Source organism: Miscanthus floridulus, chromosome 9 (genome assembly GCF_019320115.1).
Source record: "Miscanthus floridulus cultivar M001 chromosome 9, ASM1932011v1, whole genome shotgun sequence".
Lineage (NCBI taxonomy): Eukaryota > Viridiplantae > Streptophyta > Magnoliopsida > Poales > Poaceae > Miscanthus > Miscanthus floridulus.
The window spans coordinates 122,290,674-122,362,762 of record NC_089588.1 but is presented as its reverse complement, the minus strand read 5'-3'; the positions used below and the strand labels follow the sequence as shown (position 1 = coordinate 122,362,762).

At 48.3% G+C, this 72,089-nt stretch overlaps 1 protein-coding gene and 2 pseudogenes across 1 annotated transcript; all 3 read right to left on the bottom strand.

Annotated features, from left to right (window-relative positions):
* Positions 1 to 45,969: 45,969 nt before the first annotated feature.
* On the bottom strand, positions 45,970 to 48,607 carry LOC136482828 (scarecrow-like protein 9). The gene has a single exon (XM_066480015.1). The coding sequence runs from the start codon at positions 48,516 to 48,518 to the stop codon at positions 46,455 to 46,457; it is 2,064 nt and encodes a 687-aa protein (XP_066336112.1). The 5' UTR covers positions 48,519 to 48,607; the 3' UTR covers positions 45,970 to 46,454.
* A 1,647-nt stretch (positions 48,608 to 50,254) lies between these two features.
* Positions 50,255 to 58,297, bottom strand: LOC136482827 (scarecrow-like protein 14; annotated as a pseudogene).
* A 1,031-nt stretch (positions 58,298 to 59,328) lies between these two features.
* Positions 59,329 to 67,841, bottom strand: LOC136480780 (scarecrow-like protein 34; annotated as a pseudogene).
* Between the last annotated feature and the right edge of the window lie 4,248 nt (positions 67,842 to 72,089).

Here is a 72,089-nt window from a genome sequence, read left to right as displayed (position 1 = left end):
TCACCGATATTGAATCATCAAGTGAATCATCCTCCGATGATAGTGATGATGAAGGAAAGAAGGTGGCCACTCTTGTTATTGGCACTTCTCTACCTCCACCGCCACCACCACCATCATCCTCTACACATCTATGCCTTATGGCCAAGGGTGATCGAAAGGTACAAAGTGATGATGATAGTAGTGGTATTGATAGTGATAGTCATGATGAATCACCGCACCCACTTATGATGAACTTGTTGCTTTGCTCAATGAATACACTCAAGTCATAAGAAAGACAAGAGCCAAAAATGATAAGCTAAAAACTTGAGAACAAGTCTCTTCTTGCTAAATATGACATAGCCAAAAAAGCTAGTGATGAGCTTAGAGATGAAAATAAAATTGTGTCATCTACTCTCAAGGAGCTCAAAACTTCCCTAAAAGAGCTTAAAGAAAAACATGATAAACTTGAGAGGATACACAAAGAGCTCAACACTAGATATGACTTGCTAAAAGAAGAGTATACAAATCTCAAAATTGATCGTGATAATCTTGTGCTTTCATATGAGCTTTTATCCAATGAACCACATGATGCTACTAACAATGTTGTTAAGATTGATATAGCCACATCATATGATGACTTGGTCGTGGAGAGCACTGAACAAGGTTCTAGAAGCAAAGGCAAGCAAGTGGTTGTGACCAAGGCTATGATGACTATATCAAGATCAAGAATGAAAATGAAAAGCTCAAAAAGGATCTTGAGAAGCTATCAAGCAAAGGTGGCATTGTCATTGAAACACAAGATGGTGACTATGACATGACTCTTGACAATGAAAAGCTTAGAGAAGAAAACAAGAGACTTAAGATGGAAAAGAATCATCTTGCCACCGGTTTGAAGAAGTTCACAAGAGGTCAATATCTTCAAAGTGAGCTACTCATGAACACCATCATGAAGATGGATAGAAGTGGTATTGGGTACTTGTCACACATAGAGAAGAAAGCTCAACATCAACAACAACACAAGCCAAATCCTAAGCCAAAGAGATGCTTTGAGTGTGGACAAGAAGGTCACTTTGCTCATGAGTGTCAAACTCCATCACCCACACCCTTGCCCAAGCATGATAGACCCTTTGACTTCAATGCTAACTACATGCTTAGAAAGGACACTAGTGGAAAGATTAAAGTCATGTTCCTAGGTCCACCAAACAAGAATAGGCCTAAGCAAATTTGAGTTGCTAATTCACTTGTTGAGAAATTCAAGGGCCCCCATAAAGTTTGGGTCCCTAAACCTCAAGCTTGATCTCTTATGTGTGTAGGTGAACTACAAGACTGGAGGAAGCCATTGGATAATTGATAGTGATTGCAGACAACATATGACTGGCGATCCTCGTATGTTCACCTCACTAGATGAAGATGTGGATGATCAAGAAAGGATTACATTTGATGACAACTCAAAAGGCAAAGTCAAAGGGTTGGGCAAAGTTGCAATTTCAAATGATCACTCAATATCAAATGTGCTTCTTGTTGCTTCATTGAGTTTCAACTTGCTATCCATTGGGCAATTGTGTGATCTTGGCTTTCAATGTTTATTCACCGAGAAATAAGTTGTTGTATCAAAGAAGGATGATGATCAAGTCATATTCAAAGGCTTTAGATACAACAACTTATATCTAGTGGATTTTACTTCCGATGATGCTAACTTGAAGACATGCCTATTCACCAAGTCATCACTTGGGTGGTTATGGCATAGAAGACTTGCTCATGTAGGAATGAATACACTCAAGAGACTATTGAAGAAAGAGATGGTTAGAGGGTTGAAAGATGTTGTGTTTGAGAAGGACAAGCTTTGTAGTGCATGTCAAGCCGGCAAGCAAGTTGCCAACACTCGTCCAACCAAAGCTTTCATGTCAACATCAAGACCACTATAGCTTCTCTACATGGATTTATTTGGACCAACAACTTATGCAAGTGTGGGAGGCAACCTCTATTGTCTCGTGGTAGTTGATGACTATTCAAGATACACTTGTGTGTTCTTCCTTCAAGATAAGACCAAAGTTGCATCAACATTCAAGAAGTTTGCCAAGAAAGTACAAAATGAGTTTGATGTGAAGATAAAAAAAATAAGAAGTCACAATGGGAAAGAATTTGGCAACACAAACATTGAAGAATATTGTGATGAAGTTGGGATCAAGCATGAAGTCTCCACAACTTACACTCCCCAACAAAATGGTGTAGTAGAGAGAAGGAACTGGACACTAATCACTCTTATAAGAACTATGCTTGATGAGTACAACACACTGGAGAAGTTTTGGGCCAAAGCTATCAACACCATTTGCTATGCATCCAACCACCTATTTCCTCACCGGTTACTTGAGAAGACCTCCTATGAGTTGCTCAATGGGAAGAAGCCAGATATCTCCTTCTTTTGGGTGTTTGGTTGCAAATACTACATCTATAAGAAGCATCAACACCTAGGGAAGTTCCAAAGACGTTGTGATATTAGCTTTTTACTTGGTTATTCATTAAAGTCTAAAGCATATCGAGTATTTGACCATGCCACCGGCTTGGTAGAAGAAACATATGATGGGGAGTTTGATGAAACTAATGGCTCCCAAGGAGCACATGAGAATCTTGATGATATAGGTGATAAACCATTGAGAGAGGCTATAAAAAACATGCTAGTTGGAGCCATCAAGCCAAAAGAAGACGAAGATGAAGTGCAAGTGATTGATATATCTTCTTCATCAAATGTGCCACAAGATGATGACAAAGATGGGAGACAACCAAATGAAGATACATATGTCCCCCAAGATCAAATGATGGCACAAGCTCAAGATGTTGATGCTCCACAACCTCCTCCTCAAGTGTTTGAAAGAAGAAACTCGCCTCTACTTCAAGCACATCCACAAGATCTCATCATAGGGAGTCCTTCAAGGGGTGTAATGACTCACTCTCAAAAATTTGCTTTATTTATTGAACATCACTCCTTTGTTTATTGCATTGAGCCTACTAGTGTAGAAGAAGCTCTCAAGGATCCAAATTGGGTGAATGCCACGCATGAAGTATTAAACAACTTCACCCGCAATCAAGTATGGACACTTGAGGAACGACCACAAGATGCAAGAGTTATTAGAACAAAATGGGTATTCTGCAACAAGCAAGATGATCAAGGTGTTGTTGTGAGAAACAAGGCAAGGTTAGATGCAAAGAGGTTCTCTCAAGTTGTAGGTTTGGATTTTGAAGAGACCTTTGCACCAGTTGCAAGACTTGAAGCCATTTGTATCCTCCTTGCCTATGCATCTAATCATGAAATGAAATTATATCAAATGGATGTCAAAAGTGCATTTTTAAATGACTTCATAAATGAACTAGTCTATGTTGATAAACCTCCTGGGTTTGAAGACCCTAGATATCCTAATCATGTTTATAGGTTAGCCAAGGTGCTATATGGGCTAAAGCAAGCTCCAAGGGCTTGGTATGAGCGCCTTTGGAATTTCCTCATTGAGAAGGGCTTTATCGTTGGGAAGGTCAACACTACACTATTTACCAAGAAGCTTGATAGAGAAATCTTCATTTGTCAAGTATATGTTGATGATATCATATTTGGCTCAACAAATGAAGAATATTGCAAAGAGTTTGGTGAATTGATGTCGAAGGAGCTTGAAATGTCAATGATTGGTGAGCTTACATTCTTTCTTGGTTTTTAAGTCAAGCAAATGAAAGAAGGGACTTTCATCTCTCAAGAAAAATATATCAAGGATCTTCTCAAGAGGTTCAACATGGATGAATATAATCCTATCAAGACACCAATGCCATCAAATGGACATCTCGACCTAGATGAGGGAGGTAAACCGGTTGATCAAACTCTCTACCACTCTATGATTAGTAGTTTGTTATATTTGACCACATCTAGGCCTGACATCATGTTTAGTGTGTGTATGTGTGCTAGATTCCAAGCCAATCCTAAGGAGGCTCACTTAGTTGCTGTTAAAAGAATCCTTAGGTATCTTAAGCACACACCAAGCATTGGCCTTTGGTATCCCAAAGGAGCTAGTTTCCAACTCGTTGGCTATTCCGATTCGGATTATGCTGGTTATAAAATTGATAGGAAAAGCACATCTAGAGGGTGCCATATGCTTGGTAGATCACTAGTGTCTTGGACCTCCAAAAAGCAAAATAATGTTGCCTTGTCCACCGCCGAGGCGAAATACATCGCCGCGGGTGCTTGTTGTGCTCAAATCCTTTATATGAAGCAAACCCTTCTAGACTATGGTGGAGTTCTAGAAAAGGTACCTCTTTTGTGTGATAACAAGAGTGCCGTAAAACTTGCTAATAACCCCGTTCAATACTCTCTCACCAAGCACATAGATATCCGTCATCACTTCCATAGAGATCATGTAGCAAAAGGTGACATCTTATTAGAAGGTGTGAGGACAGAAGATCAAATGGTGGATATTTTCTCAAAACCTTTAGATGAAGCGTGTTTTTGTAAGTTGAGGAACGAGCTTAATGTTCTTGATCTAAGCAACTTCATCGAGAGATGAACTTGTGTTGTCACTTGCATTGCATTATAATATAATTCATGTTTAATTAACTTGCTTTTAGAGCTTGCCTAACTTGGTTAAGATAACCGCTCAAAAGCATGTGAAGAAGCTTAACTAAGGATCAAACTTGACAAGCAATAGATTTAATTTCCAAGTATTGCATTGCTTTTTGCTTGTGTGGTGCTTTATTGTTTCTTTTTTGTTAAGTTTGAGCATCCTCTGTGTTCGTCCACCGATAGGGGGAGCATTTGAAGCTCCTAATGGTTGAGACCCCTATTTAGTGGCCACATTGTGTCTCCTCGCCTTTTTATTGCCTATATTCATAAAAAAATTATGCCTAAGGCAAATTATTTTGGAAACTTTAGGGTTTGAGAGAGGTATCTCATACCAGTCCTAATTGGTGTTTATTTGGCTCTTCTTGAAGTTGGGACGGGAGAAAGCGCCATGAAGAAACTTGAAGAAAAAGCTGTTAAATGTGCATCGGATAAGGGCATCGGACAAACTCGTTGTAGCGTCCGATGTGTCCTTAGGAAATCAGCCGCACCAAATAGTAATTCTGTTTTGTCTGACGTAATCTTTCCTCTCTATCCGATGATTGGATGAAATCACCCAGGATGCATCGGACAACTTGCTTTTGTCCCATGAAAAGCCTTGGATTTGTCCGATGGCCGCAAGAGCAGTTCTGGAGCTCTCTGTATTGCATCGGACAGTCAGCCATTTATCCGATGGTTTCGGCCGTTTTGTTCGATGCTTGGAAGGAAGAAGTGGATCTGGTTTTCATCTATAATCTGACATGTGGGCCCTCATAATGTTTAGTCTGCCTCTCATATAAACAAAAGCAGAGTTCGCCGCCGCCGCCGTCGCTCTCTCTCCCCATACCCTAATCCAGCCACCGCCGTCGTGCCCAAACACTCCTTCAGCCGCGCCGACAATCTCGACTTTGGCGAGCTTCTCTGCGCCACCATTGCCACGCCGAGCGCCACCATCGCCACCCCGAGCGTCGCTCTCCACCGCGCCATGCGCCACCACCACCGCGTCGGCCGTTCTCGCCACCACCGGCCTCGCTCGAGCGTCCTCGTCCAAGGCTCATCGCTGGCAACCTCCTCCATGGGCACCTGCATGGCTAATTCGGCCAACAGTACCTCACCTCTCCCTGTGAGCACTTCCTGCACGCCACGTGTTCGACAAAATGTCTGAACAATGTTTTCCATCTTTTTAGCCCTAATTTTCGACCGATCTTCATTGCAGTGACTTCCTCGAGACGTGTGGTGTCCCCTAGCATGGATTTCTTACCTTTTTCATAGATCGTCTCTCTCAGGTAGCAAGCCCTGTTCATCACTTTCGTACCTACTGCTTGCTTCCAATAGGTTTTCTCACTTCCCTAAATTATGTATGCGCTTATGTATATCCATCTATCTATTTGTTTACACCAAAATTTGGAAGAAAAGTCGCAGGGACTCGAAAGCTCCTTGGATTATGTCAGCAGGGAATCAATTGCGTGCAGATCGGAATTAGCTGATTCGAATGCGGCATCAGAATCGGTTTTCTTCAGATAGCGCTAGCAGTTAACGACAAAGGCTATAACCGGTGCCAGGATGAGACATGTTGGACTCTACAAAAAGGGAAAGATTAGAGTCCAAGTTATCATAAATTAGAAATGTTTTATTTTATGCCGAAAAAATTGTAACGAATCATGTTCGGGTAGGATTCATATTTAGACTTCGGGTATAAATATCAGACCCTGACTATTATAAAAGGATATCAATCAATTCAAATATAAGTCAATTACTTTTTTGGCTTCGGCCACCCCTTAGGAGTAGGAGTAGAGTAGATTTCGGCGAGTTCTTCAGCGAGTACGGCTGCATCGATCCGGTCGACCTCCACTGCTTGTCTGTAAGTACCATCATAGTTTATACCTCTATTCGTATGGCTGCATTGATCCGGTCGACCCCCACTGCGGCTCTGATATAAGCTAGTTATCGACTCTTGTTTAATTCAAGTATGGCCTGTGTGATTCTGCCTCACACCCCACTACTTGAATTAAATCAAGGTCAAGTTATCGGCTCTACCTTATAATGACAGTCTTTGGTAGATTCATTAAGTTACCGATGTTGCTTATTGCTTTCATTATTTATCTAATTACAACAATATCACTCTGCCCGATTGAGATTGATTTAGATCGGCCTTATATCTTATTTAACCCATCGTTTGCTAATCTAAAACTGATCCAATCTATACCTTAAACGATGAGTTATGTTTTATCAGCTGTTTTATATCAATCTTAATCGTGCATAACGTGCGGTTAAGGCATGTTGCATCTCGAGTAGATCTTTTGGCTAGCGAAAACCATTCCATGGCCCGTTATCATGGCCTGTGTGATTCTGCCTCATACCCCACTGTTTGCACCGTGGAGTGGAGATCGTTATTTAGTAGATCTATTCCTGGCAAGGCATGACTTTAACTATGTGCTATGCCTGAATCGGCTGTTTTAGCCGATATCGAGTGCTTTCACGAATAGTTCATGTCACGAGACCGTTGAAGTAAAGATGGGTTGAAAGACATGTTAGCCCCATGATCTTATTATTGTATTATGGCCTGCAAGATTCTACCTCATGCCCCACTGATATTAGTAATGAGTTAGGGTTGCCGAGTCTATTGTTATTTCTACAGCCTGCATGATTCTGCCTCATGCCCCACCGGTCATGGTGATAGATGATATCTAACGTGTTCATTAGATTTATCTTTATTAAACGGTTAAGTGGCGTTGAATTGTTTCTTTATATAAAAAGGGGGTTCGGTTACTTGTAATCATTGGCTTTGCATAAACCAATCATCGTTGATATCTTATTGCCATTGATTCATATTTACTCAAATAATGATATTTATCCTAAATGATAACCGATTCTTACACAACCCCATGAGTTTTAACTGATTTATTCTCATGAATATGCTGGAATCGACTATTTAGTCGATCTCCTTTCATACCGGCTCTCATAACCGCACATTCGGGACTGTCTAGCAACACCAGCAAGTTTTGCCCTTAATTACTGATGAACTTTCTCTCCTTGTCAATTGTAGGGTCAAATTGACTGGCACGTCTCGGGAGGATTGCGCAGGATCGACCATCCCTACGCTGAAGCTAGGCGAATCTTCTCCATCGAGCGAACCCTTCCGGCTTGCAGCGTGTGTCCTCGGCACGGGATGAAAATTCTGTGTCGACACATATTTCTGGCACATCCAGTGGGACTCCACAATCATCATGGCGGTTCACAGCAACGACGACATCCTTATGGTAGATTATGAAGATCTACTTGATGGAGATAAAAATGTCATCGGAAAAGCTACAGAAGAATTTCAGAAGAAGTGTTTGTTGTCATACACCAAAACACGTGACAACACAATTGTTCAGAAATTTACACTACCAAGAGTTCTAATACATGGATAGACAGATACAGTCGAAGCTGAAGACAGACGTTTCTTTAAGAAAGTCATAGACAGATCTATTCATGATGCCATATCAAACCATAATGAAGCTTTTGTGGACGCATTCCACAATGCCATGAAAGAGGCGATTCATGGGATTCCAATTAGTCAGGTTGGATCGACTTATTACAACCTTCTAGATCCGTCGACCCAAGGGACCAATTAAGTCAGTACTAGCCATCAAGAAGCAGCACCAGCTAGTAGTGGTGATGTCAAGACAGTTCAGGATTCATCTGAACAAACTCAAGGAACTACTACAAATCAAACACAGTACAATTTTGGACCGTCAGTACAGCATGTGTAACAGCCGCGGGGCAGAGTCAGAACTAGGTGATCAATTTTGGCACATCAGGCCGCATACCGTCGTCGGCTCAAAAAATAGCACCATCAGTTCAAAGGATCTGTAGGGATATAGATCCTTATATCTATAATTAGAGGCTTCAAGCAGCAGGCCAACAAAGGACCCAGCAGATTGAGATTCCACAAGGGTATCACTATGGCACAGATTATAATACCCTCCACATGATGCCAAATCTAGGATATCAAGGCATGCAAGATTTCAATCCACAGATGGGTCAATAGGTGCATAGGAATCCAAATTCGCAAGCTGATAAATTATTGTTGAGGGTGACCAAGATGATGAAAAATTAGTTCGGTCTAAAGCCTAAAGGGCTGACCTTTTCATACAAACACCCATATCTAAAATGGTATGATTTGGTCGCTCTTCTAACAAATTATAGGCTCTCAGAATTCGCTAAGCTCACTGGCCAAGGCAGTACAAGCACAATAGAACATGTCAGTCGGTATCTTACACAATTGGGCGAAGCGTCAGTTGAAGATGCACATTGAGTTCATTTCTTCTCTCTGTACTTATCAGGGCCAACCTTCACATGGTTTTCATCATTGTCAGTCAATTCCATTACCAATTGGGCTGACCTGGAGAAGAAGTTTCATACATATTTTTACACTGGGACTAGAGAAAAGAAGATTACTGATCTGACAGCTATAAGACAGAAGACTAATGAATCAGGCACTGAATTTCTTCAGAGGTTCTGAAAAACCAGGAACTTGTGCTTCTCCTTAAACTTGGCCAATGATCAACTAGCTGCTTTAGCTGTTCAAGGATTGCTGCCAATGTGGAAAGAAAAGCTGTTGGGACAAGAATTTGACAACTTGGGTTAATTGGCTCAACGGGTGGCAGCGCTCAATAGCCAATTCCAGAGTATGCGCAGAGATACCCGGTTCTAGAAGAGCACCACAGTAGCCAAAGCTTATGATCCATACTCAGTCGATGACGGCTATGAAGATGAAGAAGAAGAGGTCGCTGTAGCTGAATGGAATTGGGGTAAGAAGACAGTAATGGTGCCCAATCCTTGGGGAAAAAGAGTCGAGGAAAGCTATGACTTTGATGTCACCAAATAGATAAGCTCTTCGATTTCTTGCTAGAGAATGGGCAGATCAAATTGCCCGATGGTCATGTCATGTTGCCCCCTGATCAGTTGAAGAATAAGAAGTTCTGCAAGTTCCATAATGCTACTTCTCATTCTACTAATGAATGCAGAATCTTTAGGCAGCATATACAGAGAGATATTTAGTAGGGGAGGCTCAAATTTGATACGCCTCGAAAAATGAAAGTTGACGATAATCCTTTCACAGGAGATCAAAACATGGTTGATGCTGGGCTATTTAAAGGAAAAACTAAGGTCCTAACATCAACCAAATAAAAAAAAGCTAGAACAGTCGATCCCATGATGCAACTATAGGCTGACGAGTACAGAGAGATTAGAAGACGTCATACCGAACAAAAGAGCCAATACGAGTAGGGGAAAATGTCAAAAGCAGAGACGACAAAGCCGCGGGTCACATCTCGGATTCTGTTGAATAAATGGCAGTGGCAGAAGGAGAAGGATTATCAGTGTTGGTTAGAAGACCAAGCATACCAGCATCAACTGAAACGAGAGAGGTATGAAAGGGAACAGGCCAAATTACATTGGAATTGCCCTCTCTTCAGACATTGCTAGAATGAAGGTTTGAAGTTGCCTACTAGACATAACTGTCTAGAATGCAGCAATTAATATCAGGAGTATAAGCAGTCTTGAACTAACCGCCGGTCTATCCATGTGCAAGATGCATATCATCATGATAACATGGATCGGCGCTTAAAAAAATAAAAGTGTTCATGATCGGCTTGGGAAAAGAGTCGTTGATCAGGACTGGACTGATCATGAAGAGAAAGGCACTAAAAGGAGATATGTGTGGCAAGAAAGCTAGTGGTGCCCAGGAGGTTTAACAAGAAGCCAGAAGAGAAGGGTGCAATACCTAAGGAATAAAGAGATGGAACAGGCACAGGCATCCAGTAAAACTCAAGTGTGGCATACCAAGCAAATAACCGACCGGAAGCAACCATCGGCTAATATCCAAATAGCTTTTCTGTTGCCATCAGAATTCAGAGCTCCGGCAGATCAAGAAGTTTATTTGGATTTTGATGAATCAGAGTATGAGGAGATAGTTGCCAAGTTAACGGTTGTACAGCAAGTAATATTTGACAAACCAGTCAAACATTGACACTTAAAGGCATTATATATGAAAGGTCTTGTCGATGGGAAGCCGATGAACAAGATGTTGGTGGACGGAGGTGCTTCTGTCAATCTTATGCCTTACACTACTTTCCGTAAACTTGGCAAAGGAAAGGAAGATCTGATGGAGACTGACATGATGCTTAAGGATTTCAGAGGTAATACGTCTAAGACCCGGGGGGCAATAAACGTCGAACTAACAATTGGAAGCAAGACTCTGCTCACTACATTCTTCGTCATCGATGGGAAAGGGTCTTACAGTTTGCTCCTCGATCGTGATTGGATTCATGCGAATTGCTGCATACCATCAACCATGCATCAGTGTTTGATCCAATGGCATGGAGATGACGTCGAATTGGTTCACGCTGATGAGTCCGTAAGCATCGCAACAGCCGATTCGATCTTTTGGGAACTAGGAGACTTCGAATGTTTTTCTGGCAAGTTATGGGAAGGAGGCTTCATTAAGATCAGCAATTAAAGCCAACAGCCGATGCAAGCGATCAGCTCTGAAAGCTTGTTTTAGTAGAAAAATCATGACTTCACGTCGGCCGTTGGATTAAAGGAAAAACAAGTGTTGAGTCTTGGAGATATACCTAGGCCGACGTATGTGAATGCTAAGTCGAAGTGTAAGTGTGATTCAGAGTTAGTTGATTAATCATTCGACTTTTGATATGAAAAGTTCTGTGGTACGTTATCCTGACACCCCAGTCAACATTTGATAGCTGATTCATTCTTGGCTCTAATAGCCGGTACCAGAAAGGTATCGCCTCTAGTTCAAAAAACAAAAATCTTCAAAGACAATAAAAGCCAATATGACATGTATCGCCTATAGAGTAAAAACAAAAGATAAAAACAGTAGGGCATTGCACTGAGGCGCATTCATGAAAGAGAAGTCTTTGTTCATTGGTTCCCCTAAGTATGATCTAGTCAAAGACTTTGTTCACCACATCCTGAGTGGATGTGATGTCCACAATGGCCTCTGCCGCTGCAGTGAAATCTTCTATCAAATCTTCATGTCCCTCAGGGCCATTGCCAATCGGGAAGCTAATCTCCATGGCATGGAGATCATGCCCAGTTTGGACCTGTGCTGTAGTTAGCACCACCGATGCGCCGTGACGAACACCGTGAAGAGCAATCTCCTAGACGCAGGCTGGGATGTCTTGGAGATGAGCATCAATGGGGGAACCCCTCGCATTGATGGCGTCCACAGCCGCGTTTGCAGCCAATTGGAGATATTCCAGTTACACCGTTTGAGCTGGCGATTGCAGAAGAATATCAAGACAAAGGCAACGAAAATCAGAATGGAAACATTCATGGAGCTCATCTTACCTGCTACCGCGACATCAGACTCAGCCAGCCATGCTCAAATGGCACTGGCCTCCTCCTCAACCGCATTAAGGGCCACCTAGAGGACTCCTAGTCGAATCTCCAGTTGGCTGTTGTTCCGAATCGCCTTAGAGTAGCGGTGCTCGGCCGCCCTCCATTCTCAGAAGAAACACCAGGCATCATCACCGTCATATGAGTTGGAAGAACCCAACGATGAAGCCGGCGCAGAAGATGCAGCATCAATGGGTTTGTCGGTCCTGGGGAAATGATGAAGGCTGTCATTCACAACAAACCTATAGGCGAGTTAGAATAGATCATCATCATGAACAGAGATTGCCAATCTCACCTCATGTGTCAGAGACGCTGGTTCATCGACAAGTCTTCTGCCAAGATCTCCTCTGCCGCGCGCTTACCTCGATTACCTTCACCGGCCATGAAAAATGATTAGATCTATAGGAGAGAGGAAGAGAACCGCTGCAGGGTTTTGGTAGGCGAAAAAGAGCAAAAGAACAGTTGTGAATAGAGATGTGTTTGATGCCGAAACCCTCGGCTAGTATTTGAAGACATGGAGCGAAGAGGCGGATGCCTCGGGACGCACAAAGGGCAACCGTAATTAATAGAAGGCGAAACACCACTTCACCAATGTCAAAGAGATTATGGCACTAGATGACTAAGGATGGAAGATCGAAGGGCTCCCTTAATAAAAGCCATGTTTTTAGACCTAGATAGAATTAAAGGCAAGGGTGTGGAATCGGCTATTTTTAAAATCGGTTCTTCAGTCGGAACAAAGGACAACTTTTGAGAAGGCTGGGGATGAATTACCCTTGATGAACAAGGGCAAAAGGGCTGATAGAGTCACCTTATAAACCTGCACATAGCCATAATATAGTCCCTCCTTGGGAAGTTCAAACCAGATTAAGGTGCGTTATGCCGAGGTTTACAAGAATCTTGTGATAAATAGCTTAGAAGATTTGTGTTGCCTTCGGCTGCGCGCTCTTGAAAAGCATTGAAGCCCATAAACCGAGGATTGCAATGTTATAATTAAGAGGTTAGGAATGAGCAATCCTCTGTGAGAAGTTTGGTCTGGAAAGTAAAATTGCCGATCAGGTCAAAGGGTAGCAAATCTAGCAAAAATAGTCGACTAATTGAGAAGGACCTTAACGGATCAAGCGTTGTGCGCTGGGTAATATTTATATTTTAGAAACACTGAAGAAGGATTCAGCAGAGCGATCGAATGGGGAATATTTGAAGGAATATTACCCTAACGTTTGGATTAATACTAGGCAACCAATTTGCTCGATTAGTCGATACCAGGAGGGTATCGCTTCTGGTACGAAAATAAACCCAGAAGGGTAAAAGCTGGTGCAGTGTGTGTCGCCCACAGGAGAAAAGCAAGCATGAACAAAGTGATGCATATAGCGTGGAGTATGAAACAAAAGAAGAAATCACTCAAGACAGAGGAATTGCTTGCTAATTTCACATATTACAAAGCTACGGGCCAGAAAACACTTTGGCTATTATATCATCGGCCTTGGTAGATGATCAACATCAAACCATGGCCAGAACCGATTCTGCAAGGTAGAGACATTCAATAAGATTCTAACCATGCCAATCAATGGAGGCAAGCAGATCGTCGTTGTCAATTCGCCTCCTTTGATAACAAGGGAGTTGGCGACAAGCTGTTGAAGAAGAAGACCCTAAAGGCCGAATGGAGTCGGTCCTATTCTCCAAGACAGTGGGGGCACCACGAGTTGTACCCTCTTGACGATGAAGGCGCTGATGCGATGATGCAGGTCCATTGAGAGCCTCTTCAGCGAACTTCTGGCTATTTTCCATGATCTCAAGCCTATGAAGAAGCAGGAACTATACCAAGGACGCGGAAGGTTTGAGGTGAAGCGAGTTGTTATTCGATCCCTGGCCATGGCCTTATATATGTAGCCCGGGGGATAGATCTCGCCAGTAGTATGAAATTGAAATTAGATACGGAAAAGGATCGACGCTTCGAGAATTCAGGGAATAGATAACAAAGAGACAACAGATTTAGACTTATTGCTCTCCCAAGTTATAGAATGCCATGGGATAGATCAAAAGATTTACATTGACCAGCAATCAACCCACCAAGGCCTCTTTGGATTGAAGGGAGTTCGAATCCCCACAGGGCCGAAAGTCATCATAAACCAAGTCACATCGGCCCGTTAATAAATTGCGATAGGGAAGGAAAAGGCCGCTTGTCTAACAAATGCCTAGCTAATTTCTTGAAGCCGCTGGAAAGAAGCTTGTGGCTTTCCCGGTGGGCATTTGATTAAACAAACAAGGGGAAAATGTTCACGCATTTTAGCCTTTGCAAATACTAGAACAGCTCTGCGAGCATGGAGAGAAGACACAAGTGGTATCACAAGGATTCTTCTAACCGCAGTAGCTGATTCTCTTGCTTGACAAGGTGCTAAGATGGGAGACACAATCGCCCTATGCACAAGAATTCTTCTAACTGCTCAAGATCTTTATAGCAAGAGAATAGACCATGGAGGGTCCAGCAAAGTCAGGGGCACTTGAAGAGACAGGAAGAAGAAATACATGGCTGAGTTGTTGAGTTGCTCTCGCCAAGGTCGGATAGGCATTTTATAGCCGGCCCGTGAAGATGAATCCAAGTGCCCGTGAAGCAGTGATGCTTTTGTAAAAAGTTTTGAGGCATAGGCTCATGAGTGGACGCAAGCGGCGACAAACAATGGACCCTAGATCAAGGTTCTCTACCCGTGATTGTGGACCGATCAAGGATATAGACATGATAATTTTGGAATAAAATTACTTTTATCCCAAAATTGGGGGGCATGTGTTTACATCAAAATTTGGAAGAAGAGTCACAGGGACTCGAAAGCTCCCGAGATTGTGTCAGCAGGGAATCAATTGTGTGCAGATCGGAATTAGCTTATTCGAATGCGGCACCAGAATAGCGCCAGCAGTTAACGACAAAGGCTATAATCGGCGCCAGGACGAGACATGTTGGACTCTACAAAAAGGGAAAGATTAGAGTCCAAGTTATCATAAATTAGGAATATTTTCTTTTATGCCGAAAAAATTGTAATGAATCGTGTTCGGGTAGGATTCATGTTTAGACTCCGGGTATAAATATCAGACCCTAGCTATTGTAAAAGGATATCAATCAATCCAAATACAAGTCAATTACTTTTTCGGCTTCGGCCACCCCTTAGGAGTAGGAGTAGAGTAGATTTCGGCGAGTTCTTCAGTGAGTATGGCTGCATCGACCCGGTCGACCTCCACTGCTTGTCTGTAAGTACCGTCATGGTTTATACCTCTGTTCATATGGTTGCATTGATCCAGTCGACCCCCACTACGGCTCTAGTATAAGCTAGTTATCGACTCTTATTTAATTCAAGTATGGCCTGTGTGATTCTGCCTCACACCCCACTGCTTGAATTAAATCAAGGTCAAGTTATCGGCTCTACCTTAGAATGGCAGTCTTTGGTAGATTCATTAAGTTACCGATGTTGCTTATTGCTTTCATTATTTATCTAATTACAGCAATATCACTCTGCCCGATTGAGATTGATTTAGATCGGCCTTATATCTTATTTAACCCATCATTTGCTAATCTAAAACTAATCCAATCTACACCTTAAACGGTGAGTTACGTTTTATGGGCTGTTTTATATCAATCTTAATCGTGCATAACGTGTGGTTAAGGCATGTTATGTCTCGAGTAGATCTTTTGGCTAGCGGAAACCGTTCCATGGCCCGTTATCATGGCCTGTGTGATTTTGCCTCACACCCCACTATTTGCACCGTGGAGTGGGGATCATTATTTAGTAGATCTATTCCTGGCAAGGCATGACTTTAACTATGCGCTATGCCTGAATCGGCTGTTTTAGCCGATATCGAGTGCTTTCACAAACAGTTCACATCACGAGATCGTTGAAGTAAAGATGGGTTGAAAGACATGTTAGCCCCATGATCTTATTATTGTATTATGGCCTGCATGATTCTGCCTCATGCCCCACTGATATTAGTAATGAGTTAGGGTCGTCGAGTCTATTGTTATTTCTACGGCCTGCATGATTCTACCTCATGCCCCACTGGTCATGGTGATAGATGAGATCTAACATGTTCATTAGATTTATCTTTATTAAACGGTTAAGTGGCGTTGAATTGTTTCTTTATATAAAAAGGGGTTCGGTTACTTGTAATCATTGGCTTGGCATAAACCAATCATCGTTGATATCTTATTGCCATTGATTCATATTTGCTCAAACAATGATATTTATCCTAAATGATAACTGATTTCTTCTTACACAACCCTATGAGTTTTAACTGATTTCTTCTCATGAATATATTGGAATCGACTATTTAGTCGATCTCCTTTCATATTGGCTCTCAAAGCCCCACATTCGGGACTGTCTGGCAACACCGACAAGTTCCGCCCTTAATTACTGATGAACTTTCTCTCCTTGTCAATTGCAGGGTCAAATTGACTGGCGCGTCTCGGGAGGATTGTGTAGGATTGACCATCCCTACACTGAAGCTAGGCAGATCTTCTCCATCGAGCGAACCCTTCTGGCTTGCTGCGTGTGTCCTCAGCATGGGACAAAAATTCCGTGTCGACACTATCTACTACAGCCGGTCGAGTTGTTTGAGGCAATGTGTCAGTGGGTAGTTTTTATCAGTGACAGGGGGAGCATTTGACAGTGTCAGTTATGCCTCGTACCAAGAATGTTGGTGGAGGGCCTAGGGATGACGATCATGACAGGCAGGGGCCCTCTAGGGACAAGGGCAAGTCAAAGGCCACAGAGAGCACTAAGAAGGGCAAGAGAGTGGACACAGCCACCCAGTTGGCTATACTAGCAGCTCAGGCAGCAAAGACCACTAAGAGAGTAGGCAGTGGTGCCAGGGTTTGCATAGGGGGAGCCAAAGTCAGTGTTGGTACCATAGAGGATCCCTAGCCACAGTCAGAGCCTACAGAGGCCCAGGAGCAGTAGGCAGAGCCCGAGGAGTAGCCAAAGCAGCCAGTCAAGTGGTCCACTAGTACTCATACTCAGGTGCCACCTAGGCCTGAGGGACTGAGACATGGTGGATGAGTACCCAGAGCTTCAGGACCACCACCGGTTGCTCACCTCGACCTGAGGACATCTAGTGCGTAGAGAGTACAACAGTTGTGGTTTGTTTAGCTACTTGAATGGTTTCCAGCTGAGAGGGAACCCAGAGCAGCTAATGGTTTCTACACTGTGCTCTAGGAGGACTTCTACAGAGCATATGTCCATAGTGGCGTCTCTCTCCGTTCTCACAGAGTGTGTCCACTGGAAGACATAGTGGCTGCTGGAGGAGAGCAGGTATGTCAGTACCTCGCCTACCTACCTGGATTGGCAAATCTACTAGGATGGACTGGAGCTTACGTTCAGGTCTGGGTTCGAGAGTTCTACGCCAGTCTTTGGGTGCACCCGGACCATGACTACCTACAGTTCACTTTTAGAGGGGAGCCCCACAAACTCTACAACACCCAGGTCTGAGAGTGACTGGGCTTGTCAGCTTCGATGACTAGGCTTCACAGCCTTTGCTATGGTACTACTACTCCACCCAGACGCCCTCACGGTGGAGAGGTACCAAGGACAACCCATGTTGCCACGTGCTTTAGACCTCCTTTTGGAGACGGGTCCCACTGCACTCCTACCGACTTGACACCGGTGGCCCATCTCCTGAACGAGCTCATGAGGAGGACACTTTTGCCTAGGTGTTGTTACAGAGAGCGGTTGACAAACCTCTAGCTTTGGCTCCTTGCAGCTTTGGTCTCTCAGAGCGAGTTCGACGTCTGGGGCATCATAGTGTCTAAGATGGAGGACACTATAGCAGAGGGCTTGAAGGCCCGTCATCAGCTGCCTTATGCCCATTGGATTTGCTACTTGCTTATGAGCATTTTAGATCGACTGAATCCTCAGTCAGTTAGGGCCTTAGCTGAGACACCTACAGAGTTCCCTGTCTACAAGATGAGCCGAGCGGTAGATGGATGTCAAGGCAACAGAGTAGTATGAGAGGCTCACCGCTCCGGTAGACCTAAGGTCATAGCAGCTATAGTAGAGCAGGATGAGGCCATCAGGGCCATAGAGCTGGCAGAGCTAGACGAGCTACTAGCATAGGCAAACACCACCGATAGCTCTGACGATGAGTATAGGCCTCCACCTTAGAAGGCTCCACGTGCACATGACTCAGAGGCCGGGGGTTCCAGCTCAGCTCCTCCATGACCAGTGCTAGTGGACCCACCTTGGTCGCCATCCTTGATAGGATGCAGCAAGAGGAGGAGAGACAGGCTCGAGAGCACAAGCGACTGGCCAGAGCGCAGGCAGAGCAGACAGACAGACTTCTTAGCGTGATTGGTCAGGTTCAGGCTTGTCAGGACTAGTTCTAGACATAGCTTCTTAGTGTGCACCAGCAGACCCTTGCATTCATGGACCACATGCTTAGACACACTGGTGCACCATTGTTTATTCTTCCGGTCCAGCAGGTTAGCCCAGCAGCGAGTACAACCAATGTGACTCCAGCGATACAGTCTAGGGGACTTTAGAGTTCAGGTCAGTTGCCAATGCAGTATGCTTCTCTCGGCATGGTCTTCCCGTAGTTCTTTGCTACCCCTAGCACCGAGCCGGCCACAAAGATAGTGACTACACAGCAAACAGCTCTAGCACCTATAGAGTCACTACTTACCTCCATGACGCCTATCTCACATAGTCTGTCCACGACCTTCAGTGAGCTCACTGGATACCATACTCTACCTCTTCCTATGCTAGTACCTTTAGCGGCTCTAGTTACTGGGATGACAGAGACACTTTCCTCTTCCATTGCGTCGTCAGACCCAGCACTTACTTAGAGTCAGCCTCCTCCTATTGTTACCACTACAGAGGCTACTACGATAGCGACAGTGGCTCCTATAGTTATAGCTACACCTTCAGAGCCACAGACTATAGAGTCCGCCAAGCAGACCCAAACTGCTACGACTACACTTCCACAGTCAGCGGGTCAGCCTGAGATCCCTACTACCGAGAGCTCAGAGTCAGATGAGGAGTCGCTTCTCTCATAGTTTGTGGTTACACCGCATGCTTCAGGACTCGACTCAACTGCTCCAGCCCCACCATTCGACCTATATGTTTTGGTGCTTGACACCAAAGGGGGAGAGGGCCGAGTATGTTAGATTTAGGGGAATTGTATGAGATGGGATTCATTCTTTGTGTGCTACTCCAATGCATACATGTTCTCCTTTCATGCTCTTGCTTTATGTTTGAGACTATGTGACATGTGTGTTATTTTTCACATCACTATATGTCATGTCACCATTTCATGCTCATTTACTTTGCTTCCGCGATATACTCTATATTAAATGAGCTTATGATTTGTACTCGTACTTCATTCATATTTGTTGAGTACTTGTTTGCTTGGTTTATATAAGCATGCTCTAACCCGTTGTTCTTAATGTCTCATGCTTATATGAACTAAGTACTTTAAAAACCTCACTCTCTTGAACATACTCGAGGTAGTATTGTCATCAATCACCAAAAAGGGGGAGATTGAAAGCATCTAGGCCCCTAGTGGGTGTCGACACAGAATTTTCGTCTCGTGCCGAGGACGCACGCAGCAAGCCGGAAGGGTCCGCTCGATGGAGCAGATCCGCCTAGCTTTAGCGTAGGGATGGTCGATCCTGCACAATCCTCCTGAGATGTGCCAGTCAATTTGACCCTGCAATTGACAAGGAGAGAAAGTTTATCAGTAATTAAAGGTGGAACTTGTCGGTGTTGCCAGATAGTCCCAAATGTGTGGCTAAGAGAGCCGATATGAAAGGAGATCGACTAAATAGTCGATTCCAGCATATTCATGAGAATAAATCGGTTAAGGCTCATTGGGTTATATAAGAAGAATCGGTTATCATTCAGGGTAAATGTCATCATTTAAACAAATATTAATCAATGACAATAAGATATCAACAATGATTGGTTTATGCTGAGCCAATGATTACAAGTAACCGGACCCCTTTTCTACATAAAGAAACTGTTTACACCAAAATTTGGGAGGAGAGCGCGGGAACTCGCAGGCTTCCAAACTTATGCCAATCAAGGAGTCGATAGAGTAAAAGATTGATATCTGCTGGATCGAATGGGACACTAGATCCATTCTCTTCGAATGACGTCAGCAGATAACGATGACAGGATATGATTGGCGCCAAGAAGATACATATCGAACTCTACAAAAGGGGAAAGATTAGAGTCCAAGTTATTTTAAGATAGGAATATTTCCTTCATACTAAAGAATTGTATTGGGTCAAATTCGAGTAGGGTTCGTTTTTAGGCTCTGGGTATAAATACCAAACCCCGGCTATTGTAAGAAAAATCAATCAATCAAATACAACGTCAATTACTTTTTTCGGCTCCGGTCACCCCTTAGGAGTAGGAGTAGAGTAGATCTCGGTGAGTTCTTCAGCAAGTATGGCTGCATCGATCTGGTCGACCTTCACTGCTTGTCTGTAAGTACCATCATGGTTTATACCTCTGTTCGTATGGCTGCATCGATCCGGTCGACCCCCACTGTGACTCTGGTATAGGCTAGTTATTGACTCTTGTCTAATTCAAGTATGGCCTGCGTGATTCTGCCTCACACCCCACTGCTTGAATTAGATCAAGGTCAAGTTATCGGCTCTACCTCAGTATGGCAGTCATTGATAGATTCATTAAGTTACCGATATTGCTTATTGCTTTCATTATTTATCTAACTATAGCAATATCACTCTGCCCGATTGAGATTGATCTGGATCGGCTTTATATCTTGTTTAACTCATCGTTTGCTAATCTAAAACTAATCTAATCTACATCTTAAGCGACGAGTTATGTTTTTATCGGTTGTTTTATGTCAATCTTAATCATGCATAGCGTGCGGTTAAGGCATGTCCGATCTTGAGTAGATCTATTAGTTAATGAAAACCGTTCCATGGCCTGTCATCACGGCCTGTGGGATTCTGCCTCTCACCCCACTGTTGGCACCGTGGAGTGAGGATCGTTAGTTGGTAGACCCGTTCCTGAGAAGGCATGACCTTAACTATGCGCTATGCTTGAATCGGCTGTTTAGCCGATATCGAATGCTTTCACGAACAGTTCGCATTATGAGATCATTGAAGTAGAGATAAGTTGAAAGATATGTTAGCCCCATGATCTTGTTATTGTATTACGGCCCGCATGATTCTGCCTCATGCCCCACTGATATTAGTAATGAGTTACGGTCATCGAGTCTATTGTTGTTTCTACGGCCTGCATGATTCTGTCTCATGCCCCACTAGTCATGACGATAGATGAGATCTAACCTATTCATTAGATTTATCTTTATTAGATGGTTAAGTGATGTTGAGTTGTCTCTTTATATTAAAAGGAGTTCGGTTACTTATAATCATTGGCTCAGTACAAACCGATCACCGTTGATATCTTATTGCCATGGATTAAAATTTGCTTAAATAACATTTATCCTGAATGATAACCGATTATTCTTATACAACCCCATGAGCTTTAACCGATTCATTCTTGCGAATATGTTGGGATCGACTATTTAGTCGATCTCCTCTCATATCGGCTCTTAGAGCCGCACATTCGGGACTATCTGGCAACACCGGCACGTTCCGCCCTTAATTACTGATGAGCTTTCTCTCCTTGTCAATTGCAGGGTCAAATTGACTGGCACGTCTTAGGAGGATTGCGCAGGATCGATCACCCTTGCGCTGAAGCTAGACGGATCTACTCCATCGAGCGGACCCTTCTGGCTTGCTACGTGTGTCCTCGACACAGAGACGAAAATTTTGTGTCGACAGAAACAATTCAACACCATTTAACCATTTAATAAAGATAAATCTAGTGAATATGTTAGATCTCATCTATCGCTATGACCAGTGGGGCATGAGGCAGAATCATGCAGGCCGTAGAAATAACAATAGACTTGACGACCCTAACTCATTACTAATATCAGTGGGGCATGAGGCAGAATCATGCAGGCCGCAATACAATAATAAGATCATGGGGTTAACACATCTTTCAATCTATCTTTACTTCAACGGTCTTGTGATGCGAACTATTCATGAAAGCTCTCGATATCGGCTAAAACAGCCGATTTAGGCATAGCGCACAGTTTGGGTCATGCCTTACCAGGAATAGATCTATTAAATAACGATCCCCACTCCATGGTGCTAATAGTGGGGTGTGAGGCAGAATCACACAGGTTGTGATAACGGGCCATGGAATGGTTTTTGCTAGCCAATAAATCTACTCAAGACGCAACATGCCTTAACCGCACGCTATGCACAATTAAGATTGATATAAAACAGCCGATAAAAACATAACTCATCGTTTAGGGTGTAGATTAGGTCAGTTCTAGATTAGCAAACGATGGGTTAAATAAGATATAAGGCCGATCCAAATCAATCTCAATCGGGCAGAGTGATATTACTATAATTAGATAAACAATGTAAGCAACAAGCAATATGGGTAACTTAATGAATCTACCAAAGACTGTCATTCTAAGGTAGAGCCGATAACTTGACCTTGATCTAATTCATGCAGTGAGGGTCGACCGGATCGATGCAGGCATACTTGAACTAGACAAGAATCGATAACTAACTTATACCAGAGTCGCAGTGGAGGTCGACCGGATCGATGCAGCCGTACGAACAGAGGTATAAGCCATGACGGTACTTACAACAAGCAGTGGAGGTCGACCGAATCGATGCAGCCGTACTTGCTGAAGAACTCGCTGAGATCTACTCTACTCCTACTCCTAAGGGGTGGCCAGAGCCGAAAAAAGTAAGTGACTTGTATTTGATTGATTGGTTCCTTCTTTTACAATAGTCGGGGTTTGATATTTATACCCGGGACCTGCGCATGACTCCTGTCTAAGCACGACTGATCACGAATTTTGACTCTAAAGAAAACATTCCTAATTTAAGATAACTTGGACTCTAATCTTTCCCTTTCTGTAGAGTCCAACCTGTTTCGTCCTGGCGCCGAACGTAGCCTTTGTCGTTATCCGCTGGTGCTATCTGAAGAAAGCCGATTCTAATTTTTGCATCCGAATCAGCTGGTTTCGATCTGCACACAATTGATTCCTTGATGACATGATCTTGGGAGCTTTCAAGTCTCTGTGACTCTTCTTCCAAATTTTGGTGTAAATAGTGGGTTTTAGTGATTAATGACGACACAAGATTATTGTAACTAACGTGTGTTTTGTAGAGGTGAAGGGTCGAGATGGCGACTAGAGGGGGGGTGAATAGTCTTTTCTAAAACTTAATCGCGTCGGCTAACCGATACAAGTGCGGAATTAAAACTATCGGTCTAGCCAAGACTATACCCCACTATATATGTTCACTAGCACCTTGCAAAGATAACAATTATGCAACAAAGGTGCCGGGCTAGCAAGAGCTCTCCTAAACAATTCTAGAAGCAAGGTCACACAAACCTATGCCACTAGTACTTTAAGCGACAAGGGAGCTCCTACACATGCTAGTAAGCAAAAGCACAAAGCTAACTAAGCTCACTAGCAATGCTCAATAACAAGGCAACCAATGCCTAATTAGAGAGCGCAAATACTTAGCTACACAAACTAAGCAATGTGACCAACAAGGTTACTAAAACCAAATTAGCCACGCAAGGGAGCTACTTCTATGCTACACAAGCAAGAAGGTAATTAGCAAGCTACACAAGCTATCTAATTACAAGAGCAACTACACAAGCTTAATATGTATAAAAGTAAGTGCAAGCTTGTGTAATGGGGATTTTTCTCCCGAGGTTCACGTGTTTGCCAACATGCTAGTCCCCGTTGTGTCGACCGCTCACTTGGTGGTTCGGCGGCTAATTAGCATCACCCGCTAAGCCCGCACGTCGAGCGCCGCAAGAACCTACCCCTTGAGTGAGGGTAGCTCAATGACACGCTTTACTAGAGTTGCTCTTCGCGGCTCCCGTGGGGCGAGCACAATACCCCTCACAAGCACTTCTCCGGAGCGCCGCACAAGCTTCTTACGCGCTTCGATGGAGACCACCACCAAGCCATCTAGGAGGTGGCAACCTCCAAGAGTAACAAGCACCACCGGCTTGCAACTCGACCACCTAGTGCCACTCGATGCAACCTCACGATGCAATCGCACTAGAATCACTCACTCACACAATCGAATGATCACTATCAAGTATGTGTGTGATGGAGGGCTCCCAAGCACTCACAAGCATGGACACTAAGTCCCTTGAGGTGCTCCACACCAGCCATGGCCGAGGGCCACTGCTATTTATAGCCCCAAGGGCTAAACTAGCCATTACCCCTTCACTGGGCAACGGTCGGGCCGACCGGACGCTCCGGTCGTGTTGACCGGACGCTGGACCTCAGCGTCCGGTCGCCCACAGACGACCACGTGTCCCGGTTCCAACGGTCACTTGACCTGACCGGACGCTCCAGCTTCAACTGACCGGACGCTAGACCCTCAGCATCCGGTCATTTCTAGTAAGCTCCCGAGCATGATCGGACGTGTCCGGTCGAATGTGATCGGACGCACCAGGGTCCGGTCACACTCCAGCGACTGCTACACTCCACGTCAGCGCGACCGGACATAGCCTGCCAGCGTCCGGTGCATTCAGATCCAGCGTCCGGTCAGTTGACCGACGCCAGCATCTTCTCCATTCTCTTCACCCTTGCTCAAGTGTGCTAACCACAAGAATTTGCATCCGGCGCAATAGAAAATAGACATTCCATTTTCCCGAAAGCGCCGAATCCCGCCGAGCTTGTGAGGCGGGAGGGAGAGAGGGACCCAAACCCATCTCACCCCTACAAACACCACCACCTTTGTAAATGTGCCAACACCATCAAGTGTACACCACCATGTGTATGTGTGTTAGCATTTTCACAATCATTTTCCAAAGGATGTTAGCCACTCAACTTGCCACGCCACTCGATCCTAGCGACAATGCAAAGTTAGATCACTCAAGTGGCACTAGATGACCGATATGCAAACAAGTTTGCCCCTCTTGATAGTACGGCCATCTATCCTAAACCCGGTCATAAACTTCTCTACACACCTATGACCGGTGAAATGAAATGCCCTAGGTTATACCTTTGCCTTGCGCATTCCATTCCATCTCCTCCAATGTCGATGCAACACATGCACCAACACGATCAACAATGATATGATCCACTTCATATCATCACATGATCATATTGGTTCATCGATCTTGACTCTACTTGCTCTTCACCGTTGCCATCGTCCATCGGCGCCAAGTCTTGCTCAAGCTTCACAGCCATGCGGTCCATCACTCCAAAGCCTTCGACTTGCCCTTTATGCTTGCAACCGGTCTATCAAGCCAAGTCTTGTCTTGATCTTCTCCACCTTGATCACATGACTCAATGTCATGTCTCATGTGCATTTAAGCTCCTTCATCATCACATGTGTGAGCTTTGCAACATCTCCAAGCCATTTTCACCTCCATGGCATATGTTGCTCACACACATGTACCTGTGGACTAATCACCTGTGTATCTCACATAGACACAATTAGTCCACCTAAGTTGTCACTCAATTACCAAAACCAAACAAGGACCTTTCAAGAGGTAATTTAAGTTATGTCACAATAATGATGATTGTTTGGGCAATCAATGGTTTTCATGCCCCTACTGATGGAATTCATTCGGTTTTCAAAGGATGGATGATAAGGTTAAGGATAGACTAGTTCTAAGTGTTGTCTGGCGTTGGAGAGACACTTAGAGTAGTTTAGGACTTTGTTTTTCCTTTGGCTGTACTATAAAGGGGAGTATGAATTAGTAGCTTGACCTAGATAAGTCTAACGGTTTAGGTGTGGTGCACACTTGTCAAACTTAGCACTAGGTAGCTCAGGGATAGCCTAAAGATCAAATGGAAGCAAACTCATTCACAAAGGAATTCAATTTGGAAGTGAATGGAGTAGTTTTAGAGGCATCAGACACTGATGCCGAGGGCATCGGACAAATGCATGCCCTGTCCGATGAGTACAAAGCCAGTGTGGCTAAGGTCAGCAGGGCATCGGACAAAACGCTGGCACTGTTCACTCGAGGGTTAATGAGGCAGTGTGCATCGAACAATGAACAGTGATGTCATTGAACAAAATTGTGTCTCTGTCCGATGCAACACAGAGAGGTTCCAGAAAGGTTTTCTAGGCATCGGACAAGTCCGATGGGGGGTCATCGAACAAGCCGATGTGGTGTCAGGCGCAGTAACAACTAGTTGACGTCACTGTGACCGTTGTGAAACATCAGATGTGGCAGAACCACCCGGAATAGCGTACTTACGGAGGCGCTCGTCTTCCACCAGACACTAAGCACCCCGAAAGCCACTACCACGAGCGGTATCCGTCGGGCACACCCCGAGGGAGAACCCGAAAGATCCACATTTATCCCAAGGATCCAATAATGAAAACGAGTTACAACACAAGTCCATCTCATACATTAGAGTTTCTTAAAAGTACATTATTACAATACCAAATACAGAGTGCGGAATGATAAACAGCGGAATATTAAAAGATAACATCTAGCGATAAGATAACGAGGATTCCGTCTGAGCCCACCAGATGGATCCTCCACACAAGGAACTCCTCAAGCATCACCTGCAACAGGGGTAAATAAACCCTGAGTACACAATGTACTCGCAAGACTTATCCGATCAGTGGGAATACTTTCCCGACTCCAAGGAATATGCTAGGCTTTATGGTTGCTGGTTCTCTTTTAGCAAAAAGCAATACTACTAGTGAATCCTTATTGATACATTATTATCATCTGCCAGATTAAGTTTTCATCTAGTCAATCTATATAAGCACTTGTTCTACTTTCAAGCAGGGGTTGAGCAATCGATATTGTTCCTTCTCCTTTTTCACTTCCAGTTCTTACTACGGTGCTAAACCGCAGACAAGCCATACCGGATAACCCGGCGATTCGCGAATCAATGTACCCAGCTGGGTGCCCCGAAGACACATGCCCCGCTTGTACCCCAGGCACAAGCAGGACTAACCCACCACTCTCCTGTCCCGGGTGTCCAGGTCCCCGTCCAAACTTAGACTCCAAGCCCCCGCCTCTGAATCCCGGACTCAGTGCGGCGCAAGGACCTCCACCACCTCCTCTTCCCATCAGTCGGTCCGGAAAGAGCCGGATCCGCGACAAGAGAGCAGCACGTCTTCCCTGCGCCCATACCCAAGTATGTGCTTGGGACAATAGTCTGTGACTTGCCTAGAGTCATATGCAACGACCGGTCCTTAATCGACACAGACAGGGAAAAAGTGTAACCAAGCTATGCCCTGTTGGCCGCAGGACACAACCCCTCACACCCACCAGTACCAAATCCACATCCCTGTCCGGTCACCATTTTTCCTTTCCATTATTTCATCATGATATCATAGTGTAATCACCTATTTGCGAGTAACGGCAGGTTACTCACGCTACCGACATCCTGAGCATAGCAGCTACTCGACCTGCACTAGTAGGACTCATGGTGGATATATCTATGCATGTAGTTTCCATAAAATGCCTGTAACGTAAATGCATATCATATAAATATATTCAGTGATCATTTAAAAATAGGGGTTATGCACCGGGGCTTGCCTTGGGTAGGTGCCGGGTCAGCAAAGTCAGCACCAACAGGCTCCTGGGCTTCCTCCTATGCGAAGATCTCCTCCTCGTACTCCTCGATCACCTCGTCGTACTCCGGCTCGACGACGGGCACGAAGTCTACCAGTTCGTGATCTACATGCATGAAATGATGATGCAATGCTTAGGAATATAACGACAGCAGCTCTTAAAATAAAAGTACAATGATTTAGCTACTAAGCTATGGATATCGACCACGGTACTAGGCTACCTATTGTCGCCGATAACCATTTCGAAGTATCATTATTGTTATAGCAACTACCGCTATTCTTACCCCTAATGCTAGTTTACGCTATATACGATAAAGCAAAGGCAATAGCTACTTTATCTAACAACTCGTTCTAAGGCTATAAAATTTACAGCAAGTACACAATATCCTAGTGAACCTACTGTAAAATTTTCAAAGATAAAACTATTACCGATTTGCCACAATAATTCCTACAATTATTAATCTATATAATGCTAAGCTCGCTAATTAAAATTTATGAACCTATCATCATAATAGCTAACTGCAATCTAACTGTACTAATAAGTAGATGGTATTTTTGTGAACCTAACAAACTTGGTTTCACTATTTTAGGACATCTACACCATTTACTACGATTTATCGAAGTTGGATTCATAACTAAAATAACTAAGCATTTCTATTCTCAGGAAATAAAGAAACTGAAACATATTTTGCGGCCCACAGCTCGACTCGGCCCAGCAGCGGCGCAGCAGCGGGCGCGGCCCAGCGCAGCAGGGCGGGCGAGCGCGGCAGCGGCAGTGGGCCAACGCGGCAGGGTGCAGGCGCGCGGCAGCGGTGGGCGTGCAAGCGCGCGGCCCAGCGCGGCGGCGCAGCCCAGCAGCGCGAGCATGGCGCGGCCCAGCGCAGGCGCGCGGTAGCGCGGCCCAGCGCGGCAGCGATAGCGGGCGCGCGCGGCGTGGCCTAGCCAGCGGCAGCGGCAGCGGGCGCGCGCGGCGTGGCGTGGCCCAGCCAGCGGCAGCGGCAGCGGGCGGCAGCAGCGGGCGTGGCCCAGCGGCCAGCGCGGCCTAGCGACGCGCGGCAGCAGCGGCAGTGGGCCAGCAGGCCGGACGAAGGCAGGCCGTGGGCGCAAGCAGCGCGGCCCAGCCAGCGGCAGCGGCAGGCAGGCCGGCCCAGCGCGGCTGCAAGTGCGGGAAACTGGCCCAGAGGCGTATTTCAACGTATTACGGCTTTATTTTCCTACATGAAAAGCGGCCACAAACACGTGTGACGTAGGGGTGACGTCATGATGATGTCAGCAAGCTAAGATGAACAGTACCGCGCCGCTGGCTGCTGTAAGCTTGCTCTGCTCGGGCGATCTTCCGCCGGCCACGAAGAAGACGCAAAATGGCGGTGGAGCCTTGAAAGAAGTGGGTAGTGCGATGAGCAGCTGGAGGAGAAGCTAGCAGTGCAGTGAATTGAACTGGTATGCTCTGGTTCAGTGGATGGACGACGGCGCAGTTCACCTCGTTCTTATGGAGCAGGCGGAGCTGTGCTTCCAAAATTGAAGCACAGTGAGGTGCTACAATGGGCAAGGTGGTGTCAATCAAGCTGCTGGCTGTCTCGTGGAGCCACGAACGCGACGAATTTCATTAATGCTCTACGGTCACGTCGAATTGAAAGCAAGAGGTACCGTTGGCCATGGCTTCAATGGAGATAGAGGCGTTGGCACATCCACGGTCATTAACACAAGGTACGCGTGCACATGACGACGGAAGACAGTGAGACGTGCCCAGGCGACTGTCCGCGCGGTCGACCCACGCGAGTGCAGAGCTAATAGGACTCATGCGCAGTGTGCTTGCGTGCGGTGGCAGGCAACCAAGGCACAATGGTGACCATGGTCAGTGATGGCTTGTCCGAAGCAGATGACGTGCACGGGTTTTCTACAAATTACCAAAAGTGGCTTCGTCGACCCATTTATAGCTTACGCGAAATGACTTAAACTTCGAACGGTTTCGCGTCGAATTCCAATTCCGAGCTACCTGTTTCATTGTCGACTACTGAGTTCGTACTACAAATTTTATTAAAGTTCACATACACGATCTACATCATTTTTATTTAATAAAAATCCGTTTAGAATACTAAACAATATAAAGCGACATGAAACTTAACATTTATTTCCCGTTTTGGATAAACGTTTCAAATGTCGTATATTGATTTATACTCTAATTTACACACATATGCACATATACATGATGCTCCTGCGATGTTTTAGCAAAACATTACAATGTAACACCGGGGTGTTACAAACCTACCCCCCTAAAAGAAAATCTCGACCCGAGATTTATGTGCCTAGTGTGAGAAAGAGACAGGGAAATATATTTGGCGCAACACTAACTATCCGACCCAGAGAGGAGATGGGGGTAATGCTTTGTTAAGTAGCTCTCTTGCTCCCAGGTGGCTTCGTCCTCTGAATGGTTTTGCCATTGCACCTTGTAAAACTTTATCACCCTGTTCCTGATCACTCTCTCCTTCTCATCCAAGATTTTTATAGGATGCTCCACATAAGACAGATCAGGTTGGAGCAGAAGTCCTTCTATTTCCATAGATTCTTCAGGAACTCGTAGGCATTTCTTCAGTTGCGAGACGTGAAATACATTGTGAACTGCCGAGAGAATTTCCGGGAGTTGGAGACGATAAGCAACGGGACCACACTGCTGCAACACCTTGTATGGACCCACATACCGAGGGGCTAACTTGCCATGGACACCAAACTGATGTACCCCTCTCATAGGAGATACCTTGAGATACACAAAATCTCCAACTACAAATTCCAAAGGTCTTCTTCGCTTGTCTGCGTAAGCCTTCTGTCGACTCTGAGCTGCCTTCAAGTGTTCACGAATTATATTTACTTTCTCTCGGGCCTCCTTTATGAAATCAGGCCTGAAGTACCCACGGTCTCCTACTTCAACCCAGTTTAGTGGCGTCCTACACTTTTGTCCATATAAAGCTTCAAATAGCGCCATGCGAATACTCTCCTGATAACTATTATTATAAGAAAATTCTGCTAGCTTTAAACAATGATCCCACTTCTCAGGAAAAGAGATGGTACAAGCCCGCAGCATATCCTCGAGCACCTGGTTCACCCTTTCAGTTTGACCATCAGTCTGTGGGTGGTATGCCGAGCTTCTGAGAAGACGAGTACCCAAACACTCCTGGAGTTTCTCCTAGAAACGAGAGACAAAAACTGACCCTCTATCAGAGATGATGGTGAGAGGAACTCCATGTAGGGTCACAATCCGATCAAAGTATAACTCCGCATACTTCTTTGCATTGTATCTAGTGTCCACCGGAAGGAAGTGGGCAGACTTGGTGAGACGGTCCACAATGACCCAAATAGAATCAAAGCTAGAGGAGGTGCGGGGTAAACCCACAATGAAATCCAGGGAAATATCCTCCCATTTCCAAACAGGAATAGGCAAGGGCTGCAGATATCCAGGAGTACGCATATGATCTGCCTTGATTCTACCACAAGTGTCACACTCTGCAACAAACTGGGTGATATCTTGCTTCATATAAGACCACCAGTACAGTTGACGTAGATCATGGTACATCTTGTTGCTACCAGGGTGGATAGATAGCTTGGAATGATGGGCTTCTTTTAGAATCTTCCTTTTCAGCTCCTCATTAGATGGAACCACCAATCTATTCTTGTATCTCACGACTCCCATCTCATCAATGCTAAAATGAGGTCCATGTCCTTCAGCTAGCAACTTCTTGATGTGAGGAATCTCTTCGGGGTCTTCCTTCTGCTCCCGAATAATTTGCTCCAGCAATTCTGATGTCAATGCAATATGAGCTAGCACCTCTGTGTGGTGAAGTGACAAGGGTATTTCCTCAACCTGATGCAACTTACGACTTAAGGCATCAGCTACCACGTTGGCTTTTCCTGGATGATAGTGGACTTCCAAATTATAATCCTTGATCAACTCTAACCATCTCCTTTGTCTCATGTTCAACTCAGACTGAGTGAAAATATACTTAAGGCTCTTGTGGTCAGTGAAGATGTGCACTTTGTTGCCCAACAAATAATGCCTCCAAATCTTCAGAGAGTGAACTACAGCAGCTAGCTCTAAATCATGGGTAGGGTAGTTCACCTCGTGCTTCTTCAGTTGGCGCGAAGCATAAGCTATCACACGCCCCTCTTGCATAAGCACACACCCCAAACCCGTCTTTGAGGCATCACAGTAAACATCAAAGGGCCTCTCAATATTAGGTTGAGCCAATACAGGAGCAGTGGTCAAAAAAGTCTTCAGGGACTAAAAAGCTTCTTCACAAGCTGGACTCCAAACAAACTTAGCTTCTTTCTGGAGCAGCTTAGTCATGGGCTGGGCTATCTTGGAGAAATCAGGGATGAAACGTCGATAGTATCCAGCTAGCCCAAGGAACTGACGGATCTGGTGTATAGACCTAGGAGACTTCCAATCTAAAACATCTTGCACCTTGCTGGGATCTACAGAAACGCCTTCAGGTGTCAACACATGTCCCAAAAACTGCACTCGATCTAACCAAAACTCACACTTGCTGAACTTAGCATACAGCTGGTGCTCCCTTAGCCGAGTCAGTATTATCCGGAGGTGACGGGCATGCTCTTCCTCATTCTTGGAATAGATTAAGATGTCATCAATGAAAACTACCACAAACTTATCCAGCTCTGGCATAAAAACTGAGTTCATCAGGTACATGAAGAAGGCCGGGGCATTGGTGAGGCCGAAAGACATCACTAAGTATTCATAGAGCCCATACCTAGTAGAGAAAGCTGTCCTTGGTATATCTTGTGGCCTGATCTTGATCTGATGGTAGCCCGATCGGAGATCTATCTTCGAGAACACCATGGCACCAGCTAACTGATCAAACAAAGTATCTATGCGGGGCAAGGGATACTTGTTCTTAACTGTTACCGCATTGAGAGGGCGGTAATCCACACACATCCGTAGAGTACCATCCTTCTTCTTCACGAAAATTGCAGGGCAACCCCATGGTGAAGAACTTGGGTGGATGAAACCCTTGTCCATCAACTCCTCTAGTTGTTTCTTCATTTCTGCCAGTTCTCTCGGAGCCATGCGGTACGGAAGCCTGGAGATAGGAGCAGTACCAGGCTCAAGCTCAATGGAGAATTCTACCTCACGGTCCGGTGGCAATCCAGGAAGATCTTCAGGGAAAACATCTGGGAACTCACATACTACTGGAATGGAGGTAAGATCAGGAACGGCTTCAGCCTGGGCAGCAACAGGTAAGATCGGTTCTGAGGGTATGATGAGAGACATCCTATCCTCAGAAGATGGAAGCCGTAACTCTACACTTCTTCTCTTCATATCCAATACTACCCCATACGCCCGCAACCAGTTCATTCCAAGAATAACATCAATGCCTTGCCTAGGCATTATCATGAACTGTAGACGGTAAGTGTGGGTGGCTAATACCAAACTTACTATATCCATGCGGGTATTGATGAACATCTGAGAACCTGCAGTACAGATCTTATAGGCATACGGTATAGCCAATAGTGATAAGTTGTGCCGCTCTACAAACCCCATGCTCATAAAGGAATGTGATGCACCAGAATCAAACAACACCAAAGCTGGATGGGATTCGATGGTGAACATACCAGCCATGATTGTCTCCTGCTGCACAACTTGCTGAGCATCCGTGAAGTGCACCTGACCAGATCTGCTGGGCACCTTCCTCTTGATGAAAGTCCTCTTAATCAGCCTGGAATTTGCAGATGGCTGAGACGGCTGAGCTGTCTGCTGCTGAGGACACTCCCTGGCATAGTGGCCCTCCTTGCCACACTTGAAACAAGCACCAGGCTTGTTCCCGAATCCCTGACGAGGTGGGACCTGCTGTCCCTGAGTCTGCTGGGGCTGCACCTGCTGCTGAGGTGCCTTGTACTGAGTAGCAGAAGTATGTGATGTATGCTGGGGGGACCGGAATGGAGGCCCACCGGATGGTTGATAGGGCCCCCGCCTAACAATTTGCACCTTCTGAGTATGAGGGTGGCTGGAGGATCCAGCTGCCACCCTCCTCCGCTTCCAATCCGCCTGAGATGCCCGCTGAAAACCCTCAAGAGCAATGGCGGCGTTCATCAGAGCCCCAAAGGTCTGATAGTTCCCCAGGTACAGTTTCTCCTGAAGAGCAGGAGTGAGACCACGAAAGAAGCGATCCTTCTTCTTGTCATCCGTGTCCACCTGACTACCAGCATACTGAGCCAAGTGGTTAAACTGGGTCACATACTCCATTACTGTCCTGCTCCCCTGACGCAGCTCCATGAACTCGGTCACCTTCTGGTGGATAACACCAGCAGGTATGAAGAACTCGCGGAAGGCGGTGGAGAACTCCTGCCACGTTGCCGGGTGATCCGGCAGCTCCGCGGCCTAGAAAGTCTCCCACCAGGCACCTGCGGACCCCAAAAGCTGCTGGGACGCAAAGTGCACCTTCTGCTCGTTGGCCACTCCAAGCAGCCGAAACTTCTGCTCCAGTGTGCGAAGCGAGTGCTCCGCCTCCAACGGATCGTCCGACGGCATGAACGTGGGTGGGTGGGTCTTGAGGAAGTCCTAGTAGGAGGACTGTCCCTCAGGACGGCGAGCACCACCCCCATTCCCACCGTTGCCCCTGGGGCCTCCACGGGCGAGACCCGCGACGGCCTGTGCCATAATCTCCATGGCACGAGCTGTCTCCTGACGAGCAGCGGCTGACTCCTGACGAGCAGCCAACAACTCCACCATGACCTCCGCGGCGGACAACGGCGGAGGCGGTGGCGGCGGCGGGAAAGGATGAGGAACCAAAGGTGGAACCTCCCGAGCTCCCTCATCGTCACGCTCAAAGGCCCGACGACTGTCACCATGGCCCTCGTTGGCCGCTCCCGAACTAGTGCTCCCACGTTCGGACCTCAGATTCATCTGTAAGAGAGACGAACCAACCATTAGGACACCTTCCTGATCAGGATCCAGGGATTAAAGAAATGGCAGCACATCTATTAAAGCATTCATTAAGTTAGTTCTACCAATTTACTACTTTCATTATACGTGAAGGGGGATTTCTAGATCAAGTAAGATGCTACTATATGATGCATGCTTCGACCTATACGTTCACTCAAGCCGGAATATAGCGGCATTCGTAACATTTTTTGCACATCGCACACTCACTTTCCGTATACTAAGCGATTTCTTACGCCACGTAAGTCAGTGTACCTGCAGAAAACTGATTAGATAAAACCAGTGCCGCTATCCTAGATACACCATATAGCTAGGGCTTATACTTATATAACTTAACTTAATCGCATTCTACTTTTCGCAAAACTTTTGTTGGTCAAACTTTTAGTTTTGTAAAAAAGTGAGGAACTCATGACCATTATTGGCTCTGGTACCAACTGTGGCAGAACCACCCGGAATAGCATACTTACAGAGGCGCTCGTCTTCCACCAGACACTAAGCACCCCGAAAGCCACTACCACGAGCGGTATCCGTCGGGCACACCCCGAGGGAGAACCCAAAAGATCCACATTTATCCCAAGGATCCAATAATGAAAACGAGTTACAACACAAGTCCATCTCATACATTAGAGTTTCTTAAAAGTACATTATTACAATACCAAATACAGAGTGCGGAATGATAAACAGCGGAATATTAAAAGATAACATCTAGCGATAAGATAACGAGGATTCCGTCTGAGCCCACCAGATGGATCCTCCACACAAGGAACTCCTCAAGCATCACCTGCAACAGGGGTAAATAAACCCTGAGTACACAATGTACTCACAAGACTTATCCGATCAGTGGGAATACTTTCCCGACTCTAAGGAATATGCTAGGCTTTATGGTTGCTGGTTCTCTTTTAGCAAAAAGCAATACTACTAGTGAATCCTTATTGATACATTATTATCATCAGCCGGATTAAGTTTTCATCTAGTCAATCTATATAAGCACCTGTTCTACTTTCAAGCAGGGGTTGAGCAATCGATATTGTTCCTTCTCCTTTTTCACTTCCAGTTCTTACTACGGTGCTAAACCGCAGACAAGGCGTACCGGATAACCCGGCGATTCGTGAATCAATGTACCCAGCTGGGTGCCCCGAAGACACACGCCCCGCTTGTACCCCAGGCACAAGCAGGACTAACCCACCACTCTCCTGTCCCGGGTGTCCAGGTCCCCGTCCAAACTTAGACTCCAAGCCCCCGCCTCTGAATCCCGGACTCAGTGCGGCGCAAGGACCTCCACCACCTCCTCTTCCCATCAGTCGGTCCAGAAAGAGCCAGATCCGCGACAAGAGAGCAGCACGTCTTCCCTGCGCCCATACCCAAGTATGTGCTCGGGACAATAGTCTGTGACTTGCCTAGAGTCATATGCAACGACCGGTCCTTAATCGACACAGACAGGGAAAAAGTGTAACCGAGCTATGCCCTGTTGGCCGCAGGACACAACCCCTCACACCCACCAGTACCAAATCCACATCCCTGCCCGATCACCATTTTTCCTTTCCATTATTTCATCATGATATCATAGTGTAATCACCTATTTGCGAGTAACGGCAGGTTACTCACGCTACCGACATCCTGAGCATAGCAGCTACTCGACCTGCACTAGTAGGACTCATGGTGGATATATCTATGCATGTAGTTTCCATAAAATGCCTGTAACGTAAATGCATATCATATAAATATATTCAGTGATCATTTAAAAATAGGGGTTATGCACCGGGGCTTGCCTTGGGCAGGTGCCGGGTCAGCAAAGTCAGCACCAACAGGCTCCTGGGCTTCCTCCTGTGCGAAGATCTCCTCCTCGTACTCCTCGATCACCTCGTCGTACTCCGGCTCGATGACGGGCACGAAGTCTACCGGCTCGTGATCTACATGCATGAAATGATGATGCAATGCTTAGGAATATAACGACAGCAGCTCTTAAAATAAAAGTACATTGATTTAGCTACTAAGCTATGGATATCGACCACGGTACTAGGCTACCTATTGTCGCCGATAACCATTTCGAAGTATCATTATTGTTATAGCAACTACCGCTATTCTTACCCCTAATGCTAGTTTACGCTATATACGATAAAGCAAAGGCAATAGCTACTTTATCTAACAACTCGTTCTAAGGCTATAAAATTTACAGCAAGTACACAATATCCTAGTGAACCTACTGTAAAATTTTCAAAGATAAAACTATTACCGATTTGCCACAATAATTCCTACAATTATTAATCTATATAATGCTAAGCTCGCTAATTAAAATTTATGAACTTATCATCATAATAGCTAACTGCAATCTAACTGTACTAATAAGTAGATGGTATTTTTGTGAACCTAACAAACTTGGTTTCACTATTTTAGGACATCTACACCATTTACTACGATTTATCGAAGTTGGATTCATAACTAAAATAACTAAGCATTTCTATTCTCAGGAAATAAAGAAACTGAAACATATTTCGCGGCCCATAGCTCGACTCGGCCCAGCAGCGGCGCAGCAGCGGGCGCGGCCCAGCGCAGCAGGGCGGGCGAGCGCGGCAGCGGCAGTGGGCCAGCGCGGCAGGGCGCAGGCGCGCGGCAGCGGCGGGCGTGCAAGCGCGCGGCCCAGCGCGGCGGCGCAGCCCAGCAGCGTGAGCACGGCGCGGCCCAGCGCAGGCGCGCGGTAGCGCGGCCCAGCGCGGCAGCGATAGCGGGCGCGCGCGGCGTGGCCCAGCCAGCGGCAGCGGGCGCGCGCGGCGTGGCGTGGCCCAGCCAGCGGCAGCGGCAGCGGGCGGCAGCAGCGGGCGTGGCCCAGCGGCCAGCGCGGCCCAGCGACACGCGGCAGCAGCGGCAGCGGGCCAGCAGGCCAGACGCAGGCAGGCCGCGGGCGCAAGCAGCGCGGCCCAGCCAGCGGCAGCGGCAGGTAGGCCGGCCCAGCGCGGCTGCAAGCGCGAGAAACTGGCCCAGAGGCGTATTTCAACGTATTACGGCTTTATTTTCCTACATGAAAAGCGGCCACAAACACGTGTGACGTAGGGGTGACGTCATGATGATGTCAGCAAGCTAAGATGAACAGTAACACACCGTCGGCTGCTGTAAGCTTTCTCTGCTCGGGCGATCTTCCGCCGGCCACGAAGAAGACGCAAAACGGCGGTGGAGCCTTGAAAGAAGTGGGCAGTGCGATGAGCAGCTGGAGGAGAAGCTAGCAGTGCAGTGAATTGAACTGGTATGCTCTGGTTCAGTGGATGGACGACGGCGCAGTTCACCTCGTTCTTATGGAGCAGGCGGAGCTGTGCTTCCAAAATTGAAGCACAGTGAGGTGCTACAATGGGCAAGGTGGTGTCAATCAAGCTGCTGGCTGTCTCGCGGAGCCACGGACGCGACGAATTTCATTAACGCTCTACGGTCACGTCGAATTGAAAGCAAGAGGTACCGTTGGCCATGGCTTCAACGGAGACAGAGGCGTTGGCACATCCACGGTCATTAACACAAGGTATGCGTGCACATGACGACGGAAGACAGTGAGACGTGCCCAGGCGACTGTCCGCGCGGTCGACCCACGCGAGTGCAGAGCTGATAGGAGTCGTGCGCAGTGTGCTTGCGTGCGGTGGCAGGCAACCAAGGCACAGTGGTGACCATGGTCAGTGATGGCTTGTCCGAAGCAGATGACGTGCATGGGTTTTCTACAAATTACCAAAAGTGGCTTCGTCGACCCATTTATAGCTTACGCGAAATGACTTAAACTTCGAACGGTTTCGCGTCGAATTCCAATTCCGAGCTACCTGTTTCATTGTCGACTACTGAGTTCGTACTACAAATTTTATTAAAGTTCACATACACGATCTACATCATTTTTATTTAATAAAAATCCGTTTAGAATACTAAACAATATAAAGCGACATGAAACTTAACATTTATTTCCCGTTTCGGATAAACGTTTCCAATGTCGTATATTGATTTATACTCCAATTTACACACATATGCACATATACATGATGCTCCTGCGATGTTTTAGCAAAATATTACAATGTAACACCGGGGTGTTACATCAGACAAATCAGACTTTGTCCGATGTGATTCCTACTTTGTCCGATGACTACACAGTTTGCTGACTTCATCTCAAACGACTAGTTCCTTGGTTGGGGACTATTTATACCCCTCCTACTCGTCCATGGAGGGTCTCTTGCTCATTTGATCAGCTGAGAAAACCCTTTGGAGTGCTTAGAGTACAAGAGCCTAGTGAGGGAAATGAGATTTGATAATCGCAAGATTAAGGACCTCATTAGTGTATGAGAGTAGCAAGTGTGCATCCACCTTCTTATTAGACTAGGTTAGGTCAAGTGAGAGTTCTTACTTGTTACTCTTGGTGATCCGCATCACCTAGATGGCTCGGTGGCGATTGGGAACTTGGTGATCACCCGGTGGAGCTTATGGGTGACTCAACTCGTGGTGTAAGCGGTTGTGGACGATTCACCGCGTCGGAGTGACAAAGAATTAGCCCGTAGAGAGCACTCTGTCCTTGGGCGGATTGAGGGGGAGCGATATCCTTGCGTGGGTGCTCCAACGAGGACTAGTGGGGAGTGCTGACTCTTCGATACCTCGGCAAAACATCGTTTTGTTCCTCCTTCTCTCTTTACTTTAAACATTTACTTTGAGCAATTTCTTTTAAGTATTTACATTTGTAGAATTGACATACTAGAGTAGAATTGGAACTTAGGGTGCAAAACTTTGTTCCGTAGAATAGAAACAAACATAGGCACAAGGGGTGAATTGGCTAAGTTGTAGAATTTATTTATTGCAAGAAAATTAAGAATTAGCCCAATTCACCCTCTCTTGAACATCTTGAACCTTTCATGCGTGCGTGCCCCTAGCCCCCACCTCTCTTTTTATAGCGCTGTGCGACGGGGGCTCGTCAATCATATCCGGTTGTGCGCCCCTGATCAGGGCATGATTAAAGACTCCGACTCGGTCGTTGGACCTGAGTCGGACGAGATCAAACTAACATCGACAGAGTCGGACGAGATCAAACTAACATCGACACCTTCGTCCATCAAGTTCCCAAAATGGAGGATGCTATTGACAACGAGCACCTCATCAGGGTCAACGTCCAAATCATCAACGCCAACCGTCTCCCACTTAGCCGCAATGCCATGGAACTTGAATGGCACACCGAACTGAGAGGCATAATTGCTAAGCCGTCGCCCTGTCTCCTGGACGCGAGCGAGCAGCTGGGCGGAACCCAGGCTGGGGAAGATCAATGCCAGTGATCCTCACTTCCGGTGGCCCGCCCGGCCATATAGACAAAAAAAATTCAGCAAACCCGGCCACTGGGATCGTAATCCACATTGTGTACCCTTTTCCTCCCTGCGATAGCCTTGCAGATGGTCATGTTGGCGAACTTGAACGCTACCACTCGGAAGCAGCAGGCCGCTGCGTACAGCCGGTAGGCTTCGAGGAAGTCCACGGCCCTGGAGAAATGCCAAGTTGAGCATGGCGTTGCTTCCCCCATCCTGCTGGGCGCTGAAGAACGCCGAGGCCAGCGCGGCGTGGTCACCATCGACGGCTGCAAGCACGGTGCGGTTGGCCGTTTTGTCCGACTCCTCCTCGGCGGCGGCGGCACTCTGGACGCCAGCACCCCCCCAGTTGCGCTTGCGCCGGGATCTGCTCGGACGCGGTGCTGGCATCCGTGGTGAGGTCGTCGGCCCCCCGCTCCCGCGTCGGAGCCGGAGGACACCGACACGGTGGGTCTGCCGTCCGAAGAGGAATCTGCGGTGGCGTCGGAGAGGACCCGTTCGTACGATTTCTGGGCTTGGAGGAGCGCGGGGTGGTCGGGGGTACTGTAGAAGAACTCTTCTCGTCGATCCCCTCCTCCATAAGCATGCGCTCGATGAAGGGGAGCACGACGGAGGCCGGGTCCTTGCCCTTGCCCATTGCCGTCCGGGCGGGGCGTCGGGGGCAGGTTGAGGAAGATGGAGGCGGAGAAGGGCACGGCACGGCAGGGTCAGCCACGAAATCCTCCGGCGAGGCGGCCATGGCTGCCAGGCTGGGTAATCTGGGTGGGATAAAAAATGGAAGAAGCGGTTGCCGTTGTGGTGGACTGGTGGGTGGATAAAAACAGATTTTTTTTTTTTTTTGAGAGAGAGGTAAAGCGCCGAGAAGTTCGTCTGAATTCTGATGCGACCCCGGCGGCTGCGAGTACTTGGTACAGTACCGGTTTTCGATTTCGAGAAAACCAGACCGGCTAACCGAAGGAACCGACCGGTTAGCCTGTTTGAAACAGTACCCTGTGTCGGTTTTTATCGAAAACCGATTGTCCGATATAACCAACCGGACCGGTTTCGGCGGTTTTCGCAAAAACCGGCCGATTTTGAACGGTTTTGTGAACCCTGGATTCCAGTAATGATGAGGCCAAACGCAACTGTGATGGAGTCTGCTGGGACTCTTGTTTTGTCTTCTCCCGTCCGTGGACCAAGTCCAAACGGTCAATTTGCAAACAAACAGTCTTCTGCTGCCAAGAGTGGTTGACAAGGTGGTGGTGGTGGACAAGAGTCTACAGTATCAGACACCCGCTACATTATTGACCCTTCTCTTCCTAAAAAAAAGTTATTTTTATTTTCTTATTAGAACGCAGCAAACACACAATGCACTGCACCTAATATGTGATTAGGGCCTTCTTTAGATCAACTCCAAATTCCAAGTTTTTTCACTCTCTCTCCATCACATCAATTTTTAGCCGCTTGCATGGAACATTAAATGTAGGTAAAAAAATAACTAATTGCACAGTTTAGTTGGAAATCACGAGATGAATCTTTTGAGCTTAGTTGGTCGACGATCGGACAATATTTACCAAATAAAACGAAAGCGCTACTATTTATCGGGTTGTAATTTTTTGCAATCTAAACATGGCCTAGGTACCTGTGGTCTGTCTCTGTCACCTGGCATAACAAAATTCTGAATTTGCTGATGCTGAATATGCATCAGAGAGGTGGAATAGATGGACAGAGCAAAAGACACAAGAAGTTGCACCTACTTCAAATCTGCATATGTCAGCCTCTAATAATCAGACTGTTCACCTTTCCTCAGATGTTCATACCCTGCTCCAAACATGGACTCTTGAACAAAATCATTACTGCACAAAACCTGAAAAGTAAATGAATAAACATGACAGAGGTGCATAGAGTGAGCCTACTGTACCCTCTAAAAAAAGTTACGATTCTCTATGATACAACACTCCATAGGAAGAACTGTCTTGGAAAAAAAACATAGTGATAAATGACCAAGGCAAGCAACAAACATCTCTAATCTGAAGTAAGTTTAATCTTCAATGTTACTTTAGTTTGATCAAATGTCCTACGAGAGCTCTGCTGATTTTGGATGATTGAATAAGAATAAACTCAATCAAGCTGAAACAAGCCGGGAAGTGAACAGCCCAACACGCTGGGAGGAGAAACCAAAGGAAAAGGCTTTTCGTACCTTGTGGGTCGGAAAACACGCCCAGCCCCCGCGTCGTCCGTCTGCGCGACTCGGGCGGCACCTGACCGTCCCTGGCGCCGGTTCCTTTCCCTCCCCCTGCTCCCTCGCCGCTGCCTGAGCTAGCCAGCGGGCTCCTGCGCGGCGGTGATGAAGGCGGCGGCGGGGTCCTATTCTTCCCTGGCGTTGGCAGCTGGGTGCATGGGCCGAGGTGGCACGGCCCGCCGGCGGTGAACAGATCCGCGCGTGGTGGCCCGGTAGGCGGTCGCTCGCTGCCGGATCTGGCGGCAGGCGAGCCTCCCGCTGTTGTCTGGCGCGAGCGCCTGTGCTAGGGGAGATGGAGGCGTGGCCTCCGCTGCATTTGCCGACGACATCGGGGGCGCTTCTACGTCCGCGACCTGCAACCCCCGGGCTGGATCTGCACCGGTGTGGGTGGTGGCCGGGTCCACGAGGAGGCAGCGCGGCGGTGTCACAGTGGCGGCGCGGAGGCAGCGACATGGCGGCGCGGGGCTGCAGTGGAGTGGAGGCTGCGCGAGCTGCAGTGGTGAAGTGGCGCGTCGCTGCACGGTCTGCGGTGGCTCGGAGGCTCAAGAGCTGGGTTCCTCGCCAGGGGAGGGCGGATCCGGTGAACTAAGCCCTGATCCGTTCATAGCCCGTTGGTGGTGGTGTTGCAGCACTGCGGCGGCTTTCTCCCGGTGCCGGTGCGAGGTCCGGCGGTGGCTGGGTGAGACTGTGTGGAGCTGCTCGGGATGCCCCTTTCCATCGTGGAGCATTTCGCGGTGGCCGGTGTTGGCCATGCTGTCAGCGGTCCTCGGCGACCGGTGCTGCAGTGGGCAGTGCTCCTGGCTCCCTCCGCAGTGCTATTTTGGTGTGGCAGCGACAGCGGGTCTACGGCAGCTTCTCGGAGTCGTGTTCATGGCGACTGGCCCTGCTTAGCGGTGGTCAATTTGGTGTGGCCACGTGGTTCCTTCTGATGGCGAGGCTAAGCGGTTACGTTGGTGGCGATAGGATGACTACTACCATTCTTGGAGTTTGACGGACGGTGTTCGGTGGCGGTGTCTGATGCAAGTGGACAGTGATTGTGGCGGGTCTCCTCCTAGACGATCTTCTTTGTGCCGGCGACGGTGGGTTGGCCGCGGTTCGTGTCGGCCGGTGCGGCTATAACGTGCCACGCATGTCTATGGCTGGCTTACAGCTGCTATGACAACCAACTGAAGGTGGTTCGTTGTGGATGGCGGTCTGGGCGGGAACGCTCGTTGCTTTCTCTAGAAGCTTCATGGACAGCGACGTGCAGCAGCGCTGGCGACTCCCTTGACTTGATGCAAGAGCAAGTGGTGACTTCGCGTGGTGGCCGCCGGTGTCATGCAGGATGGAGGCGGCCCTTGCGGGCCGGCGTGGCGGCGATAGGTCACGCATGCCTGTGACCTCATCGGTGCCTCTGTTGGTGGCGGTTTACTACGGCTTGGAACAGCTGTGAGGTTCCTCGTCGTGGCTAGATTTGGATCTAGGGTGTTTGGGGCTTTTGGGCGAAAGCCCTGCCTAGGCTTTGGCTATGGCTGGCAATGGTGACGCCTTTGGCGTCATTCCACTTGTTGGAGGCATTGTAGTGAGGCATTTGCCCCTTGAGGAGTTTGGGTTGAAAAACCTTAGTTCTCCAAATGGCGTTTGCGGCACCTGTGGGTGTCATTCCCCTTCTTGGAGGACTCGCTGTGGAAACCTCCTCCCTCCTTTTCCCGCTACGAAGCTTGTTTCATGTGGCGTTTCAGGGTGGCTTTTGGCGGTTGTTGCTTTGTGGTTTCGTCGGTGTTGTGTTTATTTTGGTGGTGGTCTTGTTGTCACCTTCGTGAGTGCAGAGGTTTTCTTTTTCTTTTCTTTTGATTGTACTTGGCTCCTTCTCTATCAATATATGCCCGGTATACTCTTATCGATGGCTTTTAAAAAGAAAAGTCCTACTGGAATCCTAACTAGATGATTGACATTTGACAAGAGCCACTGCAGTATCAAACACCTGGTACTTCGAAAGAGAGTAACTGACTCTTCTCTTCCTACAAAAGTTTTCCCTTTTCTAATTAGAATGCAGCATAGACACAATACACTGCACCTGATTCATGATACTAAATTGTGGCCTGTCAGCTGGGTAGAACATAATCCTAAATCTGTCCATGCTGCATATGCATAGGTCATATAACATATAAATGGATGGACAAGGCAAAAAACTGACCAAATTGTACCTTCAAATCTACATATGTCAGCTTCTAATAATCAGATTGTCCACATTAGGTCAGGTGTTCATACCCTGCTCTGAACATGGAATCTTGAACAAAATTATTACTGTACTAAACCTTTTTTTTGCGATTATTACTGTGCTAAAACTGAAGAGTGAGCAAATAAACATGATAGAAAAATGCGTACTGTGAGCCTATTACACCCTTTCAAAAATAAAAGTTTTTTTTAGTATCTAAGCTAGAAGCCTAGAACACTCCATAGGGATTAGGGAAAGAAACCGTCTTAAGAAAAACAGAGTGAGAAGGCAAGCAACAAACATCTCTGATCTGAAGTTTCTTCAATGTTACTTTAGTTTGATCAAAAGCTAAAAGTCTTACTGGAATCCTAGCAGGTTCAGCATTCGACGCACCAGTAAGCCAGTAACTCATTATCGACCAATGAACTTATATGCGGAAGGATCATTGCAAACACTGCTACTCTGATGCCTATATAAAAGCTCAAGGTTAATATGAGAATCCCAATAGGTAGAGAGTTGTCCTAAAATTAACTGACAGCCAATTTGCAGATGCGCAATTGTGGGCCTTTCTCTGTCATTACCAATAACTCAGTACTACTGTGAATTTTTTTTAAGAAAATGACAGGAGCTCTGCCTTTCAATTTCAATTAAGAAAGAAGAAAATGTATATACAAAAATATGGGCAACTACCACAACAAGGACACCCTTGCCTGGCCTCTCACACTAAACAAGCATAAAGTGACAGCCCTGAAAAACAGGGAAACTTTTATCCCATGGTTTGGAACGCTCGTTTGTACTGCACTAGGCACTCTTTCGTTTTCTTAACCACCTGCAACGCGGAAAGGCTCTTGTTCTAAAAAAACTCTGCGATTACACTATTTCTATAGGTTCCACATGATGTAGGTAACCATGCCATTGAAATCACGCTTTAAGTTCTTGTGAATTGGCTTGGCTACTACTTCCCACCAGTCGATAATGCTATCGAAGTTTGTGGGGCAAGCGTTTTGGGGAATCCTAAACTGCTCCCAGGTGCACACATGTGTCCAGACCAGCTGAGCGAAAGGGTAACGAAGGCATAGGTGAAGGCCCGTTTCTGAAGGTCCGTTCCAAAGTGGGCAAGATGTTTGATGAGGCCATCCACGAAGCGCAAGGTTGTCTGCCGTGAGAATCTTGTTCTGGATTAGAATCCAAACAAACAATTTGCATTTGTTTTTTGCATGAGCCTGCCAGATTAACTTATTGTTTGTGCATTTGAGAGCCCCTAAGAATTGCGCCAGATAGGCTGACCGCGTGAAAAAAATACTATGACAAAGGATCATTACAAAGTTATAATGACCATAATGTGTCCATCTTTGTTCAGAAACTACCACAATTGTCATACTATGTATCACACATATAAGCAGATGTCATCCAGCACCTCTCCCTTGTGCTTGGGCATGCTGCTATATCATCTGTACTCCCTAGGCTTTGAGTAAAACAATCAGACAGGTAGGCAGCATAAGCCTACCATAGTTTGATAAAAAAAAAAGACAACACCTCTTTCAACTGTACTCTGAATGAAAGAATTAAGAAAATTATTCGGTGGAAACCGTCCCCGGGAATCTGAAACTAGGTAGAAAATGGGAAAATTATGTTATCAATAAGTTTGCATTTGAAATAATCACCAAAAAATAAAGAAGCAGAAATCAATACTCTGAATAACAGAATAATAGGTGCAATTTTAATGCTTAATCATGTGTCTGTTTACCCTTTTAAGGTGCAAGGGAATACAATGTTACAACTCAAAGTGGACTTCACAATGCAGGTACTACAAATGGTCTTTCAGTTTGTTGTACATTTACGCAGGTTCTGCATCAACACACTGAGAACTAATCTAAGATTCTATGCAGCTATAAGAAGCAACAAGAACACCCAAAGAAGCATCTACTATTACATTATTAGAAGACATTACAATGCATCTTTAAATAAGGTGTGTTGAGACACATAACACAGAGGCATATATCTCCGTATGTAGTGATGAAAAGCCGTTAAAGTTCTGAGGTAGCATCATCTGAATTCTGAAACTCATGTGTCATGTCGACATGGCATAGAGTAATGCATACCTTCCACCACAGCTGCGGAGAAGCTCATGAAGTTCTTTGGTAAGACAGAAATTCAGAAACATGTGTATAGTTGCAGTCATCGATATTTCTGTATGCGGTGAGAAAAGCAGCTAAAGTTCTGAGACAGTATCATCTGCAACCCATGTCGACATGGCATAGAGTATGCGTCCCTTCCATCCTTCCAGGAGCCAATTATGATCCGTATCAATGACAAAGTCCTTGTGATACTGATCCCTAACTTTGTCCCTCAAGGTCTTTACAATATCTGGATCCAATGGGAGCTGCTTTAGCCCTGCCCGGTGGTTCCGCACCTGCCATTGCTTATATGTCTCCGGGCGCTCCACCCTGTCCGTGCCTTCACAGGCAACAACATTCAGGGCAGACTGCCTAAAGAGGCCCCGCTCAACCAAAAAGCGCTGGTGACTATCCCGTGGAGCCGTGGCATCCAGCATGTCAAACATTGCAGAGTAAAAGAACAGCGCCTCCCGGAAACGTGTTACAAAGAATGGAGCACTATACGAGACATTCATGACATAAAGGATGAATGCATCTGGTTGCATCTTGCGAATGGTTCTGAGGACAACATCCCTAGGGCTTGGGCTATCGATGTCGACCCCCTCGTCCATCAAATTTCCAAACTGGATGATACTATTGACAATGAGTACCTCATCAGGGTCAATGTTCAGGTCATCAACACGAACTGTGTCCCACCTCGTCGTGATGCCATGGAACTTGAATGGGACACCGAGCTGACGAGCATAATTGCTGAGCCGGCGCCCTGTCTCCTCAATCCGCACGGCTGGGCGGAATCCAGGCTGGGGGAGGTCAATGCCGGTGATCCTCACTTCAGGTGGTCCATCCTCCAAGTTCGCCATATGGTATAGCAAACTTGGCCACTGAACCCCATAATCCATGCCATAATTCACAATGTGAACCTTTTTCCTCCCAGCGATGGCCTTGAGGATTGTCATGTTGGAGAACCTGAATGCCGTCATTTTGTAACAGCAAGCTGCCAGGTACAACCAGTAGGCCTTGAGGTACTCCACGACCGTGATGCGCTCAGCCATGAGAGACCTGTAGAGCTGGCTCCCTGACCCTGCCAGCCGCGCCTCCAATCCCTCTGCAAAACAATCTGCCAACCTCTGTGTGGCATCACCCTTCGGTGACGAATGCTGCTTGATCTGTCTAAGCAATTCGGTCGCACTCCGGCGGTTGTCCGTGGCCACGGCCTGTGCACAGTGGATGAGCAAGGTGCTCAACTCCACCGCCTCGTTGGCGCTGGACCTTCCCTGTGCCGACTTCCCTCTGCCCTTCATGGTGTTCTTCTTAGCCTCGCTGCCCATAGTGATTCGCAGGGCCTTCATTTCTTTGAGGCACAATTCCAGTCCATTGAGAATCATTTGATCGACCATCTCGCCAGTTTCCTCAGGCTCGGGCACCATCAGCTTGCTCTTCCTGCACGTCTCAGCCTCCAAGTCATCCCAACTGAGCCTGTCCCTGTCCTTGCGGCCCCTGCCATTAATGCCCAACTCCTCCTCCTCTGCCTCACGGTCGATTAGGAGACTGTTGGTGGTGGGTAAGAACTTCTTGGCCTCCTCCATACCCTTGAGGGATGCCTTGTTGAGCATCTCCGCGTCCGCGTCTCCCCTGTGGAAGAAGACCGAGGCCAGCGCCGCGTGGTCACCGTCGCCGGCGGGCAAGGTTGTGGCCTTTAATTGGGCCGGACTCTGCTCGAACTCCGGGCTGCCACCATCTTGTGCCGGCAAGAAGAAGGTGCCGACACCGTCGGCGGTGAAGCCGTGCAGTTCCGTATCGGGGTACGGCGGGGACAGGAGGAGCTGGACTGGGTCGTCGGAGGAGGACAGCGAGACGGTGGCGGGGGAGACCGAGGCGGCGCTGTTGGTGCGAGCCGTGGCAGCGTCATAGAGGATCTGCGCGTACGGTTCCTGGGCTTGGAGGAGCACAGGGTGGTCGGGGAACTGGTAGAAGAATTGGTCGTTGATGTCCTCCTCCATGAGGATCCGCGTGATGAAGGGGAGGACGAGGTCATCCGACGAGGACGGGACCTCGCCGTTGCCATCGGGGCGGGGCGTCGGGGGCAGGTCGAGGAAGATGGACGGGGAGAAGGGCTCGGGGTCAGCGAAGAGGCCCTCGCCCTCGGGCGCGGCGGCCATGGCTGCTGGTGAGATAAAAGTCCAAGAATGGCGATGCTTTGTTTAGAGTGTGGGTGGATGAAAGTTCAAGCTTTTTGGTTTCTCTTCGCCATCCAGAAGGAAAGGAGACGAATGCTACAGTGGTGTCGGCTTACCGAGAGTCCTACCAGTGCTTGATAAAAAAAAAAGTCCAGGGTACACCTGCTGCTTTTTTTGATAAAAAAATGATCAAACACCTGCTGCTAAGTGCTAGACTGTCTCAGCAATCGGGACCCAAAAAATAAGCCTCGTTACAAAGAGTTTAATATCTTTTTTTTTTTTTTGTCTTCTCCAACAACAAAATCCAAAAAAAGAACCCTTTCTGTAAATGGATCTTCAGAAGAGAGAATACTCAGATTTGAGTTATGCCTCTCCTGACATCCAAAATTGAATCTTCCATATAGGTACTCTGTTGGAGGCTATAGCTATTCTGTTGTATATCTATTTTGGGTTTGGGTTCCGCAATAGTTCTCCTGTTAAAGACAGCCTAACACATGAAGTACTAGGTAGGAGTAGCCTCTGTCTTGTGGTGTACAACAGAAAAACTTTTTTTTTCTTTTGCTTGACCAAACTCTGCAGTATCAAATACACAGCAGAATACATTCAAACAGGTACCGGTCTTGGCAAAAAAGGTTCTATCAAATACACAGCAGAATACATGCAAACAGGTACCAGTCTTGGCTAAAAAAGGTTCTTTCTTTCTTTTGGAGGAGAATACACAGCAGAAATTTTAACTATGGTCAGCTGGGAATGTAATACACTTAATTAAAATACCTGTGACCTGTCTGGACGAGAAAATGATGCCGACTATTCAGTCGAAACTGTACTCCCTATGACAAACAGGTACCAATATATGCTGAATATAGTAATATGGATGAACAGAACAAAAGACAGACTAATCTTTATCTGCTTCAGTTGTCCCAATGTCAGCCAGTCATAATCAACTTGTCCAGGTTTGGTCAGGTGATCTCCCCTGTTCCACACATGCACAGATGAACCAAATTGTTAGTGCTCCAAACCTGGAAAAGAAATAAACAAGACATAGAACCACAAATGCTCAGCCTATGAGATTGAACAAACAGGCAAAAATATTGTACAAGGAAAAACACAGTGCAAGAAATGACTAGTGCAAACAAGAAGCATCAGACTTTGAACAGTAAGTTTATCCAAGGCAGCTGTAGCTTTATGGAAGATCGGTATAGTAGAGTCCTAGCAGATTTGCTGCAGACGATCTTTATTTATTGCTAATATATGATAAAGGATCATTACAAACACCACAAAAAACCATTATAACTGTCAGATGCATAAATTTGAATGCATCCTCGAGCTGATACAAGCCTGACTCTTCCCATATTGCAGAAACATCACATTATCCCGAATCTAGTGAACACTTTTAGCTGTACTTGTCTGGATGAGAAAATGATGGAAGATATCGAGCCAAATAGAATACTTTGATTAAACAGAGCAACTTTGATAATCACGCCTAGACACAAGGGAAATGCCAACAGTCTAGTGATACAGAAGAAACAGAACTGGAAGAGACAGAAAAAAAGTCGAATAAGTAATCAATAAAATTGCTTAGCAGTTACAGGTGGTGTACACATCATAATTCTGCAACATATCTAGAACTATATCTACATCCTATGTAGCTCTAAGCCTCTAAGCATTTATTGTTCTACTTATTTCTAGCTTACAAAGTTTCAGCACTAAAACCCTCTAGGCCACAGATGCTGGGTCATAGTTTGGTGGTAAAATAAAGACAGACCATCTATCAAGCATCAATATCATTCATAATCCAAAACAAGGCGAAGTGAAGCAGCTAAAAGATGGAGTTATTATCCTCAGCAACCCATGTTGACATGGCAAAGAGGACCCGCCCTTTCCATCCCTGCAACAACCATCGATGATCCTCATCGATGAGAAAGTCTTTGTGGTAATAGTTCTTGACCTTAACCCTCGCAAGCTTTACAACCTCTGGATTCAACGGTAGCTGCTTGAGCCTAGCCCGGTGGTTCCGCACCTGCCATTGCTTATAAGTCTCAGAGCGATCCAACCTATCTGCACCCTCACAAGCAATAACATTCAGGGCACATCGCCCAACAGTATCCCTCTCGATCAGCAGCCGTTCATCATTATCCCGGGGAATGGTTGCATCCAGCATGTCAAATAGTGCTGAGTAGTAGAACAGTGCCTCTCGGAACCGTGTCAGGAAGAATGGAACACCATATGTGCCACTATTGACAATATGGATGAAAATATTGGGTCGCATCTTTCGAATGTTGTTCAGTTGGCCCACGGGATCACCGGCTGACGATAGTGAACTAGTCTCCAGACCACTAGTCTCCCAGACCAAACCACTAGTCTCCCAGACCACTATACCGGTTGTGTCCGTACCCACACACTACGGATCGAGCTAGAAGAAGAAGGAAGAACAGAACAAGTACGCACAATACAAGACAACAACATTGGCCGAGGCCCTGTCTGTGTGATGGCAAATCTGAGCTCTCTTTACTGAGTTCCCTTGGTGCCCTATTTATACAACTCTATCTATCTAACTAAAGTACAGCGCACATGCTGTAACAGTAACTAGATAAGCATACAGGGCTGACTCTGCGTCGGCCACTGCATGTGCCTACAGTGCCGCAGGTGAGCCATGCGGCGCCTGCACCTACAGTGGCTACTGGATTACAGCAGGGGACAAAGTCGGCACCGCCTTCCTCTGCTGTGTTTCACACAAGGTGGCAGTAGATTAGCTAACAATCTTCCCCGAATCCTACTGCTAACCCTTGCACCCCCTCCATGCCGATCATCTCCTTCAGCTCCGTGAGTCGAAGTCGTCTGAGCGGCTTGGTGAGGACATCCGCGAGTTGCCGACCAGTTTCGACAAACTCGATGACGATCTGCCCTCCATCAACACAGTCCCTGAGGAAGTGGAACTTCACGTCAATGTGTTTACTCCGGTCGTGCAGAACCGGATTCTTCGCGAGGGCGATAGCGGGCTGGTTGTCTACCATCAGTGCTGGTGGGTGAGCTTCCACGCCGGTTAGCTCGCCCAGCAGCCGACGTAGCCACACAACTTGGCACGCCGCTGTGGCCGCTGCTACGTACTCTGCCTCGCACGTAGATAGCGCCACCACCTTATGTTTCAGCGACAGCCATGAAATTGGGGCCGACCTGAGGAAGACGACTACGCCAGAGGTGCTCCGTCATCCATCGATGTCCCCCGCCATGTCTGCATCGCTGAATACCATGAGCTGCAGCCTACTTCCCCTGGTCTTTGGGAAGATGATTCCATGATTCACCGTCCCCTTGACGTAGCGTAGTAGTCGCTTCACCGCAGCCCAGTGATCCTCTCTAGGATCCTCCATGAAGCGACTGACGTATCCCATGGCGAACGCAATGTCCGGCCTTGTGTGGACTAGGTAGCGCAGACCGCCGATGATGCTCCGGTAGAGTGTTGCATCTACTTTTGCCGCGATGCTGTCCTTCATCAGCTTCAGCCGCTCCTCCATCGGAGTCACGCATGGCTTGCACTCCACCATGCCGCTCCTCTCCAACAGCTTGGAGGCATACGTGCTTTGCCCGAGCATGAGTTTCTCCTTCCCCTGTCTCACCTCGATGCCGAGGTAGTATGAGAGAGCGCCGAGATCGCTCATTCGGAAATGAGCTTCCATCTCTCGCTTGAAGCTGTTGATATCCTCCGTGCGCGCACCGGTGATGATTAAGTCATCCACATACACGCCGACCACGAGTTCTTCCTTCCCCTGTCGTCACGTGTAGAGCGCGTGCTCGGTTGTGCACTTCTGAAACCCAAGCTCGCCCAGCGTGGTGTCAAGCTTGGCGTTCCACGCTCGAGGGGCTTGCCTCAGCCCGTAGAGCACTTTGCGTAGTCGGAGCACCCTGTGCTCCTCTCCCTTGACAGCGAACCCTAGAGGTTGCCTGACGAAGACCGTTTCCGCCAGCTCACCATTGAGGAAGGCCGATTTAACGTCCAAGTGATGGACGCGCCAGTCCTTTGCTGCCGCCAAAGCAAGTAGCAAACGGACCGACTCCATGCGCGCTACTGGTGCAAAGACCTCCTCGAAGTCGATGCCCTCGCGCTGGACAAAGCCTCGGGCGACGAGGCGCGCCTTGTACTTGACAATGGTGTCGAGCTCGTCCCTTTTGACTTTGTACACCCACTTCAGGCTGATCGGACGGCATCCTGGGGGTGGATCGACGAGCTGCCAAGTCTCATTTTCCTCGATCGCCTTCATCTCCTCCAGCATTGCCCGTCGCCAGTTTCCATCGCGCTCGGCTAGCGCGAACGTGGGTGGTTCCTCTGCACTGATGAGTAGCAGCTCTGCGTCGTTGAGCAGCCTACCCGCTAGACCTGAGGGACCTGTGCCGCCGACGATGTCGTCCAGCCCGCGAAACCTCAACTCCTCACCTTCGTGGTAGGCGTCCACGAACTTGGTGATGTCACTTGGAGGTGAGGCGAACTCGATCGGTGGTGATGGAGTTCCTTCTTCCGCCGGAGTGCCCTGCATAGCACCTGAAGTGCTCGGCACTGCTTCTGGACTACTCGTCATAACTCCTACAGTGTTCGGCCATACTGTAGGAGTGCCTAGCCTCAGTCTTGGAGTGGTCAGAACCACAATAAGACGTCTTGGCTCCGCCACGGGAGTGCTCGGCACCCGTCCTGAAGTGGTTGCCACCACTGCAAAACCTCCTGGCTCTACTCCTGGCGTGCTCGGCATTCCTCCATAAGTGCTCGGCACTGCCCCAGAAGTGCTCGACTCTACCGCCGGAGTGCTCGGCGCTCCTCCCGGAGTGCGTGGCACCTGTTCCGCAGCGTCTCCACCGCCGTGGATGACCAAGTGCTCGACGACGAAGGTGTTGGTGAAGCCACCTGCTTCCCCCGTGCTCGGACTGTGCCAGTCCAAAGCTGCCTCCTCGTTGAACACAACATCGCGCGAGACAGTCACCTTGTCTCCGCGTGGGTCATAGAGCCGGTACGCCTTGGTACCCTCCGCGTAGCCCAGGAACACCATGGGTGTGCTCCTGTCCTCCAGCTTCGTCTTCCTGACGTGGCCGATGCAACCGAATGTCTGGAGGAATGACACGTTCGGCTTGCTCCCGTACCAAGCTTCGAACGGCGTCTTGCCCGTTAGGGCTTTGGTTGGAGCGCGGTTGAGGATGAACACCGCCGTGGTCACCGCCTCTTTCCAGAACTTTGCCGGCATCCCTTTGGCCTTCATCATGGATCGGGCCATGTCGACCACTGTCTGGTTCTGTCGCTCCACCACGCCATTCTGTTGTGGCGAGTATGGCACGGCGTGATGTTGCCCCACACCTTGATCCGCGCAGTACGTAGCAAACTCCACCGAAGTGAATTCGCCACCCCGATCAGTCCTCAGTACACGGAGCTTCTTGCCGCTCTCGGCCTCCGCGCGCGTCTTGAACTTCTTGATCGCCACCGTCGCTTTGTCCTTGCTCGTAAGGAGTTGCAGCCACATGTAGCGACTACAATCGTCCACGAGTAGGAGGAAGTACTGTCGACCACCGCATGTAGCAGGCGTGATCGGCCCGCAGAGGTCGCCGTGAACTAGCTCAAGAGCTTCCTTCACGCGATACTTGGTCGCCTTTGGGAAAGGTAGCCTTCTCTGCTTCCCGGCCAGGCAGCTATCACACAGCTCGCCTCCGTGTTTGATGTGGGGTAGCCCTCGGATCATCTTCCCCAGCCGACCAAGCGCGTCGAAGCTGAGATGTCCGAACCGGGCATGCCACATCCACGGTTCCTCGGAGTGCCTTGCCGCCAGGCAAACCGGTTGCTCTACCTTCAGGTCGAGTAGGTACAACCGGTTCAGGGACCTCTTCACCTTGGCGAGAAGTCGCTGCTCCCGGTCTCTGATCCTCAGAACGCCGTCCTTGATCAGAACCTCGCTACCGTGCTCATCCAGCTGACCAATGCTGATGATGCTGGAACGCAGCTGCGGGATGTAGTATACATCCGTTAGCGTGCGGTGCTCCCCATTCTGGCATCTGAAGATGATGGTGTCGCGCCCTTGGATAGCCACCCTTGAGCTGTCACCAAACTTCACCGTACCGGTAACATCACCGTCGAGCTCGGAGAAGGAGTCCTTGGAACCCGTCATGTGGTTACTGGCACCAGAGTCCAGATACCACCGCTGCTCCTGGTCGACGCCCACATGCCCAAGATGGACTTGGGCGTGTGGTTCGTCGAGGTTGACGGTCTTCAGGGCCTTGCTAGATCCTTCCACCGTCGTTGCCTCTTCCCTCTCCATGGCCTCGACATTGTGTAGTGCACAGAACGTCGCCATAAGGATAGTGGCCTCATCCTCATCATCGGCTTTTGCCAGGTGAGCTTGAGCCTTCTTTTCCTTCTTGCGATTTGGGCACTCCCGTGCCCAATGACCCATCTTCCCGCAACACCGACAGGCGTTGGAGTCAATTTGCTTCTTCTCCAAAGAAGCCCTGCCGCGATGTTTGCCGTTGCCACCGCGACTGGAGGAGGCTGCCTTCCCGGAGTTTCGCCGAGCAGCCCACTCCTCTTCCGTCAGCAGGAGTTTCCCACTATCCTTCGTTGCTGTTGCCTGCTCCAGGCACTCATCCACCGCCCGCAGACGGCCTGCCACATCCTCGATGGTGAGGGTTGACAAGTCCAGCATCGTCTCTATGGAGAGAGTGATCTAGATGTACTTTGCCGGCACGGAGTGGAGGAATTTGGAGACCGCCTCCTCTTCGTCGATGGTGACGCCGTGGCTCTTCAGCTTGCTGATGAGCGTCTGCAGGCGGAGGGAAAAGTGCTCCACTGTTTCACCATCCTTGAACTTGAGGTTTGCATACTCCTGCTTCAGAAGCTGGGCCGTTGCCTTCTTTGCGCGGTCGGAACCGACGCGTATCGCCGCAATGGCCTCCCACGCCTCCTTAGCTGAGCTCTTCGTCCCCAACGGTTCCCTGTACTCCGCCGGTACAGCAGCGATGATAGCCTCCAACGTTGACTTGTCGTCTTCTTCCACGTCGGTGCCCTTGTCAACAGCATTCTAGAGCCGTCGGGCTCTGAGCTTGACCTTCATGATCACCGACCACTCTCCATAGTTAGTGCGAGTCAGCGTCGACCAAGTGGTGCCGCTGACCTCTCGCACCGTGCGGACAACTACCTCCGGTAGTGGCTGGGCAGCTATGACAGTGCCACTGCCATCGCCCAACTCCAAACCGCATGTCCTCGCCATCGGTTAGAATGACGACGGCGCTTGTATGGCTCTGATACCACTTGTTGGCCCATGGAATCACCGGCTGACGATAGTGAACTAGTCTCCAGACCACTAGTCTCAGACCACTGGTCTCCCAGACCACTAGTCTCCCAGACCACTAGTCTCCCAAACCACTATACCGGTTGTGTCCGTACCCACACACTACGGATCGAGCTAGAAGAAGAAGGGAGAACAGAACAAGTATGCACAATACAAGACAACAACGTTGGCCGAGGCCCTGTCTGTGTGATGGCAAATCTGAGCTCTCTTTACTGAGTTGCCTCGGTGCCCTATTTATACAACTCTATCTATCTAACTAAAGTACAGTGCACATGCTGTAACAGTAACTAGATAAGCATACAGGGCTAACTCTGCGCCGGCCACTGCATGTGCCTACAGTGCCGCAGGTGAGCCATGCGACGCCTGCACCTACAGCGGCTATTGTATTACAGCAGGGGGCAAAGTCGGCGCCACCTTCCTCTGCTGTGTTTCACACAAAGTGCAGTAGATTAGCTAACATTCAGCACCAAATCTCTGGGGCTTCGGGTGTCAACGTCAACAGTCTCATCCATCAAGTTGCCGAAGTGGCACTCGCTGTTCACAACAAGCACCTCATCTGGATCAATCTTGAGGTCCTCGGCACAGACCGTCTCCCACCTTGCTGCTATAGCATGGAACTTGAACGGCACGCTGAATTCACAGGCACAGCTGCTAAGCCGGTGACCTGTTTCTTCAATCTGGTAGGCTGGGCGGAACCCAGGATGCGGAAGGTCAATGCCAGTGAACCTCACCTCTGGAGGTCCACCTTCTCTACCTGCCAGGAGATGTAGCAAGCCTGGCCACTGTAAACCATACTGTACACCATATGCCACAATGTGCAACTTGGTCCTCCCTGCCACGGCATCCACGATGTTCCTGTTGGAGAAGATGATATGCACCTTACCCAGGCTGATGGCCGCTAAGAATAGCTTGTATGCCTTGAGGAACTCCACAACCGATGTGCGTTTTGCCACGAGCGACTGGTACACCTGGCTCCCTGTGCCAGCAAGTTGGGCCTCCAGTCCTTTTGCAAAACAATAGGCCAACCTCTATGTGGCATCCCCTCTGAGAGAGGAGTGCTGCTTGATCTGTTTCAGCATCTCGGTTGCACTTCGGCGATCGCCTGCGGCCATTGCCTGTGCGCAATGGATGAGCATGGTGTGCAGGTCAACAAACTCGTTCCCATGCTGCTTCCCCCGCGCGCCCTTCCCGCTCACCTTCCTGGCACTCTTCTCAGACTCGCTATCCATGGCGATGCGTAGATCCTGCATATGTTTCAAGAATCCATCATATTTGCAGGACATTAATTCGTCGAACAGCTCACTAGCACCGGTTTCTTCCTGTTCAGGCATCATCAGTTTGCTGTTTCTGCCGGTGTCCACTTCCATGTCCTCTTGGGAGTGACGGTTCTTGCGGCCCCTGCCATTGCTACTTCCTCCAAACATTGATATTCCATCCACCTCCTCCTCCTTCACTTGGGTAGCAACAAAGGCAGTGGATGGCTTGATGTCTCTCTCTGTAGGCAAGGATTGGCCAGAGGTGTCGTCAAGGTCGATCAGAAGGCTATTATTGGTGGGCAAGAATTTCTTGGCCTCTTCCATGCCTTTGAGGAACGCCATGTTGAGCATGTCCATATTTTCCCCATTCTGGGCACCGAAGAAGGCCGAAAACAGCGCAGCATTGTCACCATCACCGGCAGGCAAGGTGGTGGCCTCTGTCTTCGTCTCCTCCTCCGCGCATGCCGACCTCTGGATGCCCACGCCACCGCCGGCGTCCTGGGCAACGAGGGAAGCACGCTGCTGTTGGGCTCCACCACCGCCAGCGTTCTGGGCGGTGAGGGAAGCACTAAGCCGTTGGCCTCCGCCGCCGCCACCGGCGGTATCCAAGAAGGCCGGATTCGGCTAGAACGTGGCATCTTGTCCCGGCAGGAAGACGATGTTGACCTCATCGGCGGTGAAGTCATCGAGCCCCACCCCCATGTCTGGGTACGGAGGGGAGCGCAGCAGCTGGGAGAACTCGATTGGGTCGTAGGGCCAGGTGGGGTCGGCAGATGCGGGGGCGGAGGAGGACGAGGAGAGGGTGGAGTTGGCGCCGGTCCCTGAGCTGGTGACGGCGGCGATGGCGTCGGAGAGGATCTGTGCATACGGCTGCTGCGCGCTGAGGAGCGCGGGGTGGTCGGGGAACTAGTAAAAGAACTTGTCGTCGATGTCCTCCTCCATGAGCATCCGCGAGATGAAGGGGAGGACGAGGTCGTCGGAGGAGGCAGGGTCATCGGAGGTCGGGTCATCACCGTCAAGGCGGGGCGTCGGGGGTAGGTCGAGGAAGATTGAGGGGGAGAAGGGTTCGGGGGCGGCGAGGTAGGCCCCCTATGCTAGGAACTCCTCCGGCGTGGCGGACATGGCTCGCCAGTGGTCAAAATCGGATCTTTGCGTGGTGAATCAGCCTGCTGCTAGCTTATTAGAGTGCTATGTTTCGTGGGGAAAGGCAAGTGAGGACGACGGCCGCAGCTTTGACGGTGGGAAATTTGAAGGAGCAGCCTGCCGAGGAGGGGCAACACGGGGGGAAGGTTCCAGGATGGCGAGCTGGCGACCATGACGGCGACAAGATCTTGTCCACGGTGTCCGTGTTTGTGAAGGAACAGCAGAAACAATCTCAACTTAATCCTGAATACTTTGACTACTTTTCGCTGTTCTTATCTGAATTGAGAGAAATGATGCAAAACCGAGGCCTGTGACACAAAACTGTGGGGAAAATGAATTTGCATTTCAGAATATCACCAAAAGGAATGAGACTGAAAAATGGAATACTCTCATTAATCAGTGCAACTTCAATGCTTGCTTACACCTAGCAGTGAAGGAGATGCCAACAGTTTGATGCTACAGCAGAAACAGAACTTCACAAGGCAGAATACTTTTCAGGGTTTATTAAGCCTTCAAAAAAGAACATGAGGTTAAACATGTAGCCCATAAAATTGCTTGTCAGCGACAGGGTTTAATTCTTTGTGTACATAGTATACTATTACCAATTCTGGTGTACATAGTATATACTATTACAACTCTGCAATATATCAAGAACTACATCCACAACGTATGTAGCTGTAAGCATCTACTTATTTCTACCTGGCAAGTTTCAGCACTAAACCCTTTAGAAACTTAAGTCCACTGAACCACTGGTTGCTGGATATCATGCATCATTAGATACTTTTCAGGGTTTAAGCCTTCAAAGGTCAAACATGTAACCACTTGTCAACTACAGGGTTTCAATTCTAGTGTACATTGTACATAGTAGATTATTACAACTCTGCAATATATCAAGAACTATATCTACAACCTTTGTAGCTCTAATTGTTTCTACCTCAAAGGTTTCAGCACTAAGCTCTCTAGAAACATAAGTCCACTGAACCACAAGGTGCTGGATCATAATTAACATGGTGCTGGATCATGGTCAACATAGACCGTCTATCAAATATCAATATAATCTATAGTTCGATTCAGGCACTAAAAGATGGGTTTATTATCCTCAACAACCCATGTCTACATGGCATAGGGCACACGTCCCTTCCATCCGAGCAGCAACCAATGGTTATCCTCATCGACGAGAAAGTCTCTATGATAAAAGTTCTTGACCTTGTCCCTGACGGCCTTGACAACCTCTGGATTCAATGGTAGCTGCCTCAGCCCAGCCCTGTGGTTTCGCACCTGCCATTGCTTATAAGTTTCAGGCCGTTCCACCCTGTCTGCACCCTCACAAGCAATCACATTCAGGGCAAACGACCCAAAGATATAACGCTCGATCAGCAGCCGTGTTCAGCATTGTCCCTTGGGATGGTCGCGTCGATCATGTCGAATTGTGCCGAGAAAAAGAAGAGTGCCTCCCAGAACCATGTCAAAAAGAATGGTGCACCATATGTTCCATTTACTATGGTATGGATGAACACAATTGGGCCGCATCTCCCGGATGTTGTTGCGGACCGTATCCCAAGGGCTCGGGCTGTCCACCAGAACACTCTCGTCCATCAAGTTGCCGATATAGCCCTCACCGTTGACAACAAGCAATTGCGGTGACCCTCACCTCTGGTGGTCCACCTTCCCTCCTTGCCAGTAGATGGAACAAACCTGGATACTGGAATCCATGCTGCACACCATACTCCACAATGTGCAACTTGCTCCTCCCTGCCACGGCATCGCGAACTGTCATGTGGGAGAAGATGAATCTCACCTTCATGAAGCAGCAGGCTGCCGTGTACAGCCTGTATGCCTTGAGAAATTCCACAACCGAGGTGTGCTGTGCCATGAGCGACTGATACGCCTGGCTCCCCATGCTTGCAAGCCGTGCCTCTAGCCCCATGGCGAAGCAATGAGCCAGCCTCTGTGTGGCATCCCCTCTAGGCGAGGAGTGCTGCTTGATCTGCTTCACCACCTCGGTCGCACACCGGCGATCACCGGTGGCCACCTACTGTGCGCAATGGATGAGCATTGTGGTAGAACCGTCCAAAATAACACACCTTTGGAGGCGTTCGTCTTCCACCAGACACTAATTAAGCACCCCGAAAGCAAGCTACATCGGACGGATTCCGTCGAGCACACCCCAAGGGAGAACTCGAATAATCCACGTTTTTCCTCCAGGATCCAATAATGAGAACGAGTTTACAATACTTAGTCCATTTCATACAACCAGAGTTTTTAGAAATACATTATTACAATACCAAATTCAGAGTGCGGAATTTAAACAGCGGAATTACAATAAACATCTAACGGTAGAATACAAGGATTCGTCTGTGCCCACCAGAAGAATCCTCGACACAACAGCTACCCTTCAAGCTACACCTATAACAGGGGTAAATAAACTCTGAGTACACAATGTACTTACAAGACTTACCCGACTAGTGGAAATAATTTCCGACTCTAAAGGATATGATAAGCTTTATGGGTTGCTGGGCTTTCTTTTTGTGGAAAGCAATACTAGTAGTGAATCCTTATGTATGTATTTTATTAGCAGTCATGATTAGTTCATTAGCTAACCATTCTATGTAAGCACCTGTTCTAATTTCAAGCAAGAGTTGAACAAACAGATCCATTTAATCATCTTTCATCTTCCAGTTCTTACTATAGTGCTACATTGTAGACAAGTCGTACCGAATTACCCGGAAATTCATGAATCAATGTGCCCAGCTGGGTACCCCGAAACACATGTCCCACTTATACCCCAGGCACAAGCAGGACCAACCCATCACTCTCCTGTCAAGGGGTCTAGGTCCCCATCTAAACTTGGACTCCACGCCCCCACACCTGAGTCCCGGACTCTATGTGGTGCTTAGACCTCCACCATCCCTGCCTCCAATCAGTTGGTCCGGAAAGAGCCGGAGCCTGCGACAAGAGAGCAACGAGCCTTCCCTGCTCCCATAAACAAGTATGTGCTCAGGATAATAAGTCTATGACCTGACTAGAATCTAATGCAACGGCCGATCCTTAACCGACACAGACAGGGAAAAAAGTGTAACCAAACTATGCCCCGTTAGCCACGGGACACAACCTCTTACACCCACCAATACCCGTACCATATCCCTGCCTGGTCTCCATTTCTTTTCACCATTTTATCACGAGAGTGATAATAATAATCACATATTGTGAGTAATGGCAGGTTACTCAGGCTATCGAAAAACCTAAGCATAGCAGCTACTCGACCTAAGCTAGTAGGACTCATAGGTAGGTATATCTATGCATGTAGTTTCAATATAAATCATGTAATGTAAGTGCACATCATATATATATTTACAGTGATCATTCAAAATAAGGGTTATGCACCGGGGCTTAGCTTGGGCAGATGCGGTGTCAGCTCAGTCAATCAGTGGCGGCTCCGGGACCTCCACGAGGATCTCCTCCTCGTACTCCTCGATCACCTCCTCGAACTCGTGGTCTCCGATGGTCATGATCTCCACCAACTCGTTCTCTACATGCATGCGATGATGATGCAACACTTAGTATTTTAGCAACAGCAGCTCCTAAATTAAGAATACACATGGTAAACTACTAAGCTAGCCCTAATGCCTAAGATACTAAGTTCACTATCATCTTCATCAAGTAAAGTGTTGAGTTCAACTAACAAACACCTAACTTTACAAATGAAGGATATATCTTTGTTTCTACTAATGATTTAATGTATATTTGAAACAAAAAGCATTTAACTACCCTTACGTTAAGTCTATTCTAAAGCTACAGAAATTACAGCGAGCATATAATAATACCATAAAGCTACTGTAAAATTTTCAAAGCTAAACCTATCATCATTTTGCCACAAAAATTTCTACAATATTTAACCTAATAATATTAAGCACTCTCAAATGATTTAATAGCTCCTGGCATCAACAAGTATGTATATGAACTAAATACACTAACAGATATAGCACAATTTTAGGAACCTAAAAAAATTTGTTTCATAATTTTTGGATATCTACATGATTTTATATAATTTATCAAAGTTCAGCTCAGAAATACAAATGAAAAGGTATTTCTATTCTCCACGAAAAAGGTAAACTGATTTCGGCCCAACACGGCCCACGCGGCGCAAAGCGCGTGGTGGTTTACATGCGAGGCGCGGCCCATGCGCGAAGGCGGCCCGAGGCGAGGAAGCCCGCGCGCTGACACTCTTACAAAAACGCCCCTGGACTATGAGCAAAACAACCCACAGTCCACGTTACTATTTCTATAGACAGCGACTTTGCAACGAAACCCTCGGAACTTTCTCCTCTTTTCAACGGCAAGGTCCTCGGCAATCCCTACATGCTCCAACGCGGCGAGCGGTGGCATTGGCGCTCACGCTGGCCACATGGGACCCCTGCTGACCTATCTACGAGGCCGACGCTCACCTACGGTTCGATGCGAGACGATGGGCGGCGGTTACACGAGCTGAGACACCATAGAAGGACCTCTCCACGATGGCGGCATCCTACGGCAATGGCGACGACGTTCAGGTGAGCCGCAGCAACAATAAGGCGGTAAGGGTAGCGAGTGAGCACGACAACTCACCAGTGACCTTACCGAGAAGCCGTCTTGGCCGGAGGCAATATGAGCGAGGCTAGCCACGCGTGCGCGGCGAGGTGAACGGTGAACCGCAAAGGCACGGCCACGTCAGCAGCGAGAAGGCGTCACTAGAGCTGCGACTAGCGTGTGCACAATGAATAGGGAGCCAAGGCAAGCTAGTGGTGTAGAGGAATTAGCGCGGGGCGAAGTGGTGGAGGCTGGCCATGACACGGGCGGTGACGGGCCTTAATGGCACGATGGCGGCAAAGCTCCAAAATTGGAGGTTGGCGTGATGCGAGTCAAGGTGGGGTGGGGTCGGCTGGAGAAGAGACGTGAGGGCGGAGATGCGAGCATGGGAAAATGATGAGAGGTGCTCGCTCTCTAGCTTCATCATGACGCGACGCGACGGCGGCGGAAAACAGAGGGAGAGAGAGACGGGGCGCGACAGTGGGTTCAGCTCGTCCACGCCTTGGTGGGACACGATCGACCGAACTTAAGGCAGCATCTGCGCACCCGCTACACGACACTACGGCCAAACCACGTGCGCGCGGGGGGGCAGGTGGGGGCGTGGTAGGCACGGCCGCAGCGCCATTAAGCGGGACGACGGCGTGGGGCAGCCCACATGCAAACTAGGACAAGGCAAGCGGTGGCAGCATAGCGTCACAGTGGTGTCGGTAGCGACAGCGTCGCAACGCTAGGCAGGTCGGTAGTGTGGATGCGACCACGAGTTGATGACACCGGCAGCGGCTCCATCGTGGCACGTGCAGAGCAGTCGGCAGCAGCAGCAGCGGCTTCGCATGGCGGGGCCAGCGGCAGCCAAGACCTAGCCAGGCCAGAGGTGGCCACGGCCGACCGCGTGCGGCAGCACGCGCACGCACACGCACGACCAACGCGGTGACGCCGAGCGCCCAAGCGTGGTGATCGCGGCCATGCGGCCAACCAGCCTGAAACCGTGACATGCATGAATTTTAAAGCGCTCAACACGACCAAACAGTTGCTCATAGACCTAAACCGTCTTCACCATGATCAAGATGGCACATGAGACTACCAAATCAAGCTATAAGACTACACCACCCTTTAACCCAATCTCTCACAATAAATTGCTAAACATAGCAATGTCTAGCTGTTGACAGACTTGAAAATTTCAAAGTTTTTGAGCTGAATTTGATTTCCATTTGCGATTTCTAAGCCTGTGGAAATATTAGCTAGTAATATCATTTTTCAACTGCAAGTATTTCATTGTCATCTACAAAGTTTGTACTTCAAACTTTATTTAAGTATCACATACATGTTCTATAGCATTTGTGCTTAATAAAAATTGGTTTTAAACCCTAAGTGATATAACATGACTATCGAATCGACTTTTGTTTCACATTTTCGTTGATCGTTTCGAGTTATAGAAATTGATCTACACACTTTATCACATGCATTAACACATAAACATGATGCTCATGACATGTTTTAGTAAATGATTTACGGTGTAACACCGAGGGTGTTACAAGCATGGTGCGTAGGTCGATGACTTCGTTCACGAGATTCTACATCCCCCGCGCCCCCTTCCTACCGACCTACCTTGCGCTCTTCTCAGACTCGTTGTCCATGGCGATGCATAGGTCCTCCATGCGCTTCATGAACGCCACATAGTCACAGGTCATAATCTCGTCATACAGCTCATTGGCGCCGGTTTCATCATATTCCGGCATCATCAGCTTGTTGTGCCTGCCTATCTCCGCCTCCAAATCATCCTCAGTGTGGCGGTTCATGCGGCACCTGCCATTGGCGCTTCTACTTCCCCAAACATAGATATTGCATTCACCACTTGCTCCTCCTCCTCCTCCTTTTTCACTTGGGTAGCAACAAAGGTAGTGGAGGGCTTGCTGTCTGTGTCTTTCGGCAAGGATTTGCCAGAGGTATTGTCAAGGTCAATGAGAAGGCTATTGTTGGTATGCAAGAACTTTTTGGCCTCCTCCATGTCTTTGTGGAACGCCATGTTGAGCATGTCCATGTTTCCCCCATTCTGGGTGGCGTAGAAGGCCAAGGCCAGTGTGGCGTTGTCGGCATCACCAGCCATAAAGGTTGCGGTGGCCTCTGCCTTGGTGTTGCCGTCCTCTTCCACGCCATCCGAGAACGCAGAGCTCTGATGCTGCGCTGACGTTGTTGGGCTCTGTCGGCGGCGATGGCGTTCTGGGTGGCGAGGGAAGATTGCTGCCGCTGGGCTCCTCCTCCGCCACCACCACCGCCATCCAAGAACGGCGGACACTGGTGGAAGTGGAATCCGATGGGAGCGGCATCCTGTCCTCATGCCTGTGACAAGAGTTCGGCGAAGTCATCGAGGCCAACCCCCATGTCAACAGCAGGGTATTTCAGGGAGCGGAGGAGGTGGGAGAGGTCGACTATGTCCTCGTAGTACGGTGTGCGGGCACAAACTTTGAGTGAACCTAGTTGGACCGCTAGGACCTTACGCCCCAGCAGCTATGGCATGTTTACTCACCAGTGTAATCAAAGTCTTTGTCTCCGTATCCCGAGCTTTAGCCTCCACCTTCTCGAGAAGGGTTTGGAGGGGTCTACCTGTGGAATCTCCATCGAGGAGAGGCCGGTGGGTCGCCCAAGTTGATCGAACGGCTTGGACCGCTGCTGAGAGATAGATACAGAAGACTAGGATGCTCATGCAGGATACACCAGCCCTATCACGAACGACGGACCCAGACCCCACATGGAAATATCCGGTAAGAGCTCCCAGAACCCATCACTCGTGCCAGAGAGTTAACTTTACTGATCCCCACCTTTCTTTGTCCATCACATAATCATTCATTCATTCATCCATTCATCCCATACATCCAAGCATTGCATATGCAATTGCTACATCACAACGCTTCACGACGCGTCACGAAGCGGTAGTCTTCTCATTCGATATGAGCGGTGACCGACCGAGGTTCGAAGGCCAGCCCATGAAGGGCTCGAGGCTGCCTCGCATCAAACAGAGCCAGAGGAGAAAAACCGAGATGAGCCCCAGCGGCCTTGCCCGACCCCACTTAGAAGCGGACATGGACATCTCGATCTTTCTCATTTGATTCTAACCTCGAGCCAAGCCCATAGAATCTCCATCGAGGAGAGGCCAACGGGCCACCCGAGCCTATCGAACGGCTCGGGCATCTGTCGGGAGGTAGGTTGAGAAGTAGTCAAATGCCACATGAGGGCTCTGCCAACCCCGTCAGCGGATGACGGACCCGGATTCCACTCAAACATGCCATTAGCGAGCTCACCGAGCGCAACACTTGAGCCATCGAGGCAAGTGTCGTTAGCTTAGCCCCTCCAGTTGTGGAAACCGAGGACGGGGTGACGCATGGAACATGGCCAACCCCTGCCGAGACCCACTGGGCCCGGGGGCTCGAGCCACCCGACCCTAAATTGGGAGACCAGGGTTTGAAGGCTAGCCCACGAAGGGCCCGAGGCCGCCTTGCGTCGAACAAAGAGCCAGGGGAGAAAATGCAGATGAGCCCCTGTGGCCCCATCTCGACTTTCTCGTTCGATCCTAGCCTCTAGCCGAGCCTATAGAATCCCCATTGAGGGGGAATATATTGGAAGGCGGGTTATGGAGCAACGGAATGCCACGCGAGGGCTTTGCCAACCCCGTCGTGAACGACGGCACCAGATTCCCGTTTGAACATGCCCATTAGCGAGCTCACTAAGCGCGTCACTCGAGCCGTCAAGGCAAGTGACGTTAACCCAACCCCTCCAGTTGCAAAAACTGTGGACGGGGCGACAATCACAAAAATGAGCCGACCCTCGATCGAATCCCCGCTACGCGCGGGGCTCGAGAAAAGTTGGGACTTGCAAGGAGACCGAATGCACGGTCGCAGAACGATAGCTAAGACCCTAGGGAGGGGGTATGTGCGATTACAAGAGATACTTTCTCCTACTAGTTTCGCTATCCTCTCCTCGACCTTCAGTGACATTTGACCCAGCAATGGCAAGGGGCTGGATCTCACTCGGGGGCTGATAAGGGTATAAATACACCCCTTTTTGAAATAGTCGCCGTGCTAGACCTCTTCCTCACGTTAAGTTTAGTGGAAAGGTTTGCGGAAATGAATAACTGAGCATGCCTGGTTGGACTGCAAAAAACCTATGCCTCAGCGGCTACGGTGTCTTTGCTCACCAGCGTGGTCGAAGTTTCCCTCTTACACCTCGGGCCCTACGGTCTTAACGAACGGAAGGGTTGGAATACGTGAGCCCTTTTTTCGCATACAAAAGGGAAGAAAACAGGTGCAATCAAACAGAATGAAATTATGAATTTGTTTTTATGATACATAAGGGTCGGCACTTGTCCACAGATTACAATAACATTCATCTGACCTATTTGACTAACTAGCCCCTCTAGGGGAGAACTATGTCTTTGACTCTGTCCGCTAGGTCCCGCGCAAGAGGAGCCACCGCCATCTCTATCTCATCCAGCTCAGAGGCTTCATAGCCAGGTGCGAAACCAAGGCTCATCGTCTTTAAGTCAAAGCTGTCCGCGTAATGCGAATGAGCAATTGCAAAGGCTTGGGTGATCCTAGCATGAAGAGCGTCCCCCTCGAGCTGGCGCACCTGCGCCGTGATATCAACGGCACGGGCTATGAGCGAACTGGTCCCCTCCGACCACACCACCTCTAGGTCATCGCATACCATGCTGAGGGCGGCGTTCAGGATTCCGAGCTCATCATTCTCTGCCTGAAGGTTCTTCCTCGCCTCGGTGATGTCCGCGGCCTGCCCGGCAGAGACGCCCTTGGCCTCCAGCCTTCGAGTTGTTGCGGTACCGAGCTCGGCCTGGAGAGAGCCGATCTTCTATTGCGCCTCGTCATGCTCTCAGATGGCCTAGTTGCGCTCCTCATGGATGCGCCATGCTCCGAGTAGAACCTCCTCACAGTTTTCAGCAGCTCGTCCCGCTCCTTGTGTAGCCGGGCAACCGCCTCAGCATCCAGATTTGCCCTCTGCTCCAGGGCCGTGAACATGTCCTCGGCTCCAAGCCTCCACTCCCGCTCCTTCTTAGCCTCAGCAAAAAGGTCGAGGATCCGCTGGCGGGACTCGGTGTCCCTCTAGAGCAGCTCGTCTCGCTCCCTCCTGACTTTGGCGGCCTCCTCTTCATCTTGCCATGCCCTCGTCGATAGTTCCTCGAATGCCTTCTCGGCCTCCTTCGCGTCCCGACGAGCCTCAACCTCCCACAGTCGGAGATCGCCCACCTCCCTGTCAAGGGGGGTCAGCTTGGCCAACCTTTGCTAGGCGGCAATGAGCTGGGTGGTCACATCCCCGCGCAGTCGTGCCTCTTCGATGAGCCAGTCCTTGTTCCCCTTCTGCTCATGAAGGAACCAAGATTTCTCTCGGCTATGAGCGATGTGGGATTGAAAGAAGATAATGGTCAGAACAGAAAAAATACATGAAGAAAGAAGAGGTCGAGAGGCAAGATTAAGTGAATACCTAACCAATGGGAATGACAACATCACGTAGGGCACCCCTGGCAAGGTTCAAGGCTTCTAGCATGGCCGCAATCCCCTCATCGAGACTCTCCCGCATCATGCTTTCAGCAGCATAGTCGAGGGTGAAGAGTGTCGACGTTAGGTAATGCGGATGTGTCCACCAGAGCAGAGGCTCGCCCCAAGTGGGTGAGTGGCTTCCCTTCGACATCAGGGCCACAGACGATTCCCCATTGGTCCCCTCCACCACCACCACGACGTTCGGGGACCCCTCGGCCACGTCCCCCTCCGTCTAGCCCACATCGGACACTGTCACTTGGGTCACCGGTGGTGCGGGCCGCACCGCAGCCTTGGGTGCCGCCACGGTAGCTTCTGGTTGTGGCCCACCCGTCACAACCGCCGCCACCTCCTCCTGCGTCGGTGGGGTCTCGTCCAGCTACATCGCACCCGCAGTGGTCGGCGCCACGAGTGTGGTCGGAAGCTCCATCCGTCTCATCGTTGGAAACGGTATCGCCTCCATTGCCGATTGCTCGGTGACTTTCGAGGGCGTCCTTCGAGCCTCAGCACCCGCCTATCCCACCAGGGGCACAGGCACCTCCATGGGTGGCGCCTAAATGTCCGGCGACATTGTAGCACCGGCGCCGCTCCTGCCCGAGATGGGTCCGACATCAACCGACGGTTGCCGCCTCACTCGAAGGGCGACGCTCTTCTATGGTGCCTGTGCCAAAGGATTGTGCCGCCTCAAAACACTGCAAGAAAAGAAAGGCATAAGTCACGATGAAAGCAGAGAAAAACAGAGAAAACAGAGGAGCCGGTGACTTACATCGGCACTATTGGATGACATACACATTTGGGAGCCGGTGACCCCTAGACTCCTACTCTACCTCATCGGGGCAGGGCCATTTTGAGCCCACCCCTACTCCTGAGCAGAGGGGCTCACTCCCCTCGCATCTCAGGGCGTGGCGGCAGAGCCAGCCTCCTCCGCTGGTGCTTCGGGCGCAGCGGCAGATCCGTCCACCCCTACTAGCTCTTGGGGCCCGGCGGCGAAGCCACCCTCCTCCACTAGCACCTCGGGAGCAGCGGTAGACCCGCCTGCCTCTGCTGGCTCCTAAGGCAGGCTGACAGTTTGGCCCGTCTCCACCGGCTTCACTAACGTGCTTTCCCCCTCATGGAACGGGATGGGTCCCGACCCCTGCAAGGATGAGTGGGTACCTGTCAGCATATCCTCGCTCTCTAGGTCTTCACACTCGGAGTTGTCAACTACCTCATCATCTTGAAAGGATCAAGATGCCCAAGAGGGGGGTGAATTGGGCTAATTCTAGATTTCTTTGCAATAATTAAATCCTATGGTTAGCCCAATTAACCCCTTGTGCCTAGAAAGTGTTTCTAGTTGTTCTACCACACAAAACACTTGCAACCTAAGTTCCAATCCTACTCTAGCATGGCAATTCTATGAATGTAAAACAAGAATTGAATTGCTCAAAGTAAATGCTCAAAGTAAAGAGAGGAGAGGAAACGCAGCGATGTTTTGCCGAGGTATCGGAGAGTCGCCACTCCCCACTAGTCCTCGTTGGAGCACCCGCACAAGGGTGTAGCTACCCCTTGATCCGCGCAAGGATCAAGTGTTCTCTACGGGTTGATTCTTTGACACTCCGTTGCGGTGAATCACCCACAACCACTCACAACTTGAGTTGGGTCATCCACAAGCTCTCTGGATGATCACCAAGCTCCCAATCACCACCAAGCCGTCTAGGTGATGGCGATCACCAAGAGTAACAAGCACGAACTCTCACTTGACCACAACAAGCCTAGGGAGAAGGGTGGATGCACACTTTGCTACTCTTGATCTTGCTAATGAGGGCTCTCTTTGGGATTCTTAAATCTCAATCACCTCACTAGGACGTTGCTCTTCTTGGCACTCTCTAAGGTGTTTCTCAGCTGTTAGAATGAGCAAAAGTACCCCCACACACGAGTGGAGGGAGTATTTATAACATGGGCTAAAAAATGAACCGTTATGTGCCTCTGCGGGGTGACCGGACGCTCCGATCATGTTGACCGGACGCTCCGGTCAGTACACCCCAAACTCCAGTGTTTACAGTGTGACCGGACGCTGGGTAGCGCCCGATCAGCACTGATCGGACACGTCCGGTCGCAATTTTCCCTCTCTGGAACCTTACTGGAGTCGACCGGACGCTGGCTCTCAGTGTCCGGTCACTTGACCTCTCAGCGTCCGATCAAACCAAACACAATCACCTTGGTCAAATGAACTGATCGGACTCTGCGCCAGCGTCCGGTCAAACCGGAACCAGCGTCCGATCAGTATTTGACCCTCCATTCACTTCCAACTCTCGATCATATATGAATGAAGTTTGCTCCAATGGATCTTAGGCATATTTAGGAGCTACCTAGTGCTAGTTTTAACATGTGTACACCACATCTAACTCACTAGACTCACCTAGGTCAAGCTACCCATCCATACCCCCCTTAATAGTATGGCCATAGGAAAAACAAAGTTCTAAACTACTCTAAGTGTCTCTCCAACTCCAATCGACACTTAGAACTAGTCCATCCTTAACCTTGTTGTCCATCCTTTGAAAATCGAAACGATTTTCATCGTAGGGGCATGACCACCTTGATTGCCCAATTGATCTCCATTACAATGACCTAACTTAATTGCCTCTGCAAAACACACGTTAGTCATAATAATCACATATTGTCATTAATCACCGAAACCCAACTAGGGGCCTAGATGCTTTCAATCTCCCCCTTTTTGGTGATTGATGACAATACCACCTCGAGTATGTGAAAGAGATAAGGTTTTTAACATGCTTGGATCATATAAGCCTTTGTCAATAAGAACAAAGATGTTAGGCAAGCTTATATGAACCAAGTCAACATGTTGTACTCAAAAGATATGAAATAAGCATGAGTACAAGTAATAAAGCTCATTTGCATCGGAGTAAAACACGGAAGCAAAGGCAAATGAGCATAACACAAGTGATATGACATAAATAATGCAAAGTAGAGAGCACACATGTCATATATCACGATCACATGGATATCACTATCACATAGATATAGTTCAATGCATAAAGGTAAACACACGATGAATGCATAATAGTGTATCACACAATAAAAACTCCAAATGTAATATATAAGCTAATATAATAACTAAGCTCCCCCAAAATACGTCGCTCCCCCTAAATCTATCATACTCGATCCCTCTCCCCCTTTGGCGTCAAACACCAAAACCTAAGGGTCGGTCGGCGGGCTGTAGCGAACGAGCCGGGTGCTGAGGTATGAGGAGCAAGCTGGAACTGGACACCATCATCATCTGATCTAGAGCTCTAAGCTGTATGACCCTCTGTAGCTAGAAGTGATGCTGTAGCAGTCTGGATAAGATCAAGTACTGGTGCTGCCTGTGACTCTGAAGGTACGACTATAGTAGGCTCTGATGATGCCACTGAGAAAGGGAGCGTCTTTGTAGTCCCGGTAACTGGTGCAATAGTAGAAGGACCTAGGACAAGTAGATAAGGAGGAGTAGGCATCCCTGTCAACTCACTAAAGGAAGCACCAAGGCTCCTGGACACTGTGGTCTCTAGCACTAGCAGCGAGGGCGTCTCATCTGGTGTGAAGCCCGTCTGAAGCAGTGTGAACTGTGGAGCTAGCAGTGACGTAGCAAAATACTGGGACACCTGCTCTGTCGGTGAAGCAAACTATGCTGGTGGCTGTCCCTGACTCTGAAGCCCACTGGGCTGTAATGCTGGAGTCATCGAAGTAGTAACAGTC

Coding starts and splice junctions, on each gene's coding strand:
- LOC136482828 (XM_066480015.1), bottom strand. CDS start 48,518: ATGGCCGCCGCGCCCGAGGGCGAGGGCCTCTTCGCTGACCCCGAGCCC.